Below are 72,089 nucleotides of genomic sequence, written 5' to 3'. Positions count from 1 at the left end.
GAGAAACCCCTACATCAAGCAGACACTTTGGCCCACCTTTCCGGAGCTCCCAGTTATCAAAGAAAAAACTCATAGGCATTTTATAAGCCCGAATAGTGTTTTTAAGTGCAATAGAGTGAAAGAGCCCAGGTTTCAGAGCAACTGGGCTTTGCAAATAAAAACAGAAAATGGCATATGTTCCAAACCCTTCAGATTTCTCAAGTGATATTCACAGGAGGTCAATGAGCTCTGGACAAGTCAGAAGGAGCCACACCCCCTCTCCCTGCATCTCCAGCCCGCACACATTTTGGCTCATTCACACAATGGTCATGCAGGCAAAGCTCTCTGACAAGGCGGAGATTTCTGCTCTTGGTGGTTTTTAATTCTCCAAATCTTTGTACACATTTACTCCTGTTGGCGGCCATTCCGATTGAGTTAAGCAGCCTTGTATTGCTCACAGATGACACATTGCTCTAGTCTGGATATTCGGGTGTTTACAGTCCCTCCCATGTGGTCCAGACATACAAAGGGGTAACCATTAGGAACAGACCACTCATCCTCAAGGGTAACTATGTTTTCTCAGTTAAAAGGGAGGCCAGTAGTGTGCTGGAGTCAGCTTCTACAAGCTCATGAGAGCCAATTGTTCAATTTTCAGGAATTCTATGAGTCAGTAGTTAAACACAGCCACATTAAAAATTAATTATATAAACTTAAAGTTAAATAAATAATAATAGCAAAGACTCAAAACTCATCCCTCTCTAATTAGCTTATCACCTTTCACTATCATGCACTTGAAGTGACTTGCAGCAATTGTATCTGGCTGGTGGGAAACTTCCCAGCTCTGTGCGCCTTAACATCAGGCTGATGACTTGAAATCGGCCACAGTGGGAGTATTTACACCATGATAGTCAGCAAATAATACGAACCAGGTCTTTTTGAACCCGGAGAGCTAGATGCTAAACGTTTACCAGCACGAAACTGGAGAAGAGGTTTCCCTCCCAGAGAATTGTAAGCAGTATACCTTTAACCACAGGTTAAACCAAAGCAAACACAGGCACACACACAGCTGTGAAAAGCCTGCGGGGAAGGCCAATGCACACAGACACCTTGAGGATGCCTTTGGGGTGGGATATAAGTTAGAGTAACCTTCTCAACCAGGCTGCCCAGAATGGCCTGCAGCCTCTGTGGTTGGGTCCCCGTGAAGGAGAAGCAGTTTGGTTCTCTGAGCTTTCCCAGATCGACAAAGACATACAACCCAGAACAGCTGGTGGCAGCCAGAATGGCCTGCAGCCTCTGTGGTTGGGTCCCCGTGAAGGAGAAGCAGTTTGGTTCTCTGAGCTTTCCCAGATCGACAAAGACATACAACCCAGAATGGCATACAACGACATACAACCCCTCAACATTTGCCACCAGTGAAGTCCAGATGATCTTCAGGACAGAAATAAACTAGACTGTCCCTGAGCAGAAATAATCAGACACAGACTCAGTGAGTGCAAGACTTCTATCATCACAGAGTCACGTGGGAGCTGAGAAAGGTGGGCCTGGGTGCTAGGGTGCATGAGGTCAACTTCATTTTTTAGAATCACATGTCTTTATTCAGTAGACAATTAGATTTTAAGTGTTTGAGGGAATCACCTCCAGCACAGCGTTGTCCAACAGGTCCTTCTGCAAAGATGGAATCGTCCCACTGCCTTCAACAGCAGCCATTTATCGGGCTGTGGAGCACTTGAAAGGTGAGGAATCAAATTTAGGTACTGAATTCTAAATGGGGCTTACCTTCAATTACTATAGATTTAACTTTACATGACTGTGTGCAGCTAGATGCTCTCACATTGGACAATGCAGCTCTAGTGAATTTCAAGTTTGGAAACAGCCAGCATTTAGTCATGGTGAATATAAGTCATGAAGTTTGGATGCTAATTAACAGAGCATAGTATAGTTTCTTGGTGAGGCTGGGTTCATAAAAGTTATATTTGGCTCAGTTGGCTATCCATCTATGACTAAGAATTCCAGAAGGGTCCACCTTCAATACTAAATTTTTGTTAGATTTCTGAAAAATCCAGTCTTGTCACTTAAACATGTCACCTCAATCAACATCCCAGGAAATGGTCCTCCTGAGGTAGGTCAGCCACCTGGTAGGCTTGTCTCTCCTTGCTCCTGTCCCTTTGGATGCAATCTAGTCCCATTCCTGAGTCCATCTTGACCAACACCAGCAGAAAATTACATTCTCCAACTTGTCAAATCACAGGATCCAACAGGTACTTACTGAATTCTGGCCTCCATCTGATCCCTGCTGTGCTTACGCTAAGTGTGGGGCTAAGTGCTACCTAAGGCCCTGGGTTCTCCTGTCTTTTCTCTACATCTGATCCCTGCTGTGCTTACGCTAAGTGTGGGGCTGGCTACCTAAGGCCCTGGGTTCTCCTGTCTTTTCTCTGCTGGGTGTGGAGCTTTAAGCGGCCACCTGTATTTTATGACCATGATGAGGCCTCACACTCAGCTTCTGACAGGGTCCTCCATCAACACAACACCCGGAGAATCGCAGCAGCATGGCCCACTCGCCAGACCTAAACTCGCTAGGTACTCAGGCCACCAAACTTGTGTTCGGTATGCCCATTTGTGCAAAGTGAAACTGGGCTTGGGCCACACCTCTGGAAGGAAAGAGGGGGCCTGTGTGGTGCCCTTCTGGCCAGTGTGATAGAGTTGGCTCCAGGGAGAGAATCCTCATGCTTATCTTGGGGAGACTTCCATGCTAACTTTCAAAATAACTCGAATATTTTTTGAGACTAAGTGAAGTTTTATTTCTAACAATGCATAATAACTGGGTTTGCAGAATAAAGAATGCTATATTTGTTTTCCTTTTGTTATTAAAAGAGTGTTTGCAATTTTGTAACTTCTTTTTTTTAGAGCTGGTATCTTCGTATCCTTGTTTATTTCTTTGTAGTCATATTTATTGAGGCATAAATTACAAATGATAAAATTCACCTTGTTTGGCATACAGTTCTATGAGCATTGATAAACACGTACAATCCTGTAACTACCACCACAATCAAAATATAAAACCATTCCATCACAACAAAACACTCCCTCTGCAGTCAATCCCTCTCCCCCTATATCCAGCATCCATCAACCTGCTTTCTGTTCCTGTTGCCCTGCCTTTTCCAGAATATCATCTAAATGGAAGTATATGGTATTCAGCTTTTTAGTCTGATGGCTTTCACTTAGAATAATACATTTAAGAGTGAAATTTTCAATTTTGCTTTGTCACAGTCTAGCTGACAGTTGCTATACTAGCAACTGTGACAAGTGTTATACTAGGGATGTCCAGAGAGCAATAAAGGCATCCACCAATATTGGGAACAGGTCAGAGAAGTCTCCTCAGAGGAAGAAAAATTTGACTCAGGTCAAAAAGAAGTCAAGCACCCACTGCCAAGGTACAGAGAGAACCTTCCAGGTAGAGAAGTCAATACCCAAAGATGAGGAGACATTGAAACAAGCAAACGAGCTTCTTACCTGAAGCAGAAGCTACTAAACAGCAAAGGTTCCTATACTTTAGTCAAGAGACCAAGGCAAACCTAACCTTGCAACTTTAGGACTCAAGTAAAAAGAACGCATGCGTCTAAAAACTGGCAACTCTGGCCCCAAGTGACAACAATGCTTCTAACTAGCTAAGCTTCTAACTTCATCCCACATCCCTCCATTTGATTCAACAGTGATAAAGAGGCAGACATCTTTCAAGTTGGAAATCCATCAGTTGAACAAACAAATTCTACAGCAAACTTCACTGTGGGTTGAGGATTTGGGGATTGAGAGAAGGGACTAGGGAAGAGTTCTGAGCTCCAGCTCTAAAAGCTTCCCCAGGACATAAATGGGAGAAAATTATTTCTCATTGAAAGGGATTATATGTCCATTAGCTTTCCCATGGGAATAATAACATGATGAATTTGCAAAAAAACAAACAAACAAAAAATCTACAGAGTTTTGGCCAAGTGCTTCTAGATTTGGGAGCAGCTTTGTAGCCAACCAACTACTATATCTTAGACAAGTCTCCTGACTTTTCTGGTCCTATCGCCTTGTCTATTAAAATGGAAAAAAAAAGCAGGGGGGAGAACAGAATGAAGTTGGATCAGACCATTTCAGGAATTCCTTCTGGCTCTTCTATTTTATAATTTTATAAGTTGACGTCAAAACCATTGCACTTAGGGAAACTTGCAGCACACTCAGAAATGCGGTTGGGATAAAGGCTCCATTCATGGTGCCAGGGTTCAGCGAGCACAATGAGGCTTTTTGTTGGGGTGGTGGGTGGAAGGGTAGAGAATCTGGGAGGTCTGGTGTTCACTCTCCCCACCACAGATCCCCAGTGAGTCACTAAAATTATGGTAGCGATGGTGAGAGTGAAAAGAAATAATAGAGCACCTATCAACTAATAATTTTCTTGTACCTCTACTGAGGCCATCAGAAGCAATTCTGGAGATACCTGGCAAAAGTCAAACTCAGGCACATCCATTTTCATCAGCTCAAATTTAGTTCTAGTCTGTTTACCAGTGGACTTCAGAAACACTGTTATACATGAGGCTAGAATCATGTGTCTCAGGCTTCAGAAGATACAGAGCTGTTCCCAAAGAGGAGATCATTCTCCAATTCTGTCAGTGGACTTCAGAAACACTGTTATACATGAGGCTAGATGTGTCTCAGGCTCTAGAAGATACAGAGCTGTTCCTAAAGAGATCATTCTTCAGTTCTGCACTTTCTCCACTGCCTCTCTGCTGCCCCCTCCCTTGTCTCTGCTTTGTTTGTCCCCTGCCCTACAGATACACCAGCACCAGGAGCAATTCCTGGAGCACCACCCTCTCCTCTGGGGGGTAGGACAGGACCTCTTTCTTCCCAGCTCCCATGGCACATGGTACTCTGGTGTGTCAACAGATCTCTAGGAGGGTGGAGGCTAAACGTCCTACCATGAGCCACAGATTCCAGGAATGTAAGAGCTAGAGGGGACTCCAGAGAAACTCAGTTCACTGGTGTTCAAATCTGTTTTTAAAGTAGAACGAAGTCTCTTCTCAAGTAAATCTTGCATGGACCAACAAAATAAAAAAGTGATAAAAGCTGTGGAAATGAGACACAGAGGTGGAAGGGCAGGGGAGGAGTATGGGAATCTTAAGATGCTAAGTCTCTCACCCTCCACAGGCACATTCAAACAAGCGTGTACACACACACACACACACACACACACACACACACACACACACTTGGGAAAATATAATTTAAAAAAATCTTCCCCAAACCTAGAAATCCTCTCCACAAAATCAATAAAAAAAAGTAGAGAGAGCAGGCAGTTTCATCCCAGGCATCTTCTAAGACTGCAAAGACAGAAAGAAATCACACTCGCCCTTTTCTATAGCCAACCAGACAATCAAGTACAAGCACTTACTCAAGATCAACAATAACCAGTCCTCGGGTAAGAGGACTTGACAGCACTGCTGGTCACACATAGTCGGTCCCAACCTCCCTGGGTAGTCGGGTGACCCTCTGTGTCAGCTGGTTGACTTTACCCAGCGGGAAAATAGTAACTCCTATCTTCAGGGCGGGAGCCCAGAGCCGTGCCCTCAGAAGCCAGACTCCTCCCCTCCCACAGAGCCTGCATCCCAAAGAGATGGTTTCCAGGTCCTTAAGAAAGACATTCTGCATCATAAAACTGACAAAGGCTTATTTAGTTTCTAAAGGTAAATGTCCTGACATTTTCTAAAGTAAATGTTCTGACAAAAATGGAGAGAAGGGAAATGTCTTCCCTTATTTTCAACAGGAGAATAAAGCCTACTTTTAATTCCTATCTGTCCCTATAACCCACATACCCACACTCACACACACACAGCACTTATTTAAATCATCAATAACACTGAACTGAACTGAACTGCCTGACTCCTGCTGTTCTGAGACAACCCAGACTCATTCCCAGGGAGGACTTTATAGGCAGTCATAAGGTCAGGGTCGGGGCCCTGTTACAAACCCAGCCTGTCTAGCAGCTCTGCACCCAGCACTGGTTAAGAACTGGAGCAGTGATTCCCACACTGGTTATGCAATGGAACAATGTGATGCTTGGGCCCCACCCAGATCAGGAAATGGCCCCTGACCCATAGTATGGTTTAAAGAGGAAACAGGTGACTCTAATTTGCATCCAGGGTTCAGAACCACTTAGCTACAGACTTGACCAGACGGTGGCCCTCGGTCCTGGTTTCACACTAGAATCTCTAGAGAGCTTATAAAATCCTCAGGCCTGTACCCCACACCTAACATATCAAGGTGTCTGGGACTCAAGTACCCATATTTCTTAAAGTTTCCTGGATGAGTCCAGAATGTAGCCAAGGCCAGAAAATGACTGGGATGTGAGTTTGCCTGTTCAGAGCCTGGTTCCAGGGCTATGGATGCATGGGCAAGCCTCACCCCATGACTTACTTGGGGATCTCCACAGTACCTACTGACTAGTGTTGCACTTAACAAATGACATAAGTTTGAATCATGATTAGTGCAGTGCAAGTCATCCTATATAATAAAAGGGTAATATGCAAATTGACCCTAATGGCAGAACAACCAGAATGATCACTGGGCCAGTCACTGACCACTTCTCAGTACCTTCCCCGGGCTGTCAGGCACCGATCACCCAATGGCGAATGCAGAACCGGGGGTGGGTGGCAGCAGGGGGTGAGGCTGGCTTCAGGCAGCTAGGGAAGAGGGCCCTGATCACAGGCCAGGCCTAGGGACCGTGCCCATGCATGAATTTCATGTGCCAGGCCTCTAGTTTGTTAATAATAAATAGTAGCCATTATTATTACAGGTTCATGTAACATTTCAATAAAATATGTAAACTCTATACCAATTAATTTTTGCTCCGAATATAAACTTTACTATCTAACTGGAACTTTCCTTTCTGTGTGCCTCTGGGCTTTGTATGTTTCATTTCTGTGTTCTCCTTCTGTCCTTCCCTATCTTGGTCCCTTTTTGTCATCCAACTAAAGAAAATTATATTCCAGGTGGAAAGATCCCCTCCTCCCACATCTGGGCATCCACGCCCCCCAAGATGGTGGTGCTTGGCAACAGAGATCACGTTTTCTTAGTGAGGATGAAAGTTACCCCGTCCTTTAGCACATACGGAATCACCTGACACACTCGTGAAAACAAAGATTTGCTGGACCCACTTTGATTGTCTGAGTTAGTAGGGTTGAAATGTGACCTGAGACTCTGCATTCTAATGTCAACATAAAAAATGTCCAAACCTATAGAGAATTTTTATGAGTTTATTTGAACAAATTGACAACAATGGCCAAGAAGCAAAAATCTCAACAGATTGAGAAAATCCTCCAGAGATGTGTAGTTTTGCTGCTTATTTTATATATTAGAATCAAAGCAGGAGGCATAAGGAGGGTTACATGAAATTCATTCATGGTAGATAGAGGGGGTGGGAGAAAATAAAGTGGATAAATCTCTCGGATCGCATAAAAAGTAAAATGGAGAGATACAAACTTCTTTGACTTGGTGGGTACGGGAGAGTTAGTAGTTAACATTTACAGCACATAGAGATGGTCCGCAGGGAACAAGATAACAAGGAGGGGTTCTGTGATCTCATGCTCTGGTGTCTGTGCTTTGTGTCTTGAGGAATCTGAAAAAGATTACTCTAACATTTCAAAAGTATGTTATCCTAGATGCTACAAGACAATAGGCAGGCTCACTTAAGATAAAAATTGACCTTTGTCTGGAAGCTACAGGCCTATGGCATGACCCACTTTTAGTTAAGAATTTTTAGGTTCAGACCATCCTATGTGGTTGCTCTGGGTCTCTGGGTGTGTAAGGCCCATCATGCAGGCTTCCCCTGAGCTTTTCTGGTTCAGTCTGTGGCCCCCTTTTTCATCCACACGAGTAAATTCTCAGGTGGTGCTGATGCTGCTGGTCTACAGATCCCACTTTGAGGACCGCTAATCTATCCCATTCCTCTCTCTGTCATGCAAGCAAGAAAAGAACGCTCAGAGCTCTTGAGAAGCACTTCATGGGGCTCCCCTTCAGGCAGTTTTGAAAAGAAAACAATCCTCCAATATATTAAAAGGATAATATGCAAATTGTCCCCTCGACAGAGTTCAACTGGGAGTTCGACCAGGGGGCGCAGCCCCTCCCCCTGGCTGGCCCTGCCCGCGATCAACCCCCCCACCCACCCAGATCGGGGTGGGCTGGCAGGACCCCACCCATGCACAAATTCGTGCACTGGGCCTCTAGTGTCTACATAAAAAGACTTGGTGGTTTGGAGTGAGGTCCTCTGCCTGTACACCACCCACTCTGAAAAGGCTCTTTGTAGTCAGCTCAGGGAGAGAGGGCTGCTGGTGGGGGCTGGTTTCAGATAAAACTCTTGTTTTCATTTTGCTGTTGGTTTTCATCTCCACCCCCACATGTTTCTCACCACACCCTGAGCGGACTCTGTTTATTGCCCCCAAGAAATTGTCTATCACAAAACAGAGAAGAATGGGAGCACTTTAAAAATGTAAATTTATGGACGTATTTCCAATTCTGTGGTGCACTAGAAGATGGTAAATAAATAAGAGTCATTCCAAAAATACCAACAAATTTGAATTAACTTTAAGAATAAGAGTTTGCCTTTTATGAGAACTGGAGCTCCCTGAGAAAACAACAAACACCAAGTCAAGGAAAAGTTCACTTTAAAAAATAAACAAAGGGAAGGCAAAGGCCAATGGGGGAGGTGAAGTGGGGAAACCTAGGAGAATTGGAAAATGAAGAATGAAGAAAAAGTAGTTCTGATTCAAACCAAATGTAAGTAAGAAGCCTCCATTATTTTATTTATTTTTTTTATTTCAGAGAGAGGAAGGGAGAGGGAGATAGAGATAGAAACATCAGTGATGAGAGAGAATCATTGATCTGCTGCCTCCTGCATGCCCCTTACAAGGGATTGAGCCTACAACTCAGGCATGTGCCCTAACCAGAATTGAACCATGACCTCCTGGTTCATGGGTCACTGCTCAACCACTGAGCCACACCAGCCAGGTACCTCAGTTAATTTTATATACAATTAGAGGCCCAGTGCACAAAACTCATGCACTTGGGGGGGGGGGCCCCGCCAAGCCTGGGGGGGGGGTCCCTCAGCCTAGCCTGTGCCTTCTCGCAGTCCGGGAGCCTTCGGGGGGATGTCCAACTGCCTCAGAGTTGGGAGAGGCTCCGGCCACCACCTCTCTGCTCTCCAGCTGTGAGCCCAGCTTCTGGCTGAGCGATGCTCCCCCTGTGGGAGCACAGTGACCACCAGGGGGCAATTCCTGAATTGAGTGTCTGCCCCCTGGTGCTCAGTGCATGTCATAGCGACTGGTTGTTCTGCCATAGGGCTGAAATTGGCTCTCCAACATCCCCCGAGAGATCCCGGATTTCGAGAGGGTGCAGGCCAGGCCGAGGGACCCCATTGGTGCATGATTGGGGCCAGGGAAGGATGCTTGAGGTTGGTCAACCAGGGAAAGACTGAAGGAGGGCTCCAGGGCATGTCCAGGCCATCTCACTCAGTCCCAATCGGCTAGACCCCAGCAGCAAGCTCACCTACTGGTAGAAGTGTCTTCCCCCTGGTAGTCAGTGCACTTCATAGCATCTGGTCATCCAGTCAACTGTCTGCCCCCTGGTGGTCAATGCACACCATAGCATATCATTAGCATATTATGATTTGATTGGCTGACCAGACAACCGGACACTTAGCATATTAGGCTTTTATTATATAGGACTAGAGACGAGGTGCATGACATTCATGCACTGGGGGGAAGGTTCCCTCAGCCCGGCCTGCACCCTCTCACAGTCTGGGACACCCAAGGGGTCCTTACCACTGCCGTGGAGGTGGGAGAGGCTCCCACCACCTCTGCTGCACTTGCCACCGTGAGCCCAGCTTCTGGCTGAGCAGAATTCCCCTGTGGGAGCACACTGACCACCAGGGGGCAGCTCCTGCATTGAGCGTCTGCCCCCTGGTGGTCAGTGTACATCATAGCAACCAGTTATTCCACTGTTTGGTCGATTTGCATATTAGGGTTTTATTATATAGGATGTCTTTGGCATGATTTTTTGCCAGCTCAACACTACCTTCTTTTATGATGGTGTCAGACCTCAGCTTCTGCTTCTCATGAACCACTTTAAGGCTTATTGTAAAGTTGCTGGCTTAAGTAAATAAAAATACAGGGTAACCAGTTAAATTTAAATTTCAGAGTGTCCAAATATCATAGAGTACATACTTACACTAAAAATGCTTTCATTGTTTATATAAATTAAAATTTAATCAAGCACCTGTATTTTATCTGGCAATCTACATCAATGCCCGCTTTTAATAGACATTTTCTATTTAAACTCAGGCTTTGGGTTCAGCCCTTATCTTTATTTTCCATGTAATAAGCCAACCACCTGTCATCTTTACTATAGTTTTGAGAAGATAGAAACATTTATATTACAGAAGCCCATGTAACTTCACGTTCAACATGCAGTCTAGCTTTCCCCCAAATGCCCCTCAGCCATTTCCACAATTGAGATTCCACTTGACTCAACTTTCTTTCTCTGCCATCATTCTTTTTTCTACTCCTCTCACATGCAAACTCCAATTCATTTCAAATGCCAAATATTTCTAAGACTTTTGCAATTTGGCTCTTCCTGGCCTTTCTCTGGGTCTCACTTTGAACCCCCAAATAGTATATCAAAGTATCATCTAGGAGCTTTAAAAATACAGTTGACCCTTAAACAACATGGGGGTTAGGGGCACTGACCCCCATGCAGTTGAAAATCCACATATAACTTTGACTCCCCCAAAACAACTAATAGTCTACTATTGACTGGAAGCCTTACGGATAACATAAGCAGCCGATTAACACACATTTTGTTGATTATATATATATTACATACTGTATTCTTACAATAAAGTAAGGTAGAGAAAAGAAAATGTTATTAAGAAAGTCATAGGAAGAGAAAATACATTAATAGTACAATACATTTATTGAAAAAAATTCATGTATAAGTGGACCTGTGCAGTTCAAACCATGTTGTTCAAGGGCCAACAGTATACAGATGCCTGCAGTCACTCCCAAAGATTCTAATTTAATTGGCTTAGGGTGGGACCTATGCTTTGGTATTTTTAAAGTCCTCCAAGGAATTCTAATGAACAACAAGATTGAGAAATACTCACTTAGATCAGTGCTTCTCAAACATTATTTGCACAAGAATGGAGAAAATCTTATCAAAATGCAGGTTCTGGTTCAGAAGATTGGAGCTCAGGCTGGAGGACTTGCTTTGCCAACAAGCCCCAGGGAGATGCCGAGACTGCTGGTCAGAGGACATTTCCAGCAACAAAATCTTAGGGAATCAAGTGCCAGCTGTTAAGAGTCTCTTTTGAAGTGAGGGGTCATCACTGACAGATGGAGCAGACTTACAGATGCCACAATTTGCTAGAATGCCAGCTACCCAGGGTGAGGGGTTAGACATTACAGCATAAAGATAGGGCAGCATTTCTTAACCTCATTAGTTTCCTTGTTGGTTAGGACTTGTACTTAGCCCAGATGTTTAGATCCAAGCACTTCCTTAATAAAAAACCAGACCCAAAACACACACACACACACACACACACACACATATATGTGTGTGTGTGTGTGTGTGTGTATATATATATATATATATATATATATATATATATATATATATATATATATATATATATATATATATATATATATATATATATATATATATATATATATATATATATATATATATATATATATATATATATATATATATATATATATACACACACACACACACACACACACACATGCATATGTGTGTGTATATATATATATATTCATTTGATCCAGAGCACTTCGTTATACCTACAGCTTGATTGCCTCACTTTCTTTGAAAGGCCTACGAGTTATGAGTCCTAGTCAATAGATGCAAACAGTGAAGCTTGAAGATGATACTAGATCCAGGGAGGTTATTAAAGTGGTCTATGAATAATTTGTAATATCAATGTTTCTATTAAATCCAGAGGGTCTACTATGGTATTGTATATTTGAAAGTTTCTGAGAGCAGATCTTAAGCATTCTACACACACACACACACACACAGAGATAACTATGTGAGGAGATGGATGGGTTCATTATAAAAAAAAAACAAATCCAGATGTAGCCTCTAATTTATAACATAATTAATTATAAACCAGTGCTTCTCAAATGTTAATGTGCATACAAATCTCTGGGGTCATGATAAAATGCAGACTGATTCAACAGGTCCAGGTGGAATGAAGGTTGGGTGGAGACCAGCTCCTGGGTGCTGCCTCTGCAGGGACCACACTTTGGGAACCCAGGGACTCAGCTTCCCCTCAGTGACATTTAGTGGAGTCGGCTTTCTCAGCTGTAGAATTCTTCTCATTATTTTTATGTGTTACTAAGCACTGAGCAAAATGTAGTGGCTGTAAGAACAGACTGAAAGTACTGTGCTTTGGCCTTGTTTATATTCATTAAAAAATTGGCAACAATGCTTTAGGAAAATATGAGGTGTTTTTTTCCCTCATTGTACTCTAAGTTCTCTTCTTTTTTTGTAAATATATTTTTTTTATTTATTTCAGAGAGGAAGGGAGAGGGAGAGAGATAGAAACATCAATGATGAGAGAGAATCATTGATTGGCTGCCTCCTGCACGCCCCACACTGGGGATGAAGCATGCATACAACACAGGCATGTGCCCTGACTTGGAAGTAACGGTGACCTCCTGGTTCATAGGTCAGTGCTCAACCACTGAGCCACACTGGCCAGGCACTCTAAGTTCTCTTCTGAAAAAATAGATGGAAATGATATAGAGTCTCCACATTTCAGCCTTCTGTTTCATCTCAGAAGCTTACCCATAGGACTTAAGTGGCAACACTTGCATGCAAAGGAAAAGATTTACAAAATCAGTATTGATTCATGTCTATTACTATGTTTACTTGAACACTAGTCTGTGGAAAACTCAGTTTTTACTTTGCAAAAATGACCAATCCATGTTTTGGCGTTGGTGTTGGTGTGTTTTGTTCTTTTTCAAATTTTCTGTTGTTGCTATTCATTCTTACCTTTAAAATAAACACTTTTTTTCTTGGCTTGTGTCTAGAAAATATGACCAATTGTCCAAAGATGAACTCCAAGCTAAGGATGCAGACAGCTCTTAAAGTCAAAATCAAGATGCTTGGAAAAATATTGGCTAGGTGATAGTGTCCTTAATATCATCCTCTTACAGTCCCCAAGAGGACTGACAGAAATTTTCAAACATCTCCAAATGTCTCTTTGCTCTTGGTTTAAAGAAAAAATAAAAGAATAAGAAACATCACCCTTCCTCACACACATACACTCAAGCATACCTACATTCACTACTATCTGAGCAGGTTGCCATTCTATGCTCTTTGAAAGTTACCCTACTTTTCAGCAATGACAAAGAAAATAATGGTGCCTCCATTACCCTCATACAAACCACCACTTTAAATTTGTGCTAGATTTATTGCGTTAAGACCCCCAATTTTCCACTCCACTCTGTGCCTTTAGAAGTGATCTCCCACACAGATTCTGGACTAGGCCGGGTGACTTATTTTGGCCAGAAGGAGAGTAGCAGACTTGATACAAGCAAAAGCTTGTAAAAGCATGGTATCTGCTTTCTCACTTGCTTCTCTGAGTACATGCGTTAATTGTCCTGCTAGAGGCTTATGGAGGACATTAGAGTCATCTCTGCTGAGGCTGACTTACACCACTATTCCCAGCTGATAACTGTTGACCTTAAAAATAAAAGTTACTTTACCAGCAAATATTGGTTCATTCGGGAATAGCAGGGGATTGCAATTTAGGACATGCAGGCTATGCAATACTGTAGGCAATTCTGGAGAACAAAGGAAGGAAATGTTCTTTTACAGAGGAAAGTGAAAGTTGAGAGGAGCTGTTATAAACAAAGAGTCCATTGGAGGAAACAGGCATATTGATACCTAATGGCTTTTCATTGGCTGGGTTGTAACAATCTCTCATTGGCTGGGCTGTTGCTGGGGGAGCAGAAAATCTTCCTTCCTCCTGCTGGGGTAACAGAGTAGAAAACATCTTCCTGTTGGATATGCTAGGCACATTTGTTGCTGTTTGGGGCAACCACCAGGGCATGAGAACTCCTCTGCAGTCCCTCTCTACTCCAGTCTTGGTTAAGGTCTCCTATATTAATTTTTATACAACAAATGCATAAGGGAGTCCAGTGTGATCAACTGGAACCAGCCTGCATCAGTCGAACAGCCTGGCAACGTCTGAACTCAAGAGAAGTAAGTCATGGGTTGTTGTTGTTCGAGTGTTGTGTGTGTGTATGTGTGTGTGTGTGTGTGTGTGTGTGTGTGTGTGTGTGTGTGTGTTTTAAACCACTATGTTTTGTATGGCTTGTTTCTCAGAAATATAGACTGAAACCACGTTTGGCATCATCCTCTGAAAATGGCAGAGTCACGTTCTTTCTAAGTTGGAAGAGTCTTCAGAGTCCTCTGATCAAGGAGTCACAAACTTAAATGCCTGTAGACACCGGGCAGGACATTTTACAAAGTGAAGCTATCTGGCCATAAGGTAACAGAGTAGTAGTGACAGGTGAATCAAAAGCATACAATATCTCTAAAAGCATTTCCTACTCAGTGTTACAAAAGCCTTTCAAACACTGTGTGAGCAAAAAAAACACACAACAACCAAACAAACAAACAAAAACACACCACCCATCAGTTACCTGAAAGTGGCCCATGGGAAAAAAAAAAAACAACACAACAACCAAACAAACAAATAAAAACACACCACCCATCAGTTACCTGAAAGTGGCCTGTGGACACAGATTCTGGACTAGGCCGGGTGACTTATTTTGGCCAGAAGGAGAGTAGCAGACTTGATACAAGCAAAAGCTTGTAAAAGCATGGTATCTGCTTTCTCACTTGCTTCTCTGAGTACATGTATTAATTGTCCTGCTAGAGGCTTATGAGAAACACATGGAGGACATTAGAGTTATCTCTGCTGAGGCTGACTTACACCACTATTCCCAGCTGATAACTGTTGACCTTAAAAATAAAAGTTACTTTACCAGCAAATATTGGTTCATTCGGGAATAGCAGGGGATTGCAATTTAGGACATGCAGGCTATGCAATACTGTAGGCAATTCTGGAGAACAAAGGAAGGAAATGTTCTTTTACAGAGGAAAGTGAAAGTTGAGAGGAGCTGTTATAAACAAAGAGTCCATTGGAGGAAACAGGCATATTGATACCTAATGGCTTTTCATTGGCTGGGTTGTAACAGTCTCTCATTGGCTGGGCTGTTGCTGGGGAAGCAGAAAATCTTCCTTCCTCCTGCTGGGATAACAGAGTAGAAAACATCTTCCCTTTGGATATGCTAGTGACAGGTGAATCAAAAACATACAATATCTCTAAAAGCATTTCCTACTCAGTGTTACAAAAGCCTTTCAAACACTGTGTGAGCAAAAAAAACACACAACAACCAAACAAACAAACAAAAACACACCACCCATCAGTTACCTGAAAGTGGCCCATGGGCCCCAGCATTTAAAGTCTGATTTCTAGTCTAGTCCCTAGATTCAGTGACGTAAATCCTTGGTCAGGTTCCCACAAGTAGTTAAAGATCATTCCAGGACTTGAACCAGACCTCTTCCTGGCAAACCTACAAGGTGGTGATTTTATTACCATTTTACTGCTACAATCACAGAGTTTCAGTAACTACTCCAAGGTCACAAAGCTAGTTACTGGACAACATAGGATTCACACTCAGACCTGTCTGGTGATCACACTTACTATGCTGCCCCTCTGTAAACTAATCATGAACATTCCAAATGTCCTAGACCTAGACGGGAGGTCAGCAAACTATGGCCCACAGGTCAAATCCATCCTGGCCACCTGCTTTGGTAAATAAAGTTTTAGTGAAACACAGCCACACTCATATTGCCTATGGCTGCTTTCACACTACAGTCGCAGAGCTGAGTAATTGTGACACAGACCAACAACAAAGCTAAGGGTATTTACTGTCGCTGCCCTTGATGGAAAAAGCTTGCCAACCCCTGGCCTGGAGGCTTCCTTCTGCTGCTACTACTAATCACAAGGTCTTCAAAATAGACAGGGTCTCCATGGATGCTACCTCTAATTCAGGCTCACAATAGCTCTAGGAACATGACCTGCTCAAGGTCCAAAGTGGGCAAAGATGAGGAGACAGTAGAAGATCCTAAAGTTTCACAATCATAAAGTCTGCAGCGTGAAGAAACCCATTCTCTAACAGCAAAATAAACAGCAGCTATAGATAGCATCGATGTAAACACACCTGCCTACTCCTTGGCACTTGGAGCCTTTGTTTTGCATCTCATTCAAACTCGGGCAGAATCCATCAGCAGGAATCCTAAAAGTTTCCAGAGTCTTTAGTCAAACAAATGATGAGGAAACCTGTCAGTCTTACTGAACAGTGAAGCCCCAGTTTTTATTAGAAAAGGAGACAAAATATTGTGATGTGAGCTTGTATTAGAGGAGAGGGGAAAGGCTTTTAAGTAAGATGGTGACGTGTAAAAGCCATATTCCACAGTAAGACAACAAGCAAAGTCACAGTACTGCTCATTCCTGACAGAAATTAGAGGAGCTGGAAGACTGCTTACCAGGCCCATCCTTCTCCACCCAAACTGGCAAACTCCTGGGAAGGTGTGGATTCCATTTGTTCATTTGCGAGCATCTTCCAACCAGGGCAGAAAATGAATTTCATCTGCAAGGAAGAAGTAATCTGAATCCTTATGTAAATTTCCTATTTTCTCTTCCACCTTGTATTCCCTCCACATCCCAGATTGCCCGAGGGTTTGTCACACCCTGAGCCCAACATTTGGCCGCCATGAGGATTACCTAGGTAGCAATTTAAAATGACTGCTCCCTATGCCCCACCCCAAAGTTGCTGACTCAGAACTTGCAAAGGGTGAAATGTGACACTTGGTAGTTTGCAAACATCCTTCAGGTAAGCTTAGTCCACAATTGGGTCTTACAATCACTCTGAAAATGATTCCCCAAGCTCACAAATGACTTTAGTGCAAACCCCCCTACTTTGCCTACTTTAAGAAATAAAGGGCAGCATGCAATGAGAATGTGGTTCTCCCTTGAATTAATAAATAGAAAACTTTTGGATCCTACCTAATGCAATACTAAATATCCATTACTTGGTACTTGTTAGCTGTTAGACTTTAGAAAACATTTAATCTCTCTGGGCTTTATCCCTCAGCTGTTAATGGGCAAGTTAAGTTCAAGTGGGTCAAAAACTCTGAGTTTTATATATATTCTCATACACCCATTCACAGAATAAACTCTGCACTATTTATTTTTTATTTCTTTCCCAGCTCTTCCCCAAAGCCCCACCACTTTAAAATATTCCTTTAAAGATGGATGAGTTATCTCTTTGACTCTCATCCCTATAACTCACCTAGTACCTAACGCAGGCACCAAAAAGGTAAAAGAGGGAAGAGAGGAGAGCAGGTAGGAGGCAGAAAAATGTTCACTTCTGATTCCAATGATTTCCTCCAGGTCCTCTGCCCACATGGGTCAGCAACTCAGAGTTCTATGTTTTACGCTGCACAGGTACAAAGCACACAAGAGGTATGCAGAGAAGACTTGTAGATAATGTTCGTTTAACTACAACGAGCAACCGTAATCAACTATGTCAAAGAATAACCAAAACCTAAAAATGGTCTCTGTGGAGGCTAACCTTAGCATATTGGACAAGGAGAGCTGGATCCTTCTGGGGGAGTTCTTCTGGCCTCCTAGGGAGCACGAGAGCCAGACAGAAGGCAAGTGCAGGGGGGATCCTTTCCAAATTACAGAGGATCCAAAAGGCACTTTGTGATTGGTTACAGAGGGGGATTGAAAAGTCACCCATTGGTATTGGTCGTTATCCCTGTACAATGTCAGATACATGACACCATCGGCATCTCCCGTTTAATACTGGAGTGTAGTTCTCAGCCTGGTTCAGTGTGAGGTGTTGAAGGCTCAGGCAGACTTTAGGTTATGCAGGGGTCAAGCCTTTCTCTGTATGGGCAAGGTTCGAGCAGAAATTTCCTTTATTCACTACAAAACTGAAATAAATAAGATCTATATTTATTGCTTTATTACCTGCTTTTTGCACCTGATAATGGACTAGAAACAGCTTCTATCAAAATACATTACTCTTTAACTTTATTTTTAGTGACTCCAAAGTATTCCATTACATGAGTGTGCTATCACTTTCACGTATTCTGTTGTTGATATCTAGGTTGTTTTCATTTCTCTGATATTATAAATGGAGCTCCAGTGCAAAGTCTCAGAGCCAAACACTGCACAGAATCTCATTTGTTTTCTTTTGGTGCATTTCTAGAAATGCAAGCACTAAACCAAAAATTATCGGCATCTTCAAAACTATATATATACTGCCAAAATTGTCCTCTAGAAACAGATTACCATTTGATACTTCCACCAAAAAAAGGCATGTGCTACATCTTTCATGTGTAAGATCACAGGCAAGGATAAGCAAAGAGATGAGGACTCACTAAGCTTCTGATTCTTCTCCAGCAGGAGAATAGCTCACCACTGGACAGCCTGCTTCTGTTTTAGGTAGACTTGCTTACTGTCTCAGAGCTCCTGGAGAAGCGGACCTTGAGACAAGGATTTAATTATAAGTGGCTCATTTGGGAGGTGATCCCAGGAAATACTAATTGCAGGTTGGCAATTAAGGGGAGAGGAGAGAATATGTAAGACAGGGTATGGAAGGGAGTAAATTAAGGGTATGCTATCGAGCAAGTTACCCCTGTGAGCAGCTGGAGATTAATCTTACTGGGTTAATCTGGAAACAGTGTAGGAGACACTGCTCAGCTTCTTGAAGGATGAGAGAACTGGAGCGGCTCTCCACCAACTCTCACCAGTCATTGGTTGAAAGCTACTCTGGGGGCAGAGGAGGAAAGATGATTCTTCATCATCTCCAGCCTGCAGTGAGCATAGACAGGCAATGGGCTGCAGAGCCAGCTAACTCTGCAATGGTAAGAGCCATCAGGGCTGCAGTACATTATGGGAGATGCATGCATGGGAGGGCCAAGTGGGGCAATGATATACTGCTCATTTCCCTGTCACTTTTCAGCCCCTACACAACATGGCAAAGCTGTTTTAGAAAGCTATCATGAGTGTTCAGACTATAGTGCAATGTCATGGATGAGAAGCCATCATGCCATTGATTGGAGTACTAGAGGCCTGGTGCACAAAAATTCATGCAATGGGCAGAGGGGGGATCCCTCAGCCCGGCCTGCCACCTATCACAGTCTGGGAGCCTTCAGGGGATGTCCTACTGACAGCAGTCTGGCCTCCCTCTGCAGGAGGTGACCAGGCCAATCAGGTGGAGGCATCATCTCCATCAACCTGCTGCTGCTGCCACTGCCAGCCCCCACAACTGCCGGCCATTGAGCTGCTGGCCCCCAGCCCTGCCAGCCCTCGGCCCTCACTTCTCAGCACTGTCCCCACTCCTCACCCACTAGTGGGTGGGTGGGATCTGGGGCCAGGCCGGCTGGGGGAGGGGCTGTGGGAGGTTGAGGCTCAACAGGTCGCACCCAGTCCAGCCTCTGCAGAGGCGTGGCACCGGGACCGGGACTGAACTGCTGCCTCTGTGGCTGCCTCTGCGAAAGGGGCAGCACTGGGACCGGAACTGTGCCTCCGCCTCTCCTGCACCGCCGGCCCTTGGCCCTCGTCCAGAAGACATCTGGTCTATCTGGTCTAATTAGCATATTACCCTTTTATTAGTATAGATAATATGCATGAAGTAAAATGTACAAATTTAGGATTTCCCCTTCTAGCTGTGATAGAGTAACAAGGACCAACTATGCACACACCCCCAGCCATAACTTAAAAAACTGGACCAAATATGTGAAACAATGGTTTTCAAAGATTGGACAACAAAAAGAACAGGACAGTGGTCCCTAATAGAAAAAAAAACAAACAGTTGAACCAAGGATTTCCCCAGCTTACTAACTGGAGAGAATTTTCAGGCTTCAGCGCAGGGAGGGGGACCCACAGAGTCAGTGGGGGAGGAGAAGCCAAGGAAGATAGAGTTTACAGGGCAGAATTCCAGAGAAGAGGAAGGGAAGGGGAGGGGAGGAAAGGGGAGGGGAGGCAGAAGGGAAGGGAGCTTCAGAGTTCTCCACAGAGTTCTCACTGAGTCTTTAGCTAAATGCTGATCAACCTACTCCTGTGAAGAAACCATCCAAAGCCAGAGAAAGAACCCCTGCAAAGAAGCAGGTGAAATACTACTCAAAGCTTATTCAGAATTGAAAATAATTACTATTTCCAACAGCAAAATGGAGACACCTCACAATATACATTTGGTTGAGTGCTGAATTCTCAATCTAAATATTTCCTTTGCATCGCTTAGAAATCATCCCCCCTGAACCTCTGGTTCTAGGCATTTCTTGATCTGTGTCCTGCCAGTGTATATTAGACCTGTCTTTCCTTATGTTTCACATAAATGAAATCATTCACTAAGAACTCCTTTTGTTTAAGTGCATCTCACTTTATTGCTGAGTAGTATTCAGTTGTATGGATGTGTTGTTATTAGTTTATCCATCACCAGTTGATAAATATCCAGGTTGTTCCAAGTTTTGAGTAAATATGAAGTTGCTCTGAACATTCACATAAAGTCTTTTGTCTCAACAGATTTCACTTTTCTTGGGTAGATACCTAGGAATGAAATGGTTTAGTCATCGGGTAAGTGCATATTTAACATTAAGAAATTGTCAAGCTGTTTTCAAAGTGGCTATCTCATTTTACATCCCACCAAGCACATATGAGCGTTCCAATGGTTCCACATCATTGCCAGCACTTGGCATTGTCAGTCTTTCTTCTCTATTTTTTTTATTAAGACATTCTGATAGTTATGTAATAATATCTCGTGGATTTAATTTGCATTTTCATGGTGATTAATGATGTTGAGCACTTTTGTATGCTTATTGGCCATTCATATATATTTATAAGGTATCTATTTAAATATTTTACCCATTTCTAATTTACATTTTTTCTTCTTATTGAGCTGGGAGAATTTTTTATATATACTAGATACAAGTCCTTTGTTAGGGATGCTTAACAAATAAAAAGTTTCTTTTCATTTGTGACTTGCCTTTTCATTTTCTTAATGGTATCTTTCAAATAACAGACATTTTGTTTTGCTTTGACATTTACAATTTCTTTTCACTCTCAAAACAGTTACCTAGATGAGCCTGGTATTGTTTGAACACCTTAGAGATAAGAAACCTTATAGGTTCATTACTTTGCTCAAAGTCCCATAGCTGGTCAGAGATGACACCAATAGCAGACCTTCAGTTTCACGATTCCAGATCAGTACAGAATCTCAGTGGGCTGGCTTAGGAGCAATTCTCTTGCACAACATCTGAGAGAGACCTGTTTTATGTGGAGAGCCTGCTCCCCTGGCAGATGGAGGATTTCAAGGCTTTAGCTTAAATTTGTATTCCTGCTGTGGCTGTGTCTTCCACCCATGAAGGGACACGTGGAGGAAGAGCAGGAGCTACCAGCAGTTTCAAGCTGAAAGCTATTTATTAAACCTGACAGATGAAGGGAGAGCAAGATCGCATGCCCTCTTGTCGCCTCTGACCTCCCATCAACTTCTGTTCCTTCTTGGACTTTTAAAAAATCACTTTTTAATGATATCCATAATTCATGAAAGGAAACAATAAAATCAAAACAGATTACCACTGGCTTATAAACGCCAGTGCTATTAATTATTAACAGACCAAGAGGGAAGTCAGGCATGATCCCAAAGGTGAGAGAGATAAAGGCCATAGTGGTGGTGAGGAGGGCTGATTGGAAACCTTTGTACCCAAGGTTTCCAATTTGTACCCTGCATACTAAATGGAATTTCATTCCTTTTCTCAAAGAGCAAGCAGAAGTTTAGCTAAAATGGGGGCCTTGGCAAACAGGGGATGAAAACCTTCATGCTGCAGAGAGAAAAATCCTGAAGCCCAAAGCAGGGCCTGCCTTTGTTACAGGAGAGCGATGCACACCCTGTTTCTTTCTACGCCCAGTCCTGCTCCCTAACTGTGCCTCTTCCTATGTGACACTTGACATCAAGGGAGATGACGTTTTCCAATATAAAGGGAGTTGTTATTTGCAAAGCCTAAGAATCCCTCCCCACGTTTACTGTTCCTAAGCTCATCACCACTTCTCCAAGGCAAACAGACTCACTCGCTGCTCCACTAGGAGGAGCCTGTGAGGGTGGGGCCATGGAACAGTGATTTACCTACAGAACTTCAGTGTCTCAGTCCCTCCCAGCACCTGGAACTTCTCTAAGAAGAGATATATTTCTGAGGTTCATAGAGGTGGCTCCATATTCAGAAAATTACAACTATATCTGAGCACATGGGAACTTGGGACAGTGACTTCTCTAAGGCTCTTTCTTTATCTGTAAAATGGGGTAAATGATATTATCTGCCTCATCAGGTGGTTCTGAGAATTAAATGATGATGCACTAAAGAGCTGAACACAAATAGAGAGTTAGTTGATGGTGGCAGGGAACCTGTTGAGAGGCTGGGAAGGAAGACAGACACCCGAAAAGCTTGGTGAGTTCTGTGACTAAACCAGGATCCACTACAGCCTCCTATGCAATGTTGCCTGGGACTGTGGTCTTGGAGCAAAGAATAAAACCTGGGTTAAATAGACAATCCTCCCATGGAGAGAACTGGTCCTGTTCCTCACGTAAACGGGCGAAGGGAGGGCTGTGAGGTGGAGCTGAGCTCACATTGCCAACTGGTGGGAAAGGAGTTGACTCAGGCAGGGAGCTCTAAACTACACAGGAGACACTGATTAGTTTCTTCAATGGAACCCCCTGTTTAGCCAAATCCTGCAATTTATCCTCTTATTTTAAACGAAAGGACTTATTTGAATGGTGTTTCTATTATTTTCCCTTTTAGCATTTGATTTACACCATAATTCTGGAGAAGAACATGTTATTCAACTTAAGGCAGAAATTTCCGAGAAGTAAGACACGAGTGGCCCTTTTAGTCAGAGAGCAAGGAAAGGTCTTTTGGAGAAAATATCTGTTTGCCTCAGATAAGGTGTGGCATATTACCCATATTACCCCAATGACCAAACACCTCCTGCAAAATATCTGTTCTTCCCCATCAGCTTCTCCTTCCCTCTACAGAAGCAGTTCTCAACCTGTGGGTCGCGACCCCTTTGGGGGTACCCTTTCACAGGGGTCGCCTAAGACCATCGGAAAACACATATATAATTACATATTGTTTTTGTGATTAATCACTATGCTTTAATTATGTTCAATTTGTAACAATGAAATTGGGGGTCACCACAACATGAAGAACTGTATTAAAGGGTCGCGGCATTAGGAAGGTTGAGAACCACTGCTCTACAGCAACATCAGATACCTCCTCACCACCTCATATGTCTCCTGCTGCGGGGGTGAGCACGAGATGCTGGTATTCTGCTTAGATGTGTTTCGACTGTATAAAGATTTTAAAAGGTTGGTCTGTAACCCAGACATGATTTACCACTCCCCTTTTCTTCACTTCCAGCCCAAAGGCAAGATTAACCCCAGGACTTTCCAACAGGGTCTAGCTCTCAGGGGCATAACATTGAGATGTCCGAAGGCCTTCCTGGCAGCGTGGAACCAGGCTTTCATTTCCACTTTCATTTCAAAGTCAAAATGTATTAGATTTCTTTCTTGGCATGGGCTCTATTTTTGTTTTTAAAAGTACACAAATATTTAATCGCACTTTTTTTCTTATTCCTTTCATGCAGAGTTTATATTTCAAGAATAGAAGACAATTGCAACTAATCGATAATAAATAGACACAAGTGTCAATTAGGGACCAGACATTCCCCACCCTGCCTGAGCTTTTGTGGGAGGTCTGGCAACAGTGTGAAAAATGCTTGCTTTCTGGGGGGAGGGCGGGGAGGTCTGTGCTGGGCTTTGGATCTCAGTGATTTCTACAGTAACTCCAAGATGCATTGTGCCTTCTATTTTTGGATTCACACTGGGAAGCCAATTAAATTAAAAGGCTATTCATTTCACTCTATTTGTCTCCAGGCAGCACAAATAGAAATGCAAACAACTTCTATTGAGTGAGTTTTCTGCCTCAAAGAGAATGAGATTGTAGCACCAAGCCCTGTGTAGTTCAGACTCCACTCTGCACTAAGGGCAATAAACACAAACCCCAACCCATGACTCCACTTTGAGGCTTCTTTTGCAAACTGGATTTGAAGTTGTCCTAAATGAGGGCATAGTCAGCTTCCATGGGCGCTCAGAAGTCTTAGTGCAGTTGTGGAAAATGGGCCTGTGTTTACTGAAGTGCACACAACTGAAAGAAGAAACTTTTTTCCAGCTTCCCTCCAAAGGGTGGAGAAAGGACGGAGCCTAAATGTGGGCACACTGCTTCCTTGGTGTTGCTTCTAGTCACAGCAGGCCATGGCCTCACAGAGAAGAGAGCTGCCAGCAACTCCTGGGCTCCAACATCCAGTTCCAAATCCTACAAAATGGAGACAGTGTGCTGTTCCAATAGCTCAAACTAAAAGTCCAGAAATGAGCTGTGCTGGATGGACTCTTTGGCCTGACTTTTATCATGTGGCCAATGGTGATCAGATCAGAGGCTAAAGCACAGTTGACTTACCCCACCTGGGGCCACTGTGAAGTGGTGGGTGAGGATCAGTCTGACTGGGTCATTAAGAGTTCTTGAGAAAGGATAAATGGGGCCCTGGCCGGTGCACTCAGTAGTTAGAGCATTGGTCAGCTGACTGAAGGGCCATGGGTCCGATTCCTGGTCAAGGGCACATATCTGGGTTGCAGGTTACAGCCCCTACCCCTCAGTCAGGTCCCATGCAGGAGGCAACCAATCAACGTGTCTCTCTCACATCATTTCCCTCTCTCTCTCCTTCCCTCCCTCCACTCTCCCTAGAAATCAATGGGAAAGTATCCTCAGGTAAGGATTAACAAGAACAAAAAAGGGTAAATGTGGACTGGACACTGGGGAGCTGACCCCACATGTGTACTACATGGGTGGAAAGGACCTTTAAAAAGTAGGTTACCTGGTAGCTTGCCCAAGAAAAGAACTAGAAGCAACTTAAATTTGCAAAAATTTCTCCTTTGAAACACATGTGCCTTGTGGGACACAGGAAGACTGTCCTCCAGTCTCCTTGTATAAAATGGATTTCAATTTTGGACAAATGATCTTCCTTAGAAGGAATAGGACTTTAAAACTAGCCTATGGTCTATAAAATGACAGCCTGCAACCTGCCATTTGTAGATCATTTCACAGCCTGGCCCGTCCAAATTGAAATTTGTCCATGAACAATGGCAGATGGAATGTTAGGCTGCCTCTAATGGCGGGTCTACCAGCGTCTTAGTGATAGAGAGCATGTGGGTGATGATGGCTAGCGTGGCCTTCACTACTGCTTATTGAGACCTGTCAGGAAGGATGTAATAAGCAGAACAAAATTTGAGACAACAAATATGTCTCAATGTTTACGAAAGCCCAAAACTATTTCCCAGAAAAAAGTAGCCATTTAGAGCAAATTGAAAAAATCACGACTTTATCTTCACTATAAAAAAAAAAATCCCAATCTGAGAATAACTCAGTCTTTGAAATTCCTATTCATTTTTAAATGATTGGAAGGGAGGAAGGGAGAAAAGGGCAGAAGACAAAAAAAAAAAAAAAGGAAAGAGAAAGGGAGGGCGAGAGAGAGGAAGAAGGAAAGGTTGATACACAGAGCTCAGATGTAAAGAACAGTTTGACCATCTCAGTAATCTGCCTCTCAAATTTTAAACTACACTCTTTTCTTTTTTTCCCCATAAAATAGAGCAAGTACAAAACTGAGACCTAATTTTCTATCAGGTAAAATCTCCTCTGAAAACTCTTATTGTTCAGCCCCAAATATTTAATTGAATCAAAACGAGTGGCCAGTTTTTTATTCTATTGTATTTATACTGTTCCCTATAAAAAGCAAAGCCATAAAAAAATGCAAGCAAACATGGACCGGAATGTTCATAGCAGGTCTGTTCATGAAAGCCCCAAACTGGAAAGAACCCAAATGTTCAGCAAGAGTAGAATAGATAAATAAAAAGCAGCATATTCATACAATAGGAGTATTAATAATGAGAATAAACAAACTACAACTAGATGCAACAATATGCAGAAATCTCACAAGCATGATGTTTAACAAAAGAAACCAGATGTGATGGGATACTTGTTATATGGTTCCATTTATACTGACATTCAAAAACAGACAACTAATTGATGGTGATGAAAGCCAGATTAGTGGTTATCACTGGGGAGAAGGGACATGTGGGAACCCCTAGGGTTCTGTTTCTTGATTTGAATTATGGAAACACTTTGTGAAAATTCAAGTATGGCTTGTGCTTTTTCTGCATGTATGTTTTAATAAAAAATCCATATGATATGAGCAAACTTTCGGGGGGGGATGGAAATTTGCTATATTTCAACTGTGACAGTCATTACATGACCGTACTCATCAAACTGTAAACTTAAAATTGGTAAATTTTATTATATGCAAACTATACTTAATAAAACCAATTTTAAAATAAGTTTAAAGAGTTTAGAAAAAAATCATTCTCTCTACACACCAAAAAAGTGAGACTAATTCAGAACAGAAAACAACTGTATGTATTTATTTCTGAGCTTTATTTTGCAGAAGAAACAAATAAATCCATGACTTAAATGTTTAAATATGTATAAATTATTAGACTTTAAATCCTCAAAGGCAGAGATTCTTTTTATACATGAATCTTAGTACTAGCCAATTAGAAAACTGAGGCTAGGGATTCTCGTTGCAATTCTAATTGAGAATCATCTAAATTTCTCCCTGTGTCACTAACATGCCTGTATCAGCACATGATGGTGGCTGTGCACAATAATGCTGCCAAACAAGAAACCACAAAAACTCACATATTGCTCACACATCTGGAGTCAGCTGTGGGGGTGGAGGTGGGGTGACTGGGTGTCTCTGCTGATCTTCCACGGCTTGCTACCATGCCTGGGGTTACACTAGCTACTGGGTGACATAAGTTTGTCTTAACTGGAATGACTGGGTCAACTGTGGTTGTGATCCTACAAGATGGTCCCCAGTGATACCCGCCTCCTGGTATCCGTGCCCTTGTACAGTCCCCTCTATGTCAATAGAGTTGTCCTGTGCAACTAAGAGGATATTCCAAAGACTACACAGTCATTCCAAAGCTTGGTCACAAAAGACATTGGAGCTTCTGCCTTGCTCCATTTGGACCACCCAGCTAAGTGGAAGCCAGATATCACATAGTGAAGATGCATAATCAGCTCTGTGGAGAGATTCGCATGATGAAGAACCAAGGCCTCAACATCTAGCAGCAACTTGCCAGACACACACAGGAGCCATCCTGGAAGTAGGCTCTCCAGCCCCAGCCAAATGACCAGAACCCTGAGCCAGAACCCTGAGCCAGAACCAGCTAGCTAAGCCACTCTTGAACTCCTAAATCACAGACACTCAGAAAAGCAACAAATGCTTATTGTCTTATGCTGCTAAGTTTTGGGATAATTTGTCATGCAGTGATAGATAACTAATACACTTGACTCTATACAATTTAGCTCTCATCAGGGTGATAGCAGAGACACAGGAGAGCAAGTGAAGGCATGCAAGCACTTTTCCAATCTCTTCCTTGCATCATGTCTCCTCAGATCCCTTTGACCAGATTAATTCAAATTTCTCAGCTCAGACAGGTAGACCAGGGCAGCTCACCTACTGTGAGATGGCACTGGATATTTATATGGTAAAGAACATGGATTGTGGTTTTAAAATGTGTCCCCAAATTATGTGATACTATCCCATTTAAAAAGCAGGACTTATTTCCCCTCCTCTGAATGTGGGCTTGACTTAGTAACTCACTCCTAATGAATAGAACTTGATAGAAGTGATGGTATGTGACTGTCTGGGTTGTCATAACAAGAATAGCTCTCTCTCTCTCTCTCTCTCTCTCTCTCTCTCTCTCTCTCCCTCCTTCTCTCTCTCTCTCACTGATTTATGGCTCTGGGGGAAGCCACCCAATTAGGAGGACAGTCCAGCAGGCATGTAGGGAAATCCACATGGTAAAGAACTGAGGCCAACTACCAACAACCAGCACCAACTTGTCACCATGTTGGAGGTGGATTCTCCAGCCTCAGTCAAGCCTCTAGATGACTGATACCCCAGCCCAGATCTCAAGGGCAACTGAGACACTAAGCTAAGCTCCTCCTGAATATTCCTGACCCACAGAAACTCTGAGAGATATTGAAGTATTATTGTTGTTGTAAGCTACTGGATTATGATATAGTCAAGATCCTTAGTTGCAGACAATAGGACCCTCTCTAGCTAGTTTAAGTAGAAAAGAAACCTATTAAAGAGATTGAAGAATCTCCAAGAGAGCCAGAACATCAGGCCTAGAGGCTACAAAGGCAACAGCAATGTCCAAAGCACAGGGCAATTCTGCTTCAGGCCCCAATTCCTGCTGAAGCTGGATTAAGATACCTCAGCTTGCATCACTGAAGTTGGTAGCCAGATGCCTGAATATCCACCATTAATATCCTAGAAAGCTTCACCACTCCCTGGAATCTGTGAAGTGCCAGCTTCATCTGGCTGCTCTCTTCCAATCAGAAGTCTTGCACAGGTGCAGATGATTAGTGGACTCTATCTGCAAGGGAGGATGGGAAAAATGAAATATGGGTTGTATATATGGGGAAGTATTATTCACTAGATAGATAATATTCTAGTAATTGGAAAGGTGTTCAAATGGTGTGAGGAGCTAGGAAAATTGACAAATGCTCACTTCTTCCCATATAAAATCAGTGTTACATTACTAAAATACAGATAATTAGAGAAATTGACATCTTCTTATTACTTGGAACTTAAATTGGTAAATTAATTTAATCTCCAGTATCACTTCTAATCAATTGCTAATGACTGCCTAGATTTATGTGCTACAATGAACTCTAGGCTCAGTTGGAAAAAGATCTAGGATCAAGTCACAATGATGATATGTGTGCTGCATATTTGGGTTAAATAATAGGTACCTACAAAAATAAATGTCCTCAATCTTTGCGTTTTCTCTCTTTTCTTGCAAGAAGGGTATGAAGGTACCCCCATGACATTTTATAATTTAGGTTAAACTGTTCCCACTGACCAAACCCTCTTTTAGTCATCTATCTGAAATGGCACACAAGCCATCCATGTCCCCAGTGCACCACTCCAGTACTTGGTAGAACCCAAATATATAAAACAATTCTCTGGCCGAACATGGTTTCCTGTTCTGTCTCTTCCTCAACTCACTCACCCTCATATCATCCCCTGAGGGACCCCTCAAGTAACCCCAAATTCCACAATACACACTTTGAATATCATGGACCTATGCCATTGGCATATCCTTCAGCTTCCCTCTCATTACTCTTTTGTTCCTGCTCATTTCCTCTTTGCTTTTCCTCAAATTCAGTCAATCAGTATGAATAAATTGGGCACAAACAGTCCCTACACTTTGGCCTTTCCATTTCCCCTTTTTGGATGATGTAATTTCCCCCGTGTGAGTCAATAATGTTTACAGCCCTAGAACTTGGCATGCTTTGTTGTCTTTCAGTCACATGAGGGACACAGACCAACTTCAGGACAGGCTATGATAGATAAGTCTACATTAAGTTGCTTCATCTTCTTTCTTGTGCTCATAACAAAAGACTTCCCTATCTGAAGATCGAATATCACACCTGTTGAGTAATGGTTTCAGTGGTGCAGACTCCTCACCTTTCCTCAATTCTCCTTAGCCACTATTGCTCTGTGTGCCTGCAGCAGTCTCATTATTATGTTAGGAAACAGGATATTTGCACATACATACCATAGAGCAGTGCTTTTCAGACTTTACCTGCTTACAAACCACCTGGACATCTGTTTAAATGCAGATTCTGTTTCAGCAGGTTGACCAAGATCTTCCACTCCCATCAATCTCCCAAGTGATGCTGATGCTTCTGGTCTAGGGGCTACTATTTACCTAGCAAAATTCTAGAAGACCCAGTCTTATCCACAATGGAGGCACTTACCTCTTTTCCTAGAACTCTAATTATCCACATTTTCTTCCTTCTTCTGTCCTTTGGATCACATTCCTTCACCATTGATCCCCTAGACATGGGTGTCCATTCCTTCTATACTTGTGATCATACCAATTGTACTCATTCAATAAGCCAATCATCATCAAGCACCTACCATGAGCCAGACACCATGCTGGGCACTAGGGATACATCCAGGAACAAGATTATCCCTGTTCACATGGAACCTATAGTTTAAAGAGGAAGACATTAGTTTCTTCTTGTCTGATCACTGTGGCTAGGACTTCCAGTACTATCTATATATATAAAAGCCTAAGCGATTGTCCGACTGTTCAACCATCTGACCAGTAGCTATGATGCATAATGACCACCAGGGAACAGACACTCCAACCGGTAGCTATGATGTGCACTGACCACCAGGGGGCAGATGCTCAACACAGGAGCCTGCTGAGCTGCAGTGACTTGGCAGCTGCGGTTCTTGGGTGACGCACACAGAACCAGAGAGGAAGGAGCCCAATTCCAGGGTGCATCACCTGAGAACCTCCCTCTCACAATCTGGGACCCCTCAGGAGATGTCGGAGAGCTGGTTTCAATCTGATCCTCATAGGGACCTCACCGGTGCATGAATCCATTCACCGGGCCTCTAGTGTTGAATAAGAGTGGTGAAAGCAGACATCCAGTCTTGTTCCTGTTCTTAATGGAAACACTTTTAGTTTTTGCCCATTTTGTATGATGATGTCAGTGGGTTTGTTAAATATGGCCTTTATTATGTTGAGATATGATCACTCTATTCCCACTTTGCTGAGAGTTTTTATCGTAAATGGGTGCTGGACTTTGTTGAATGTTTTTTCTGCATCTATTGATATGATCATGTGATTTTTATCTTTCATTTTGTTTATGTGATATATCACACTTATTGTCTTGCAAATATTGTACCAGCCTTGCACCCCCTGAATAAATCCCACTTGGTCATTGGATATGCTCTTTTCAATGTACTGCTGTATCAGATTTGCTAATATTTTGTTGAGAATTTTAGCATTTATGTTCATTAGAGATATTGGCCTGTAATTTTCTTTCTTAGTAGTGTCTTTGTCTATTTTGGAACTAGAATAATGCTGGTTTCATAAAAAGAGCTTGGAAGTGTACCTTCCTCTTGAATTTTTTTAAAATAATTTTAGGACGATGTGTGTTCTATTTTGAATGTTTGGTAAAATTCTCCTGTAAATCCATCCAGTCCTGGAGTTTTATTTGCTGGGAATTTTTTTAACTGCTTCAATTTCTTTAGTTGTTATTAGACTATTTAACTTTTCTGATTCTTTCTGATTCAGTTTTGGAAGATTACATGTTTCTAGAAATTTGTCCATTTTGTCCAGGTTGTCCAGTTTGATGGCATATAGTTGTTCATAATATTTTCTTACAATTCTTTGTATTTCTGTGGTGCCAGTTGTTATATTGCCTCTTTCATTTCTGATTTTATTTATTTGGGTCCTCTCTCTTTGTTTCTTGATGAGTCTGGCTAAGAGTTCATCAATCTTGTTTATCTTTTCAAAGAACTAGCTCTTATTTTCATTGATTTTTTCCTATTTTTTTTTTTAGTCTCTATGTCATTTATTTCCACTCTGATCTTTATTATTTCCTTCCTTCTACTTCCTTTGGACTTTTCTTGCTGTTCTCTTTCTAATTCTCTTAATTGTAGTATTATATCGTTTATTAGAGGTTTTTTTTAAATTCTTTTTTCTTGAGGTAGGCTGGCTGTAAATGCTATGAACTTCCCTCTCAGGAGTGCTTTCACTGTGTCCCATAGATTTGGGGTTGTTGTATGTTCAATTTCATTTGTTTCCAGAAAGTTTTTTATTTCTTCTTTGATCTCATAGGTAACCCATTTATTATTTAATAACATGTTATTTATTCTCCATGTATTTGAATGTTTTTGATTTTTTGAATTATAGTTGATTTCTAGTTTTATGACATTGTCATCCAAGAAGATGCTTGATATGATATGGATCTTTTTGAACTTGTATAGAGTTATTTTGTGTCCTAACATATGGTCTACATTTGAAAATGTTCTGTGTGCATTTCAGAAGAATGTATATCCTGCCTCTTAGGGATTAAGTGTTCTATGAATATCAATTAGATCCATTTGATCTAGTGTGTCATTTAAGGCTGCTGTATCCTTGTTGATTTTTTCTCTGCATGATCACTGTGGCATGGAAGTCATAGCCACAGTGATATGACAAGAAGAAAAGATAAAAGGCATCCAAATTGGAAAAGAGGTTGTACAATTATCATAATTTGCAGATGACATGATATTTTAAGTAGAAAACCCTAAAGACTCCACCAGGAAATTATTAGACATAATAAATGAATTTGGCAAGGCAGCAGGATACAAAATCAACATCCAGAAATCAATGGCATATTTATACAACAATAATTAACTCTCAGAAAAAGAAACCTTACCAAAAAAAATCCCATTTACCATTGCAACGCAACAAAAAAATAAGATACCTAGGAATAAACTTAACCAAAGAGGTAAAAGATCTGTACTCAGAAAACTAAAGGACATTGAAAAACAAATTGGAGGAAGGTACAAACAAGTAGAAGCATATAATGTGTTCAAGGATTGGAAGAATTAACATAATTAAAATGTCCATACTACCCAAAGCAATCTATAGATTCAACCCAATTCCTATTAAAATATCAATGGCATATTTCACTAGTCTAAAACAAATACTCCAAAAATTTATATGGAATGAAAAAGGACCCTAAATAAACACAACAATCTTGAGAAAAAAAGAACAAAGTTGGAGGGATCACAATACTGGTTATCAAACCATACTACAAAGCCATTATAACCAAAACAGTCTGGTACTGGCACAAGAACAAGCATATAGACAAATGAAATAGAACAGAGACCCCAGAAATAGACCCACACCATTAAGGTCAATTAATATTTGATAAAGGAGGCAAGAACAAACAATGGAGTAAAGACAGTCTCATCAACAAATGGTGTTGGAAAAATTGGACAGGTACATGCAAAAAGATGAAACTAGATCACCAACTTACACCATACACAAGAATAAACTCAAAACGGATAAAAGACTTAAACATAAGTCGTGAAACCATAAAAAAATCCTAGAAGAACCCATAGGCAGCAAAATTTCAGACATCTCACATAACAGAATTTTTGCCAATACATCTTCTAGGGCAAGAGAAACAAAGGGAAAAGTAAACAAATGAGACTACATCAAACTAAAAAGCCCTACACAGCAAAAGAAACCATCATCAAAATGAAAAGAGAACCCACTATATGGAAGAACATATTTGCTAAAGATAAGGGGTTAATTTCCAAAATATATAAAGAGAAAAATATTTAACAAATAATTATTCAAAAATCATTTGTAGCCCAGACAACATGGCTCCTTGACTGAGCGTCAACCTGTGAACCAGGGGGTCACAGTTTGATTCCCAATCAGGGCGCATGCCTCGGTTGCAGGCTCAATCCCCAGTGTGAGGTGTTCAGGGGAGAGCTGATCAATGATTCTCTCTCATTGTTGATGTTTCTATCTCTCTCTTCCTCTTCCTTCCTCTCTGAAACAGTAAAAATTTAAAAAAAAATTGTAATCCTAAGGAGTGCTATGAATGAAAATTAAAGGATGCTTTGAGAACAAATAATGAAGAAAAAACTAACCAAGGCTCCTGAGTCCTTGGGATTTCCACTTCACATGAGTTCGTAGGTTTTGTATAAACTCAGCCTTCTCTATGGTGAGGCAGAGTATAAGTTTCCCTTATGCCTTTGACCTTCTTCTTGACCATGGGTACCAGTGTGTAGTTGGTGTTTCATGGACATACTCACCTTTGGCAGGAAGATGAGCATGGCACAGAGCTTATGGTTGGCAGGCACATCCTGAGCTTCCATAACTCCAAATTAGTATTGGATTGCCTCATGTCATGACTGACCCTTGGCTCCCCTTGGTAATGGATCTGGCCATCTGCAAAAGCAAGCTGTTCCCTCCCAAATTCTGGTCAACACTTTCCCTTCCCTCAAAAATGACAGCAAATATAATACCATGAGTTCTTCCCTCTCATGACCTCTTTTGCTGATCTATTACCTAGAACTACACTGGCTATTGCCAGAAAATTATACCAATTAAAACCAAAGTCTTTAATATTCATTGATTAAGAATTATAAGGTCCAAATCTTGTTGCCATATTAGAGATTTGGGCCTCCTTAGGTTCAGAAAACTTCTCCAGTTGCAATAGGTTCTTTCCAATCTCACGAAAGAAAAAAAAGAAAGGACATCGAGATTGCAGAACCATTGTAACCTATAAAAGATAAGGTCTACCAGGGCTTCTGCTCCAAGTTCATTCCTGTATGGTGTTACATTCAAGGAAATAATAATCCATCAGCCAAACCACATTTATAATGCAAGTTGAATTTTTCCAGAAATATATTGAGAGGGGATTCCATTAGTCCATTTTAACTTTTAAGATAACTTTAATTCCTGTTTGCTAATATTTGTTCTTTTCTACTTTTTTGTCCCTTTCAATATTTCACATCTATAGTAGCTTCCCTAATGTCTTCTCCCTCCTCCTTCTCTTAAAACTCTCCTAATTCTCCATCCAACCAGACCCATTGTACTTCAGAACTTCATCACCAACCTTTTCCCTCCCTGGATTTGTTCTTCCAAAGTCCTGAGATAAGAGCTTTCCTCTCTCTCCAGTTTGGACCAGCCCAGTAGAAACTGGCCCTCTGAGACCTGTCACTCTGGCTAATGGCTTGATTCAGGATAAAGAGAGGGCAGGTGTACATTCTCCCACATTGTCTGTCCTTGGTTTGATTACTGCCACATCATTAACCAGGAATTAATTCATTCTTTTTTCAAAGAGAAGAACCAGGGCAGTTATTACTAACATTCTAGTGTTTGTTGATTAAGAAAATAGAAAATGGCAAAAAGCTAATGCAAAATTAGTAAACTTTTTATTCAACCGACTAGCATATACTAGTACATTCAATTAAAAACATGTGTGTAGCCCTGACCGGTTTGGCTCAGTGGATGGAGCGTCGGTCTGCGGACTCAAGGGTCCCAGGTTCGATTCCAGTCAAGGGCATGTACCTTGGTTGCGGGCACATCCCCAGTAGGGAGTGTGCAGGAGGCAGCTGATCGATGTTTCTCTCTCATCGATGTTTCTAACTCTCTATCTCTCTCCCTTCCTCTCTGTAAAAAAATCAATATAAATATATTTAAAAAATTAAAAACAAAAAAAAACATGTGTGTATGTACATACATCTGCATATATACCCCAAAACACATATATAGGGTTTCCCAAAAAATGTATACTCACACTTTAAATAATTATAAAGGCAATGTTTATTCAAAATACATTTCATTTTCAAAATTGAGCTATCAGCTGTTAAAGTGTGTATACATTTTTCAGACGTCTTGTATACAGTCATGTGCCGCACAACAATATTTCAGTCAATGATGAATCTCATATACAAGAATGGCATACCATATAGCCGTGGTATGTAGTAGGCAATACCATCTTGGTTTATGTAAGTGCACTCTACGTTGTTTGCACAGGGATGAAACTGCCTTACGATGCATTTCTCAGAATGTATCCCTATCATTAGGCAGTACACGAATACACACACACACACACACACACACACACACACACACATACACACACACACACAGATCTGGACTCCCTGTAAAATATGCCTAGCTCCTCCAAACCTGGCAAGAATGTGAATCCTTCCATGCCCCCTTCACCACAATCCCTTCTCCACAGCCCACAGGCTGGAACCCATAAATGTCTGTCATTTAATTAACTTAGTTAATAATTATCACATACCACCAACATTTTTTATACTTTAGCTTAACATATTACTTTTCATGAAATCTCCAGTGTTTGAAGTTAGGAGCAAATAAAACTCACCTTGGTCCTAAGTATGTCACAGTTTGAGGACTCTTGGACAGAGTCTAATCATGTGTCTTTGACACGTATCTGACTTTTTGCTCTGTGGAAAGCCCCATAAATCCTTACACGGGGAGTCAGCTTTGAGCCATTACTTGTGAATGCTAATTGTACACAACGTGAGTGGAGAATGTGGTTGATACTGGCTTCCCAACCTGCAGCTTTGTTGCATAATCCCTGGTTTGCCAGCTGGGACTTTGATGGGGCATTTTACAGTGCAGCCTTTGCTACCCTACTGAAACATTATAATCACATAAAATGTCACACTGTAGGATTGTAAGTAATACAGAGCCTGCTCTTGGCATCTGTGCCTTAATCACCTCGTTTCATCGCTTCACTGCCCACTTAAGAGTCCTTGGAAGGCTTCCTTCCACATGAATAGGGGTGTGGAGTTAAATCAGGCACGCCTGGCAAAGACACCCTCATTTCCAATTCCAGTTCCAATTCCAGTTCAACAGCTCAGCAAAGGTGGTGTTGAGAAGTTCCCTCAACTTCCCTGTGATCTTATTTAATCAGCATTTCCTCAGCCTCCAGAGCAGTCACTTCCCTCTTTCAGGTGTGGGACACTCCGGAAGGCACACAGTGGCCATTTATCATGCTCTCAGTTCCACCAAGCAGAACCTTGACCTCAGCCTAGTTCCCACCTTGGAGAAATATTAGGGATGTGTCTGGGCCAAATATCTGAGTTGATGTAATTCTTGTCCCTACCTGGTTCCATCGTGCCTGTAGGCAAAATAAAGTCCCTGATGTCTCTCGCGGTTCTCATGCTGACTGTGATGCCAATGCAGACACAGTGTAGACTTTCCCCCACTGTCAGAAGCCACTACTAGCTAGTTTCACCCAACATTCTGGTGAATGGAACAGAGATTTGTAGCATGAGCACAAAATAGCCCACTGGTGGAGTGAGGAAGAACTAGGGTAAACTTTGAGGACCAACTTCTGCAGAAAATAGTAAATGGACTAACTCAAAGGCCTAATGTCACTGAATTCAGCTACTAGCTCTGCCTGTACCTTCTCTTGCCAGAGGCATCTGGTGGCCTTTTTGGGGTGCTCTCACAATGTCAGGCAGTAAGGTGGCTGTGCAGCTGGCATGAAGAGCCAAGCATGCACTGCTGATGTGAATAATGATGCAACCAGGACCCACTTTATTCAAAATAGACCATGGCTTCTTTATATGGATGCCTTTGATTTTGGCAAATGCATAAAAAGGCAAAAGTCAACGAACAAGGCAGGAGGGGAGGGAATGCAAGTCCTTCCCTTGTTCATTGAGCCTGGTATTCTTCCAGGCTGTCAAACACTCAAATGCTAAATAACACAGCACATTGTCCATCGTTTCCAAATCTGCTATACATTCTAACCATCTGGGAACTTTCAAATATCCCAGTGCCCAACTCTCAGCCCACCCTAAATACAGCCAAATGGTTGATGGAGGGAGCAAGTCATCAGTAGTTTTATAAAGATCCACACACGGATGAACCTAGAGCATATTATCCCAAGTGAAATAAGTCAAATGAGGATGACAAATATCATGATTTTACTTACATGTGGAATTTAAAAAACAAAACAAAACAAAAACCTAAGTGAACAAACAAAACAGAATCAAGTTCAGAGAGAACAAATTGATGGTTGCCAGATGGGAGAGGGGTTGGGAAAATAGTTAAAAAAGACAAAAGGGTTAAGTAATACAATATAGCCAGTTATAAAAATAGTCACAGTGATGTAAAGTACAGCTGAGAATATAGTCAATAATATTGTAATAACTATGTATGATGTCAAATGGGTACTAGATTTATCAGGGTGATCACTTCATAGGTCATATAAATGTCTAATCACCATGTTGTACCCCTGAAACTAATATAATATTGTATGTCAATTTAAAAAAAATTTAAACAAAGAAAGATCCCAAAAGTATTCCAATGTGCAGCAGTTTGGGACCAACCAACAAAGGGTTTATGAACATAGACCCTGGGATTGGATCTGGGTTTGAATCTTGACTCCACGATTCACCAGCTCTGTCACTTTGGACAAGCTATGTCTGGGCTTCAACATTCTCATTTATAAAATGTAGTATCTCACAAATAGCACTAGTACTGTATCTCACAGGGTTACTATGAGAATTAAATGATGTATTATTTGCAAAGTGTTTAGATCCATTCCTGGAACTATACTGAGAGCTATAAAAGCTTGTTAAGAAGAAAAATACCCATGCCAAACTCATTCTTACCTCAGGGCCTGTGCTCTTGCTGTTATTTCTGTCTGGACTTCATCCTCTTTGACTGTCATGGCCAATAGGTAGCCCACCTACCTTAGTTACACTTCATTTTAGTGGGCTCTTTTATTCTCAGATGGAGTGTATTTTAGTTGTCTCCTTCTAGAATGTAAACCCAGCAAAGAGCAGGATCTGTTTTATCTCTAGAGTAGAGCTTGAGTACATGAGTGAGTGAAGAAATGGGGGTGATCTCATTCCTTGGTAATGTGAAGGGCAGCTATTAAAGGAAAGACATCCAGGCTTTTGGACAGAGACCCTTCCACGGGCCCCCAAATGTTCATGATTCAGATACAACCTTTGGGGTTACTGTGGGCGGGTCACCGTGGCTGGGAAGAGGTAAATATGGTAAACCTTGTGCAATAAGAACCTTGCCTGTAAACAAGAGACATGGCCTCTCCCTGAAAATCTAGACCTGATAAGATTGTGCGCCAGATAATTACCTCATTTGAATTTTCTCATTTCATTTCACTAAATGGTTCATACCTATTTTATTTCATTTAAACCTTACCCATTTTCATTTTTATAAATTGCTGTACCCTCCAGGGTCTCCAGTTTTCGCTCACTATATGGGTATCAGAGACTAATTTTCAAGAGTTTAAAACCAAATGAAATACAGGAGGACCTAAACAAAGGTGATGAAGAGATTTTTAACTTCTAGAGATAGCATTGTGGACATCAGTAATAAGATTCCATAAGTATCACGGCAGTCTTTCTGTGTCTCATTTATGATTTGATATTTCTACTTTTGTTAATCATCCTGTAGGTATGTTCCATTTCATGGAACATGATAAACCCTAATCTGGAACCTCATGTCATCCTGAAGGTTATCTGAGTTACAAAGTCACCTCCCTTTACAGTGGGATGCACTGTGGACTCTGGTAAACTAGAGACCCTGTTCCTGTACATTTCAGATCATAACTGCAAAGTCTCTGACTACGAAGTTGGTATCAGAGAACCTAAATCAGCTGAAGTTCCACTGGACGTGACAAAGATTCTCTGAATGTATGTCTGAGATTTCAACTGAAATTACTAAAGTATCAATTTATGGTGATGTTTTAGGAACAAGAATATAACTTAATTTGAATTTTTATCTCAAATTCATCACAATAAGAGGCAACATAGTCCATATAGGCTGGTTCCTTCTCAAGGGTTTGTTACAGGCTTGACTGAATTAAACAGAAGAAACTCCACAGAGGGTCCACAGGTCTCAGTACAGGCTTTTCTAGCCCTGCCCTTCTATACCTCCTCCACCTACAGTGCCCAGAACAATGATCTCTCCACCTTCAGACTCAAGAACCCAGAGACTCCTGAACCTCAGCTATCAAAGCAAGGTTCCAGGAAGCTCAGAGTTTGTTTCTAAGTCAAGCTCCTCATGAATAACATTCAATGGTAGCTGCAAACCAAAATGTGTTCTGGGTGGATGCCATCAAAACTTCGAAGTTTTCTATTAACCAGTATTTTGCTGAAGATGATTACCTCGGCAATATCATCCTTTCCTTCATTATTGTCCACTGGAGGTATGGGGTTCTGTCCCCATAAGGCCACCAAGAGATGTTGCTATTGATCTAAAAGTTGAGCCATGGTTAGAGATTAGGCTTTGATCTTTCAGCTGTTTTCTGCTCTGCAAAAATTTTAAAGACTTTGCCTACATTTCCAGATTATGTGTGCTCACCACTGAACTATCTCTCCCTTTGGCCCTTTTCCCTCCCCCGCAATGGCTGCTATGCATTTCAGTCTTGGACATTTAGATCAATGCTTCTAAAAATGTAATATGCATACAAATCATCTGGGGAAGTTTCAAAATGTACATTCTGATTTAGTAGGTCTCAGACATGCCCAAGACTCTGCATTTCTAACAGGTGTCCAGGAGCCTCACTGCTGCTGACCTACAACCACACGTTGAGTAGCAAAAATCTACAAGTTTTGTATTTTCCCTCCCCAAAGCCATCAAAATCACTTCTGTTGAAAGTGACTTGTGACCATGAAGGTTCAACTGAGAGAGTTGTCTTGGTGTGCTTCCATCTTCAGGAGTATTGCCATTTTACATAACCAATAATTATTTGCCAAAGGATTAAAGGTCTTCTTGTGGAATGCTGGTGCCGGAGATGGTTTGAGTTGGGCCCAAAGGACATCCTTCTCAGATTGTCTAAAATCCTGACTATTGTCTATCCAGGCATACCTCAGACATACTGCAGGTTCAGTTCCAGAGCACTGCAATAAAGAAGTATCACAGTAAAGCAAGCGGTAATTGTTTTTGCTGGTGGAGGGTCTTGCCTTCAGTTTGTAAAAAAACCCACATCTGGGAAGTGCAATAAAGCAAAGTGCAATAAATGAGCTACGTCTGTAATGTGAGGCCCCACTTGCATAGAGCAAAGCCTAGGCATGAAGCCAGTGCCAGGCACATACATGTGTGTGGCTACAGCAAACACAAAGAGGAGGTAAGGACCCCAATGTGATGGGACACAAGGTCTCTCGCCCTCCACACAACTATCTGCATCTGTGCTGCTGGTTTCTTCTACATCAGGACCACAGCGCAAGAAGGTATGCATTGTCACCTCTTCTGCAGGCTCAGCTGACCATACATTCTGCTGGAAGATTCCTTCCTTATAGAGATGTCACCAGCAGAAAAGGCAGCAAGTGGAGGGTGGTTTAAACCAACTCTTGCTTTGTCATCCGGAGCAGCTGATGGGGGTGGGAGAAGCACAGGAGTGAAGCTCCCCCAACTGTTTTTTTCTCCTTTGTTCTTCTTAGGATTATTTTATTTATAGCTAGGAAAAAAATAATTACCCACAGCTGTTTCTCAATTGCAGGGCACTTAAGGCAGCATTTCCACCCACCAGGTCACTCCTCCCTGAGCATTCTCCCGGGAGGAGCCGCCGGGTCCCCTTCTCTGCAGCCCTGTGACCTCCTAGCATCGTCAAGTCTTGAGAGGACTCAGGTTATCAGCCAGTGACCTTCCACACAGACCTTCTCTATGACTTGTCTGGGATCATTAGCTTAATTTCTTTATCTCATTCCATTATGAGATGAATAGATTTAAAGATGAATAGCTCCCCTCTGGGTCCTTCTTAGAGTTAGGAGAATTATGATTAATTTAGCAGATTGCTTAGTAGCTACAGCTCCAAACTGACTCAGGTCAAAATCCTAGTCTACCTTCTTTAACGGCTATTTCCTGATCTGTAGAGTGTGGACGATGATAGTACCAGCCCCACTGATGCAAGATTAAATGAATGCATGCAAAGTATTTACTCACATGTTTGAGCAGAAGTATTCAACAAATGGTAGCAATTACTAGATGGGTGCTGGGGAGGGAGGATTAGCAGGAACCATACAATTAAAGCTGGAAGCATCCCTGGAGGTCACCTAGGCCAGTGTATTGCAAGGTTTATCGGGTATGAGGATCACCTGAGCACAGATTGCTGGGCTCCACCCAAGATGACAGAATTCAGTAGGTCAAGGTTAGAGCCCATTAATTTGCATATGTAACAAGCTCTTAGGTGACGCTTTTAGTACCAAGTAGCTAAACTAACCCATTTCTGACACAGTGTCCCTAGGCCCACCACTCCAACTCATGTAAAATGTTTTGTAAGCTCTGTTGGGCAACTCTTATGATGGTGGATGAAAGGAAATGAATCCATGATGGTGCTAGATAATGAATCATGAACTTTAAATGTATTACTTTATCCTCAGAACAATTTATGGAGTAACTTACAGTTGTTTCTATTTTTATTATTTTGTTTGGCTTTCTTTCTAAAATGACGACACTGAGGCTAAAGATAACTTAGGTGCCTAGACACTTGCACACAGTAAGACGCTGAAGAGCCAGAATTTGAACCAAGTCTCTGAGACCTAAGTACTTGTGTCAGTGACGTTCAGTTTGTATCTGGGAGCCCCTACCTCACAACGCATTAAATTGTTGGGTAACTCTTAAAGGTTGGAATATATTTTTGTTTTTATACTGAGCTATAATCTGCCTCTACGGAGTCACTGGCTTTAGTTATGGTTTCTGAATCTTCAGTAGAATTGAAAAGGATTTAATATCATTTGCGTAGAAAGAAGACAATCATTTCCGTTGTTGCAAATTTAGTAATGGTTAAGTGTATAGCTCCCAAAATTGGGTTCCTTAGTTCAAATCCTGACTCTCATACTTATTAGCTGTGTGACTTTGGGTAAGTTTCTAACTTCTCTGTGCCTCCATTTTTTTAATCTTAATTTTCTTAGTATTAGCACCTTCATCACCATGTTGAGAGGAAAAAAAAACAGTTTAATGTATGTACAGAATCACAGGACAATTTTAGCTTTCATGATTTCAATCCCTAAAATCCCTGTAAAGTCTTCATAAAGTCCATTCTGCCTGAGGTCTTAAAAGTTAGAGAAACCAGATTTTTTTCTCCTCCTTGTGATATGACTACATTTAGCAGTGGCTTCTTTACAGTGTTTGCTGGTGATTAGAGGTGCAGGATACAAAGAACATCAAGAGCAGCTGTGTTTTTCATCAGCGACTGGCCCCTGAGTTAAACCAACCAAGTTGTTATATAGTTACTCTATTTTCTTATAGAAGTGATTCTGCTTCTTGTATTTTACTGGAGAGAGATGGAGCCTTCAAGGTGCTAAAGTCGACTGCCCACGCATGTCCCAGCCAGAGCTCCTAAAACTGCAAAAGAGCCAAAGGATGGGAAGATAAAAATACCTAACAACCCAAGGCTGGAGATTTTTAGTGCTTCTCAAAAATAATTCTTTAAGTTAAAGAAGTAATAAGTGAGTGAGGCCATGCAAGACCAGCCAGCCCCCATCCGTCTATAACAGTGGTTCTCAACCTTCCTAATGCCGTGACCCTTTAATACAGTTCCTCATGTTGTGGTGACCCCCAACCATGAGGCAAAGGAACACAGATATTATTTATACCTCCTGCCTTAGATTGATAAAAACGAAAACAACAACAACAAACACACACACAGCCTGAATTTGCCTCCCTTTCTTATATGTCTGTCCTTGGGAATGTGACTTTTCAGCCCCTCCCATCAAAGGGTGGAGTCTATTTCCTTAACTCTTGAATCTGGGTTTGGCCATGTGACTTGTTTTGGCTCAGACTTCAGCAGACGTGTTACCTTGCTAGTACCAAGCCTGAGCTGAAGAGGTCTTGCATTCTTATTGGAACTTGGCCAACACCTCATGAGTAAGTCCACGCTAGCTGGCTAGACAGTGACACACATGGCCCAGTCACTCCATTGCCCCACATACATGAGTGAGGCCATGCAAGACCAGCCAGCCCCCATCGGTCTATAACAGTGGTTCTCAACCTTCCTAATGCCGCGACCCTTTAATACAGTTCCTCATGTTGTGGTGACCCCCAACCATAAAATTATTTTCGTTGCTACTTCATAACTAATTTTGCTACTGCTATGAATCGTAATGTAAATATCTGATATGCAGGATGTATTTCCATTGTTACAAATTGAACATAATTAAAGCATAGTGATTAATCACAAAAACAATATGTAATTATATATGTGTTTTCCGATGGTCTTAGGCGACCCCTGTGAAAGGGTCATTCGGCCCCAAGGGGGTCGCGACCCACAGGTTGAGAACCTCTGGTCTATATAACATTATTAAAGACTCATGAGCAAGCCGAGCCAAGATTAGCCTGGTCTGCTCTAGAACAGCAGAACCACCTAGCTGATCCACAGACTCATAATAAATAATAAGGTTCATTGTTTTTCCCCTCTGAGATTTGAGATTTTTTTCACATTGATAGCTAACTGATACATCCCTTGGTGAGTTAATAGGGATAAAATAACAACAACCATATTAAAATCAATAATACTACTTATATAGTTCAAACTGAAGAAAACTGTTAATTCAGCCATTTTTGACTTACAAAACTAGCAATTTCATGTCAACCAACCTAACATTATTAAGTACTTTTCACATGTCAGGCACTATTTTATATGGATTGTCTTATTTAATCTTTACAAGTACTCTATAAAATAGACACTGTCATCTTCATTTTACCAATGAGGAAATACAGATTTTAAAAGTATCCGTGGAAGGAATAAATAAAAGGAAGGGAAACATTTCTCAAAGTCACATGACCAATACGTGGTAGGATAGAAATTTGAGCTTAAATTGGCTCGATCCCTCTGCCACTGTACTTTCTACAATGGGAAGCAGATAGTAATGACATTTATCAAGTATTCACTAGGCATCACGTTGTTCTATGACCTTTACATGCCTTATCTCATTTAATCATCACATATAACCCCATGAGGTTGATGTGATTTATGCATGGGGAAGACAAAGAACTCAAATGCTCAGTAATTTAACCAAGACAATACAGAAAGTAAATTTCCAGGCCATAATTTGAACCCAGGCAATACTCTAGAAACCATAATCAATTATATATGGCACCTTTCAAAGAACTGAGAAAAGAGAAATGGAAGGAGAGAATGGAGTTTCCATATACAGAATCCTAGTGAATGTTTTGTATCTCTAAGTGTCTCAATTAACAGGGGGTCGCTGTGTAAAAAACAAAACAAAAAACAAACAAAAAAATAACACACCCTGGTTTTATAAAGGCTCTTCCTTCCAAAAAGGGCATCTCTGTCCACATTATTACATGTCAACTTTGGGGAAACCAGGTTAACCTCCTTATGGAGACATGGCAGGTGACCGTTCTGCGGGGTCCTTGGAGAAACCCCACATTCTCCACAGCAGCTGACCACTGCAGCCTGAGATTTCCACTATTGGTGTCACGCCTCTGAATTAAGGCATCATCACCTGCAAGCCCTTGTAAAAATGCAAAGGTGTTGCCTGTGAAGATTAATATTATGCAAACTTAAATTAGGGTACACAAACTTAGGGGCAAACAGAAACAATATATAAAGAAAACAATGGAAGTGAGCCTGGTGTAGCATGAGAGGGGTTGGTGGGGACTGTGACAAATCCAAGCATACATTTCCCCTCTAAATGGGGATTCTGGTACTACTGTCAAGGCAATTGGCGTCATTGACAATGACAGATGTTGTTACTTACAAACGAAGACAACAGGGCTCTTCCTTTCTGATCTGCCATCTGCAGTGGAGTCGCCGCCAAGATGCAGATTAACGTGAAAACCCTCACAGGAAAGACCATCCCTCTGGAGGTTGAACCCTCAGATACGAGAGAAAACGGAAAGGCCAAGATCCAGGATAAGGAAGGAATTCCTCCTGATCAGCAGACTGATCTTTGCTGGCAAGCAACTGGAAGATGGGCGTACTTTGTCTGACTACAACATTCAAAAGGAATCCACTCTTCATCTTGTGTTGAGACTTCGTGGTGGCATTAAGGAAAGGAAGAAGTCTTACACCACTCCCGAGAAGAACAAGCATAAGAGAAAGAAGGTGAAGCTGGCTGTCCTGAAATACTACAGCGTGGATGAGAATGGCAAAGTCAGTTGCCTTCATCAGGAGTGCCCTTCAGAAGAACGTGGTGCTGGAGTGTTTATAGCCGGCCACTTTGACAGACATGATTGTGGCAATGTTGTCTGGCCTACTGCTTTAACAAACCAGAATATAAGTAATTATATTTGGGTTAATAAAAGACATGAACTAACATTTAATTGTTGAATATTATTCCAGTGAATTTTTTAAGCATCAAAAGTTGATGGATCAAATTGATAAAACTATACTTTGGCAGAAGAATTCCATTATATTTAATATCAGCTGTCTAGATATTAAACCAGTTTGTGTTTCTGTCAAGAAAAAAAAAAGACAACACAACTAGATATTTGGGGGTAACTTTCCCTGTACAATATTACCAAGAAAAATAAAACTGGTCTGTGGGCTAGAATTGATGTGTAGGTAGCTAGTTTGAAACCCTGTGCTTAGATCAGTGTATCACTTCCTTAAAACAGAGCTACTTCCAAGTGAGGTCTCTGCACCAGGGACATCAACATCACCTGGCAGCTGGTTAGAAATGCAAAACCTTGGGCCCCACCCCAGATGTTCTGAACCCAAACATCTGGGAGTATGACCCCAGTTTCTGGGTTTAACAAGCCCTTCAGGTGATTCTCTTACACACCAAGATATGAGTAGTCCAGATGCAAGAAGAACCGGATATGCATCTGTGTGTGCAAGGAGTCAAGGACAGGGTCTGTAGCTGACAGGACAGAAACTCTCCAATCCTCAGGGTCAGGGAGAAGGAAGAGAAGGGTGCTGAGGAGACCTGAGAAGGTGTCTTGGAGCTCTGCAAATAGGACTGTCACATGTGGAGCCCAAAGGGGCCTTGACCAGACTCTCAGTTGCTTCTCCTCTAAAGCCAAGATACCAGACTTCTGAGCCTGGTAGCTCCTCCCCTCCAACTCACAGGAAAGTGACACTGTGTTCCCATATTCACAGAGCATTGTCAGCACTAAATCTGTTCTGAAGCGTGTATCCAAAGTTGTCACTGTTCTCAACTAATTAGTCAAAGGCCTCCATCTGCCTAGAGGCTCACCACACTTTTCCTGTTAATTTTTTTATGCAAATGTGGTGATTCAGGGGAGCAATGAAGTCAAGCAGAGTGTTAGGTACCTCACTTCAGCCAAAGTAGGATACATCCTTAATACACACACAACCCACAAAGTCTCCAGCAAGGTCATGCTAAACTAAACTTTTGTATTTGGACTCTTCTGGCACTTCAAAATAATTTTAATTAAAGTCATTGGAGATGTCCAAGATATGTACAAGCTATTGACCTAACCTCCTTATACTGGGATCTTCACTGTATAAGAAGCTGGTCACCAAGCCAGTCATTCAAACCACAGTTCAATTAATTTATCCTTCATTCTTCTTTTATTCCCCTTCATTTTTTGGCTTAGTCATGTAATTTTATTTTATTCCTTCCTTTTTACATCATTTTATGCTCTCTTTTTAAAGAAACTGGGTTATCTTTCAAGAACAAATTCCACTGTAGCAGTAACCTAGAAGATGATAAAGCAGCAGATTAAAACCCAGTAGCAGTGCAAAATGCCAAGGATGATTTGAAAGAAAGGGTCATTGTCCAGTATCAATTCAGTAATAACTAGAGAGAGATTAGTCTCATTCCTCCTTCCAGGCAGAACTCTCTGGTGTTTCATGAAGTTCAGTGCCACTTTCAGATTCTACCTACAGATGTTTGTTGGGTTAGCAATTAGACTCAGGATTTAGATAACCCTTCCCCTGTATTTGGTAGCTTTTGCTGTATACAAAGCATGCCAACACTCAATGGTTTAAATAACAACCACTTATTTAGCTAACAGTTCTGTTAGCCCATCCCACAGTTCTGCTGATTTGGGCGGGGCTCCATCATGTGACTCCATCATGTGGTCAGCTGGTGGGTTGCCCAGGGACTCATGGGTCTAGGATGGCCTCACTTTCTGAGGACCATTGCTGACTACATGGACCCTAGCTTTGGGGGAGACTCACAAAGATGGTGTAAGAGATCTCACTGATGTCCTGACCAAATTCCCAAGGATGCCTTCTGCTGGTTACTGGTGCCAGTCCCCAATATTAGCAACACTTTGCTGCTAAGGTGTGGTCCCTGTGACCTTTTCCAGGGGGTTCCCCTGGGGGACCTGAAGCTTCCTCACCAGCAAGGAGAGCTGGAAGGTGATGAGCATTATGTCCCCCTGGCTGACCTCTAGCCAAGGGTATAAAAACCCAGCTCCTTTATTTTAATGGAGATGAACTCTGGGACATAATTAAGAGTCCAGAACATCCATAGGATCAGGCTGAAGCTGGGAATTTGCCTGACACTGCACCTTAGCTTGGCCTCTCCCCAACCCAGTCCTGCTGTCCTAATGCCTTCCTGGGAGCACCTCCTGAAGAGATCATTGGCTCATGAACCTCCTCCCAGGGTCTGTTTCCAGAGATCCCAGCTAAGAAAGATGGTAACCCAACTGTCTTCAAGCTGAACACAGCAATCTTGTTCATCCGTGGATCTGTAGGATAGGTTTCTTCACATGAAAATAGAATTTCCTAGCCAAAAAGAGCTTAAACACACATACACACACACACACACACACACACACACACACACACACACACAAACATATCTCTTATTGCCTAGCCTTTTTCTAGAGATGAAAAGATAAATACACAAAGAAGTGAAGTAACTCATTGGAAGTCACACAGTCCCAGGAGACAGAACAAACTCAGGGCTCCTTCCATCCGGGTCACATTCAATTCTGTCACTAAATTGGGGACTCCCACTGGATTCCCCTGGGAGTGCACAGCCCTGAGAGCGTGCACTGCTCTGCTCTTCTGGCCCTTCCTTCTCTTCCTCCTTCATTCATCCTGACCCCCCTGCTCCATCCTTTCTTCTTCTTCTTCTTCTTCTTCTTCTTCTTCTTCTTCTTCTTCTTCTTCTTCTTCTTCTCTCTCTCTCTCTCTCTCTCTCTCTCTCTCTCTCTCTCCATGTTCCTTCTCTTTCTTCTGTATTCTTCTATTTCACTCCCCTCCTCCCCTTCCTCTTCCTTCTCCTTCTCTCCCTCTCTCCAGCTCATCATCTTCATCATCACCACCATCTTCTCCAAGCTCCCTTTCCTCTGAAGAATTTCCCTTCTATTAATTTCCAGTTTAATTTCACAAGTAAAGACTTGTGAATCAGCGCTTTGGTGCAACACATAAACCCGCACTGACAGTTGTGGGGTGTTGGTTCCCAACATTAGCTGTTGCAAGAGGTTGCCTCCAGCAGGAACGCCATTGTGGAGATCCACAGGAACTGGACCCACAGAAGCACTGGCCTTTCTCCACCAGAGGAATGTTATTAATGTTGCAGTTCACAGATCTGCAAGGCTTGATTTATCGAGCGGGAGATCGATGTGAAAATACTGTCAAGCCTCTGGAACTAGGAAGATATTTAGATCACTACACTCACGTACATCATAGTTATGAAAGGAAAAGAAAGGAGGTGGGTTATAAATTAGAAAAACCTGGAAGAAAAAACTCCATCCTTCCCAAGCTCAACCTTTTATAAATTTCTTTCCAAAAAGGCTGAGCTCAACTGTAAATACCTTTGTTTGTTGAGGATGCCTTCATTTCTGGCTGCCAACGAGCCCTGTGTCAAAGAGACAGCTTTCAGACATTCCGCATGGGCTCCTCCAGATCTGCCCACACCCACGTTTCTGCCCCTCGATGAGACCCCACGTAAGGGTAACTGCCAAGTTCAACACTTACACTAAGTGAGGGCTGAAGAAAGTCAGAGAAATCACTATGCCTCCATCTTTCTGTAGATAAAACTGAGAGACAAGGATTATACAAAGAATCCAAGAATTAAACTAAGGGCCAGCCCTGGTCTGAGGGTCAAATATACTAAAACTTTCCTTTGTGACCTCAGGTGTCAGTGTAATCTTCGGGCCTCAGTGTGGTTGATTATAAAAGTGGCAACAATTATTCTTGCTTCCCCACATCCACAGCCTTTGCATGTGATTCTACTAGGTCTCCTACCAAGAGAAACACTCTTTCCAGCCCCCTTACTCTGGGCTGGCCTTGGGATTTGCTTTAGCCACTAGAATGCAGGCAGAGTGACATGAGCCAGTTCTGAGATTAAGCCTCAGGAGCTTGCACATTATGCCTCTCTTTCTTGAAACCTTGCCCAACCATTATGGGGAAAAAAAACACAAAAAACCCTCAGTCGAGCCTCTGAGAGAATGAAGGACCACATAGAGCTGAGATGAGCCATCCAGGCTGACACCATCCTATACCAGCCAGTTCCCAGCTGAGCGGGAGCTGCCCACAAATGCACAAATTTAGCCTAGGAGACAATACAACTGTCCAGCTCTGCCCATGCCAAGTGCGTGACGCATGGGATCAGAAACTAAATAAGTGATTGTTATTCTGAGCCACTATCTGAGGGTGGTTTGTTATGCCACCAAATTTAACTGCCTCACTTGGTTTCTTCAAAGGGTTGAAAGATAAAGACCACATATTGTAGGTGCTTTTTGAAATACCAAGTCCACAAAAGCTGAACTGTCTGATAGGGTACCCACTAGCCACAATTTCAACATAATGAATTGAAATTAAGTAAAAGTGAAAATTCAGTTCCTTAGTCCCACTAGTCACATTTCAAGTGCTCAATAGTCACATGTGGCTAATGGCCACTGTATAGGACAGAGGTACAGAAAGGCACCGGGGATGGTGCTGGCCTAGAGTCTGGGTGAAGCAAACATCAGGACTGAAACGACTAGGACAGCCAGACCTCCTGACCCACCACGGCTGCCCTCACCTCCCAGCACACTCTGCTCCACGGCGACTGACCTCATCTCTCCTTGGAATTTTCAAATCTATATTTCAAGTCTTCTCCTTTCCCTAAAATATCTACATCATCAAGGAGTCTGAATTGGCTGCAAACAAGTTCAGTCTTTCAGTAGGAGAGCGGGCAGAGAGGCTCTTAACAAGGTAGGAAAGTCTTCAGATGGGTGGAGGCCTTCCCTCCTTCAGGGGATGCCCCAGTTTTTATTTTAAGCATCTCTTTTCCATGTTGATAAGTTTGATAGCTGACTTTATCTGCATTCAACTCTTAAAGAGGATTGACGATTGATTTTTTTTTCTCTGTGTATGTACGTAGGAGGTTTCCTCCCAATTCTCTTTCTACTCTTTTCCCCTCTCCAATGCCCAGGGCTTTCACTGACTTCAAAGAACTAGAAAAGACTCAGAGGAAAATGGGTATCTAACCTAATTAAGCATATAGATTGAGACTTTTCCTCTTGCTTGATAAAATATTCCCTTTTCCTCACAAGCCTCATTCTGCTTTCCTAGATGAAGGAGACTTGGAGAACCACCCTCCTCCTGCCCCTGGGAGAAGTATTGTCCCTTCAAGGAGCCCCAGGCAGAGGCAGAGTTGGGTCCCGGGGGACAGCTGAGGCACGAGGGGACTATTTACAGTGATGGGTGAGAACTGCACTGCCTGGGCTAGAATCCCAGTTCAGCCACCTCCTACCTCCTGCAGCTCTTTGGTCTAATTACTTAATCTCCTTTGCCTCAAGTATCACATTCATAAGGTGATGCAAATACAAGGGAAGCCCTGAGAATAGTGCCTGTGCCTGTGCCTGTGCCTGGAATGGAACGAGAGCTCATAGTAGCTAAAGGGACTTTTTAGTGCCCTGTCCAGGTCCTCTGAGGGCCCGGGTACTGGTTCTGGTCACCCTCCCACCAGGTCCTGGTGCCTTGCTACTAACAGCTTGCACCTGAAACCTTCTTCCCTGAGCTACGGGAGCCACTTTACCTGCACAGGCAGGGAGCCCACCTGCCAGGCATCATCCCAAGTACTAGTAGACAGTTTGAGGCCAGCAGTCACAAAGCCTGGGAAGACACACATTGCATGTAACACATTCCAGAGCTGCCTCGGGATCAGGCTGAGGCTGGTCTGTGCCTGGAACTGCAGCCTTGCTTGGTTGGCTTCCTCTCCTCTTCTTTCCTGCTTCCTCTGCCCTCAGGTGCCTCCTGAGAGCACGTCCTCAATAAACCGCTCACAGGCAAATCCTTATCTCAGGCTCTGCTTCTACAGAACCAGACTCAGGACAGTAACTATTATAATGACAATAATTACTATTATTATCACTATCTGTATTGTTGCAGTCATGCCATTAAAAAGTGATTTTGATTCCTAAATGAGGTGATGGTCATGATTTCCAAGTTGATAGAATTCACCACTTTTCAAAGCATCTTCCCTTTACCAGCTCATTGTTATGACTAGATGCTGATGGAAACAATAGATTAAATACAAAATCCAGTCCAACCTCTCTTCTCTTGCCTCCTCTGGCTCCTTCCAGCACAACCAGGAACTGCTGTGCAATGATAAACACACATCCGTCCATATAACTAATCTTGATCCTCCCCAACCCTCTTCCAAGCAGCTGTCCCCTAGACCCCAGGCTGAATACAGTCTAGCATGGTTCACCCTTAGCAAGAGAAACCCTTGAAAAAAAGAGCTTACAGACCCTGTAGCAATAGTTCTCAATCATAAGCCTACCTCAGAATCCTTGGAGGGCTTGTTGAAACACAGATTCCTGGGCCTTAGTCCCAGGGGTTCTGGTTCAATAGGTCTAGGGTGGGACTCATGACTTGCCATACCTAACAAACACCTAGATGGCACTACCACTGTGCTGTGCAGACCCAATCAGAGCAGCATGGGCCTGGCAGATCCCTGGGGAGAAGCACAGCTGGAGGGGGGCCAGAGAGGGACGGTCTCTGAGGTACAGGGTCCAATGCAGGACCCGCTTGCCTGGCTCTTGGGTGGTAATGGTCTCAGCCATGCAAGAACACTCACAGGGACCTATGAAAGGCAGAGTCCGCAATGTGGCAAGAACACGGTATATCAGTTTATTATTGCTGCTATTACAAATGACCACAAACTTGGCAGTTTAAAGCAGCACAAATTTATATTATAGTCCTGAAGGTCCCAGGTTCGAAAATGGGTCTTATGGTGTTAAAGTCAAAGGTTGTGCTCCTTCTGGTGACTTTAGGGGAGAATCTGCTCCTTGCCTCTTCCAGATTCTAGAGGCTGCCCACACTCCTTGGTTTCTGGGCACATCAGCCGACCTTTGCTTTCACCATCACATCTCCTTCTCTGACTCTGACATTCCTACCTCCTTCCTACCTCTAAGTATAGGCTTCTAACTTTGTGTAGCAACCATGTAAACAAGCCTAGGCTAGCCTGCTGGAGGATGAGACATCACATGGAGCAGAGATGAGGCATGCAGCTGAAGTCCCCCTAGATCAGATGGCTCCAGATGACCTTCTAGATGTTTACAAAGATTTGTGTAAGCCTAGCCAGCGTTACGGGAAATCACAAATACCTGTTGTATTAAGCCACTATGTTCTGTGGTGGCCTGTGAGGTACAAGGGATAACAGACACCCACCCTGAGTGGAGGGACTTGTAGGCAGGTTGGTTGCCTTCCACTGGTTTAGCCTACATATGTCTCTTATTTGGCTGCCACACAATACCTTCAAAATCAGGAAAAAATTACTTGAAATGTCAGACTTCCACTTATTTTGAAGTAAGAGAAGATCTGACCAGAAGGGAGCATTTGGAGGCCTCTGGGTTACTGAGGACAGTCTCTAACTTGATCTGGGGGCTGGTTGCAGTAGGTGTGTTTAGTTTGCAAAAATTCATCAAGCTGTGTGCTTACAATTTTACCCTGTTGCATAGATACTGGTATATTACTCTCTAATTAAGAATACAAATAAAATGAAACAAGTTAAAATAGGGCTCTTGTTCAGTCTGGACCTATGACATGAGTTTGATGAATTTAACTAACTCCCTTCTCCAAAGCCTGACATGGAGAGGTAAGCACTCACCAATTAGCCACAGTTCTCTCTTTATCCCCACGGGCCTACACTTGACTCCTTATATATATTAGCTGCCTGTTTCCTATAGGCATCTGAGTTTGCTAATATTAGATGAGGTATTCTGTTAAAGCAAGTTATAGAAGTACCTGCTACTGAAATGATCACCTGTTCACCCATCTCTAAGTTTCTGGAATCTTCTTTTTAAAAAATATTATGGTAGTAACAATTATTTCCCTCTTTCCTAGTGTCTAGTTGAAAGGCAGCTGCCTAATGAGGGATTTTATCTCCCAGTCTCCCTTACATCCCCATGTGGCCATCTGACCAGTGGAATGGGAGTGGAAGTGGTGAGTGTCCGTTCTGTTCTAGTACTGGAGTTAAGAAGCAGTTGGGCCTGATCTACAAAGACACCAAGGCCCAAGTTATATAAGCTGGATAGAGCCTGGGTGCATAAATTAGCATGTGTTAGGAAGCCCTATGCTGATTGGAACACCCAAATAGGACTCTTAGTTGAGTAAGCAATAACATTGTATTCTGAAATATATTTGTTTCTGTTGCTCAAGTTACCCTGATTAATACGCTATTTCATCCCATGGTTATTCATGCATTCAGTCATTCAATAAATATTCATAAAATCTTCTCATATGCAAGGCACTGTGCCAGCATTCTATCTTCAAGGATCTTATACGCTGGGTTACCAATAAGGACAGGCTACTAATATTTGTTTGCCTTACTCTGCAGCAGACCACGTATAAGTTCTTTTATAGACATAGTAACATGTGATCTTCACACTTTTTCTACAACAAGTAGATAGTCACTACCTTATAGATAAGGAACTCTGGCTTACAAAGTCTGGGAAACAGAATTTGCAAACTTAAACATCTGTGCTTTTCCCAAAACATTACACTGCTTCATAGAAGGGAGATAAGAGGCACACACGAGAACTGTCAGGCATGTTATTGAGGATTAAATGGCACGAGAGAGCAATGTTGGAATGCTGGGGTGGTTCAGAGATCACTATTTTGATATTCACACTTTCCCCAGGAGATGCTACCCACGGATTCATCTTTTTTTTTTTTGTCTGTGTTCTGGCTGGGCACCATCCTTGACTTCTCTGACGGCGATACTTTGGGGTCCAGGAGGGTTCAGAAAAGTAGTCACCGAAGTGCAATATGGCAAAAAAAAGCACCGAGAGTAAGGACGCAGTCATTCAGTGGCTGCTGTGTCAGTTGTGCTGGGTGACTGCTCTCTGTGCTGCTTTTAAAACTCCCTTTCTGCTTCTATGAAATCATCTTGGTAAAGTCTGGTTGGGTGAGACTGAAATATATAAAACCACTGAAAGCAGAAAGCAACCTTATGGGTTATTCTCATTCATTCTTTCAACAAATAATAATGCAATACCTCCTCCGTTCCTGGTGACAGGCCCAATTTTCTCTCTATCACAATTAATTGGAGGCACATTCTGCTCAGGAATATTCTCAGCATCCTAACTTGGCTGTAAAATCAGAGGCTCTGCACTGCCTTAGATGTAAATACCAGGGGGAAAACTGCATGCAGTTAACAGCCCACAAAGTCTTCAGATCTGACACCTTCCCTGCGATTGGACTGGGATCTACGGGAGTGGACAAACCGTAGACTTCAAGGCTTCTTGCCTTCGTTAAAAGGGATACATACAAATTGCTTCCCCAGTGCATCTTCTCAGGGGAGCAGCCCGGATAAAATGCTGAGATTGCACGAATCTATCTCCAAGCAGAAACCTGAGGCAGATGCCATTATTTTTTCATGTCATTTTAATGGGCTTCCTTTAAAAAAGAAAAAAAAAAAACAGCAACGTGTTTGTGCTGGGTGATGCCATTATTTTTTCATGTCATTTTAATGGGCTTCCATTAAAAAAGAAAAAAAAACAGCAACGTGTTTGTGCTGGGCTCCTTGGTATTTTAAATTGGTTTCTGTAATGACTCTTTATGAGGGCAGAATACTCTGAGTGAGAACCAAATGTTACTTAGACATTTAACAAGACTTCCCTTCTGCATAGTTACCCTTCTCTCTGACGCATGTCTTTGCTTTTTGCCCAGTTCAGAACAATCTCTGTTTCCTCCTTGCTCACGTCAACAAAGATTTCCTGAGCACCTGCTATATGCCACACTCTGAGAGGAACTCTGGAGACCTGGTGATGTGACGACAGCAGTCACTGCCCTGCCCGGGAAGGGGCCAGCCTCCAAGGCCAGTTCTGCTAAAGACGCTTCCCCATCCTCTAGTTTGTCCATGCCCCTCCTAGACAGTGACTCCTTGAGGATTGCCTAAGTCTTCTCTACCTCACTGTCCCAACTGAGAATTACAGGGTCTGGCTTGTGGGGTGAACTCAGCCATATCATTGTATGAATAATTGAATGTTTGACAGGATAGTTCGCCTGGATATTATAAAAGGCACAGTCTACTTTATATTCCACACAAACAGCCTCGGTTTTATTGCCTAAGGCCTGGAGATGAAGAATAAAAAAATGGAAATACTCTCTCGGAAACTCTTATTTCTGTTCTACAAGGGAAAAGACATTTGTTCATTCCTTCATCCAACAAATATTTATCGACTGCCTGCTGTATGCCAACACCGTTACATGTCTGAGACAGACAAGTGCCTGCACTAGCAGCGCTAACCTACATTTGAGTAGGGATGATAGGCTATCAATCAGTCAATCAATCAACCAACAATGTAGTTTGTGACAGTGATAAGTAGCACTATGAAAAAAGTTATAAAAGGGGTGTTCCAGTTACTAATGCATCATAACAAATTACCCCAAAAGCTAATGGAATTAAACAAACCTTTAATTCTGCCCATGGACTCAGTCGTTTGGGAATTGGATAGGGCAGAGTGGAGATTGTCTATGTCCTGATATCTAGACCTCATCTGGGAGGATTACCGGACTGGTTGCTCCATGGCTACAGGCTAAAATCATCTGAAAGTGTGTCATGTGCACGTCAGGTGGCTGATGCAGGATGTCACCTGGGACGTGGGCTGTGAGTGCTAACTGGAACATCTGCCAGGGGTCTGCCTATGTGGGTTGGGCTTCCTCCCAGCTTGGTAGCCTCAGGGTGGCCGGCTTTCGTGCTCGCTGGCTCTTGGCTCCAAAAGCAAGTTCCCAGCAGGCAATGCAGAAGCTATCACCTTTAGTAACTTGACCTCAGAGGTTATGTGAGTGGTGCAGTCATTTCTGCTGTGCTTTGTTGGTTTTGACAGTCTTCAAGTTTGGCCCGAATTCGAGGAGTGGGAACTGGGCCCTATCTCAGGAGAGGAGTGCCAAAGAATTTGTAGACATGCTTTAAAACTGCCATTCTCACAAGGTCAAATATGAGCTAAGATGTACGTGACAAAAAAGCCATCTATACTACAATGTGAGGGAAGTGCTCTCCAGAAACAGGAAATGCTGGTTTAAAGGAGCACGTACTTTGTTCAGTCCTTTGAGTAGGCAGCCTACCCAGTGCATCTCACCAGGGCTGGCTGATGAAGTTTGCCTATGTCTGAGACTCCGTATTCAGGAACCCACTTTCTCACAGATACCTGCCACATTCTCCCATATCAGGTCTATTTTAAAAACTCCACCTTCATCTGCAATTTTTAAAATCCTATTTCTCAGTTGGTTCAAAACTTGGGTGGAGAGGAGAGATACTCTTTGTTGTCTCACCCTTGGAAAAACTGTAGCAACTGGCCCAGGAACCTGGGGGAACATCAAGGGAGTGTAATTGGTGGGGCACAGTAACAAATGGAGAAGCTTGGGATGGATCTGTGACATAGACATGGGCTTGTGAACACAGCAAGTTACAGACATCTAAGTTGGCCATGGGGCTTGCCTTTTGGCTGGGGCTGGGCTGGGTCTGAGGCTGGGCTGAGGCTGGGCTGGGGCTGGGCTGGGCTGGGGCTGGGCTGGGGTTGAGGCTGGGCTGGGCTGGGCTGGGACAACCAGGATGGCGGGCCTCTCCCCTCCTGCTTGTCGTCTGTGGATGATGTTCTCGGGGCAGGGATCTGAGAGGGTGAAGGCAGAAGCTGCAAGGCTCCTGGGGCCTAGGTTCCGTAATGTTCCACCCTCTTCTATCAGTGGAAGCACGTCCCGAGGCCAGCCCAGATTTAGGGGGCAGTAGACTCCGCATTCTGATTGGAGTCGCTATAAAATATTAGGGGCACGCTCCTCGCATCCCGGCCTGACAGCCGCCCAGATCACCTTTGCCAGATGGCGGCTCGCCGGTGGGTCCCCGGGGCCTCGTTAACACAGTTCTGTTGTGGGTCCCCCAGCAAGGGCCTCCTCCGAAGTCAACTCCGAGGGTGACTTTGAAACCCGAAGAGAATGGGCAGAGGCTGGAGCTGAGTCTCGCTGGACGAAGGCCAGGAAGGTCGGGCAGGTGGAGTCGTGTCTGGGGCCAGCTGCCCGGGGCCAGCAGATGTGCAGAAAGCAGAGCAGGGAGTTGGTTCCAGGCCCTGGCACTCAGGGCGGCCGCTGTCACAGCTCCGGACCCCGGATGCCATGGCAGCCACAGCTCGGGCTCTGTTCCGGGGCTGGCCTGCTGGCCAAGGCCTGTCCTACCTGAGTGGGCACTGGGCCTGGCATCAGGGTATGATAAAGGGGCTGAGGGCAGCGGTCCGTCCTCCCAGGACAGATGACAAAGTGAGCAACAATAACACCAGTCACCCAGTGGCAGCTGGCTCTCAGGGCGTGCTGACCTCGCTCCTCATGCCCGGCCTGGGCCCAAGCCCTTTACAGGGATAATCTCATTCCATCGTCCAATGTGCCTGCAGGGAGGGACTACAGTGTGGTGGTCAACAGCACCAAATCTGGAGGTAGCTCTGCCACCTGCTGGCTGTGTGATCTTGGGCAAGTTACTGGACCTCTCTGTGCCTTAGCATCCTCATATTTTTCACCTGCCAAATTCGGATAAAATTGATTCTGACCTCACAGAGTAGTTAATGAGGAATAACTGCATTATCACTTGTAAAGTGCTTAAGTCAGTGCCTGGCCGATATATTATTATTATTATTATTATTATTACTATTATTACTATTATTATTATTATTATTATTAATCTGGGAGGACAACATTCTGTAAGAGTGGGTGGAATAAAAAGAGTGGGGAAAAGAAACTACATAAGCAGTGACAGGTATTAGTGGAACTAATTAATTCATAGTGGGAAAGGCTTGATGAATATTTAAACACACTCTTTACTGGGATGAAGAAACACCACCCTTAGGAAGAGAAATTGCATGCATTTGGCTGCTGACAATCCAAGATAGGAATTGCTGATTGGTTGATTTCAGATAGAGGCTGCCCCTTCCTTTTTCCAGTTCTCTATTGTCATGCCTAATGGGAACGGCTTGATGAAAAAAGACCTTAGGTATTGGGTCCTTAGACTTGGGGCAACTAAGGGTAATGATATCCCAGGCCTACTTTTCCCTTAATATGGAAAAACTTATGCTGGAAGAATGAAAAGCCAGTACAAATGGATACACAGCTTTTGAAATTGGAGTTGACTTATGTCAACCCAATAAACAAATGACACAAGCAGAGCAAGGATGCCACATATAGGTGTGTATGTTGTGCCTGAATAAGCGTGAGGGAGCCATTCACATCATAGACTATGTAAACAGCACTCCATGATATTGTGCAGAACACAAACTGTACAGCTGTACATGGTTTCCCTGCTTAGGTGGAAACTTCTAAGTTATTAAGCTAATGTGAAAATTCTCTGTCATCCCTTAATATTAGTCCTTTGTCTTTGAAACATTGACAACTTTCTCTAGAGTAAGCCTAACACATTTGATTCAAAATTTGGGGTGGCTTTTCTATCAAAGTAATTTTTCTTCCTGAAAAGTAAGGTAGTTCTGAGGTTGATATGATTTCCCACTCTCTTTTAGAGTGTTTCCATCCATGTTTGATTTCCCATCACAGCAGAGTGAAGATGACACCCTGTGTCTTCAGAGTTGTATCACACAACTTTACCGCTACTGTTGATATTAATGCTGTATTGTAAATGTCTTGCATCTTAAGTTCAACTCAATCAAAAGTAATTCTTCTGACTTTTTACTTAAGCTTGCTTAGGTCTGTAAATAAATGAAGGTGATGAGTGATTGTGAGTTAATTAACAAAGAAAACTGTCTTAGGAAGTCCTTATGTGACTCGCTTCATGCTTCACAGCCATTCAGTAGCACACCTAGGTTTAGAAGCAATATATCTGGTTCTTTCCACTGGAATTTGAAACTATTAATATATATTTGGCCAAGGGTGACTACACTAAGCTTTATATATCCATTCATTGTTTGAATGGCGAATAGAGTGGAGACTCCACATTTCGGAAAGATATGTTCCAAGGTCCTTTGTGAGTCTAAAAATTTTCAAATACTACTAAAGCTATAATTTACAATCTGGGTTAAAGGGGTATGAGTTCAATGCCCCCTATAAATTTTTGTTGGAATCATGAAGGATTGGGTATAGTTTAAGAAAAACATATTCAACATACCAGTAGTAGTTTTAATATAAGCCATAGAACACAAAGGTCAACAAATCTTCACTGGTGGGAATAAAGAGAAAATAAATTGAGAGAGAATTTCAGAAGACATAATTTAAAAAAAAAGCTTAAGTAACTGTCTACTGAAACATATAATTTTTTCCATAAGAGATTGAAATTATAACTGAAAATTTAAAAGACCCTTTCAGATTCTTGAATATTCTATAAATATAGGATCAGAGTCACAGATGTGAATTTCTGTTGAAGAAGGTATTTCACTCTTTAATTCATATGAAACTTTGACTTTCTTCTAAGAAAGTATCTTACCAATCTTTGCATTATTTTCACTTCCAGAGAATTTCTTGGGGGAGGGGCAATATAATTTAGGCGTCTTTTGTTTCAAAGAAAAAATTCCAATCACACAGGCTGGGATGATATCAGAATATACTGGCATAAGTATCTGTAAGTCCAGGGGAAGTCCTGGCATGATTGCATAATTAGGATGCCCACATGATCATGATGGCTGTGGCATTTTTCTTCTGTGATCTTGTGATCCTGTTTTCCCCTGTAGGTTGTCCTTGTCCTCAGGCTGGCTTCCCTCATGAAGGCTGCCAGCAGCTCTGAGGATTTCCATCTACTTCCTTGTTTATATCCAAAAGTGAGACAGACATAGAGAGTCCATCTTGATCTTGGCATTTCACTCTGACTCTAGTAGACTAATTATAAAAATGGCCCTGATTCTCCACCTGTCCTCCAAACCATGCCCTTTGCAATGTGTGCTTGTAGTTCCTCTCATTATGCAGTGGAGTCTATGTGCCCTTGGATTTTGGTGGGGCTAATGACTTATATTTGCCAACAGAACATGGTGGAAGTGACAAGGTGCTAGTTCTGAGCAAAGGCCTCAAGAGAACCACACATTTTAATTCTCACTTGATATCCTATCACCACGGTAAAGTAGGAACAAGCCTTGGCTCCCTTCATAGGCAATGAGAGACCACAGAGAGCAGGGACAAGCAATGTCAGTTGAGCCCAACCTAGACCAACTGCAGCCAACCAACTTCCATACACATGAGAGAGTCCAGCTTTTGCAGCAGAATCACTTCCTGACCTGCAGCTGACCATGGACACACAGGTAAGCCCATCTGAGATCAGAAGAACCACACAGCTGACTTGTAGAGTTATAACAAATACTTATTGTTTAAAGCAACCCAGTTTTGGCGTGGTTCATTACATAGCAATAGCTAAATGATCTTCTAAGGTTGTCGTGATTGTCTTGTTCAAAGGCACTGATCATCCCTAAGCCAATCACTAAGGTTGGATCTAATCCAATTCACCTGGAATGGTAATTGCGAATTAGAAGTGGAAATCTAAAAGAGCATCAAGGATTATTAGGAAGGAGATAGGAGAAAGGTAAGGAGTGGGAATGGATGCAACTCTTTGGGGCAAACAACCTATCTACTACCATGACTGCAAAAGAGGTCCCAGGTGGGCGATGATGAAATGAGATGATGAGGTGGCCCCACGGGGTGGAGTGACTCTTACCCAGAAATCAGCACCACAGCACATTCAGATTAAATGTCCTGTCTCAACAAAATTACAAGTCACTAACCACCCTGAAGTTTCTTAAAACCACAACATCAAATCCACCAATGTTGATTTTTAAGTACTAATGGTTTTTCAGACTCCACATAAAAAATGTTACGAGATCAAGTCTGAAGCCTTTGAAGCTCAGAAAGCCTTGAAAGGAGAGACCTGACTGCTCTAAGTAGGGCACGTTTTCCCATACATATCCAGTGTAAACTTGCAAGGCCTGTAACTCACAGTGTTTAATCCAGGTGCCTCTGTAACAAGGCATTCCTCCGCAATATATGTCAGTGTGATGAAACCATGTTGTAGCGGTGGTTGCAGTTAAGTTATAACACCATCACATTTTGATTAAATATGCTTTTTAACTTTTTTGTTCTACGTTTTTTTGAAATGCAACTGGAAAGGGATTAAAATCGTCCATAAAATAAAAATTTAAAAGTGAAATCACATGTAATATAAGCATGCTAACCCAACAAGTGTCAATGCTGCAAAGGAATCATCCTGCATAAAATCAGTAATGGCATTTGGACTTCAAAGGGTAAAAGGTTACCATTAAGGGAAGGGGCATAGTGTTCTTCTTCCAAATGGGGGAAGAGATAATCTTGGGGTTTCTGCCTGCAGACACTCTGCATTCTCATTTTTGAATCTCTCTTCTGCTTTTGGGATAAAAAGAGCTAAGGAATGTGTGTGCTTGGAGAAGTGATCTGAAGTCCTAAGAAAATAATTTAATGGCATTTTTAAAAATAGTATTTGTAAGCAGTCAGGCTTCCATTGCTAGACAGTATATCAAAGCTTAGGGGAAGCCTCTGGCAACTGATGAAAGAGGGTAACTCTGAGGGTGTGAGAACCGGCCAAATAGATTTCAGAGGATTTAACAAGAAAAATTCTGTGTGCATTTAAGGAATCCCTCATTAAAACTTAAGGGAAATTGGATTAGATTAAGCTGGTGGGAAACAGGGGCATGTGAATATGAGGTTTGCATCCTGAACATTTTTCTGTAACTTGACATATTTAAAGCAGCCTCAGTAGATTGTTGTGGTACATTAACTGTATTAATAACCCCGATTTGTCATAAATGCCCATATCCATGCCCCTGAGTATTCCCCTCCCAGGAGATTCTGTGCTTTGACATGTGATTCTCTTTCACCAATATGGCAGCAGCAAATTTACACAAGTCGTGGCTTGAAAGTGCTTGTGTAAGTTTTCTCTATCTCTCTTGGATTCCTGTCACCCTCATGTTTACAAGCCCTGGCTAGCCTGCTGGCATCACTTAAAGCAGAGTGAGTCCTCATTCTAGTGGAGTTGGAACCCATGAGAATTCTGAATCTAGAGAATCTGTGAGAAGGCACATTTTAAAAATCTCTAAAGGATCTTTTGTCTGACCTCATTTCTGGTGCCAAAATCTGTATTATCGCTTGCTACATAAAAATTACCCTAAAATGTAGCTGCTTAAAGGCAATTATTATTATATTTATTATTCCATGCAGTTTTTGTGGGTCAGACATCTGGGTGCCGCTTAACAGGGCGGTTCTGGTTTGAGGTCTCTAATGAGGTTGCAGTTAAGATGTGGACTGAGGCTGCAGTCAGCTGAAGGTTTGACTGGAGAATTGGCTTCCAATAGGGCTCACTCACAAGGCTGGTATCAGGACACAATTCCTCATCATGTGGCCTCTCCATAGGAAGGCTGGAGTGCCCTCACCACATGGCCGCTGGCTTCCCCTAAAGTGGGTATCTGAAAAGGTAGCTCAGAAGCTGTGATGTCTTATATGACCTGGGCACTAAAAATCACACCTTTATTTGTGTGATATCCTATTGGTTTCAGAGATGAGCTCATGCAATGTGCATAGATCCCACAGACATGGGGATCACTGTAGGCCATTTTGGAGGCTGACTACCACAAATGATTTTACAGATATAGATCTCTAAGTTAGTGCTCAAAGGACTGTAAGTTTTATTCCAGATCAGTCTCTGTGATACCTGAAGGTCTTCTTGGCTTCACCAGCTTGCACTCTAAGGGAATACTACTTCAAAAGTTTGCCCTGGTTGGGCAGCTCAGTTGGTTAGAACATTATCCTAATACACTAAGGCTGTGGGTTTGATCCCTGGTCAGGGCACATGCAAGAAGCAATCAACAAATGCATAAATAAGTGGAACAAAAAACTCTCTCTCTCTCTCTCTCTCTCGCTCTCTCTCTCTCTCTCTCTCTCTCCAATTAAAAAAATGTTTGCCCTAAAGTCCACAAACTCATTGGCTACCACAGCCAGCCAACTGGCAGGATCTCAGTCCATCCCTTCCTTATATCTCTCTAGCTGTACTAGAGTAGGCAGAGGCTAGCCTTCTTTGTCTTATGTTTAATTTTTTCTAATCTCTGCTTCTGTCACCTGCAGTTGCCTCTCTCACCTTACTGATCCATTCAGCCTTTTCTGCGCAGACCTGTCCTGGGCACCTGCTGTGGCTGTTGCTGCCACTGCCACCTGCTCCTCCACCCCCAGATGCTTCCAGATGCCCTCGTGCTGAACAAGCTTCCAGTGGGTCATGTTCTCAGAGGCACCAGCCACACCTTGAGCTCTGGTGCTCACCTCTCTGGCTGAATGAAAGGAACTCTCTTTCTCTTCACATGTCTGCATGCTTGAGTGCTTGCATGGCCCCTTAGTGAAATATATTTCCCCTTCTAGCCTACATCTCCCTCATAAGCATGGTGCAGAGGAACCTACACTGGTTGGAGCTTTTACACTAAACCTAACACTTCTGCTCCCCTCTTTCAGCCCAGTTGCAGAGAATGACCAGTAATTTGTTTTTTTTTCTTATGGTAATTTTCTTTTCCCTTCTTGCCCCCAGTGACATTTTTGTAATCTGGCTTCAAATGTCCCACCCTTCAAATTTGTCTGTGGTATCCCCATACATCCAAAACTTGATTTTGATTCATAAATTCTTACTCCATTTCTAGTGAGAATAAGATAGATCTATTTGACAGGTAGGTCTTAATAATACTGAAAATCTTTATTGGAATATATATATATATATTCTTAAGTGACCATTACGACCAATCAACCAGTTGCTATGATGTGCACTGACCACCAGGGGGCAGACACTCAACTCAGGAGCTGCCCCCTGGTGGTCAGTGTGCTCCCACAGCTAACCTCCCATTGTCCCTCTTCCCTGAACTAGAAGAGATGGCCCCAATCACCCCAATCGCCAGCCAGGCCGAGGGACCCTCCAATGCACAAATTAGTGCACTGGGCCTCTAGTATTTTTTTTATAAACCTAATTGCTTAAAGCAATTGCATTGGGGTGATTTGTTACATAACAATAGCTAACTGATAGATCTTCTAAGAGTGAATTTACATTCTGATTTTTTTGTTTCATTATCTTTTTAGCATTAAATTATTTCATGTATATGGGATTTGTAGCTTACAGGCTTATTTTAAATGGAAGATTCTCTCCCAATGCATACTAACTTCATTTTGTGTGTAACCCTTATTTAATATTTTTATAGTTGCCTTCACCTGGACCTCCACTCCCACAATTCAGAAATAGATCTCAGATGGTGGTACAAATTGAGTGGGGCTTGGCTCAGCTCTTGGTCTCAAGCTGTGTCTGTTCCATCCACTTCACAGGGCCTACACATTCCAGGAGCTATAATGAGAAACAGTAGTAGGATGGGTCTTTTCCAACTTCTTTATGAGTTTGGGAAACCACGCCCAGCCTATGACTTCAGTCAGAGGGCTCTGCAGAACAACTCTCTCATGGAGCACTTATATCTTTCCATGACCTACTGCTTGTTTTGAGACCCTAAGACAGCTGTCACACTCACCGTGTGTGTTTGTGTGTGTGTGTGTGTGTGTGTGTGTGTGTGTGTGTGGTATGTTTTGTTCCATTTCCTTTTCCTGGACATGATTATTCTGTATTTAATCCTAGGTTTGCCTTTTCAATTTTTCACTTCTAATATGTAACATTCATTACTCTTTGTTTAGAGAATTGGAGGAGATTGAAATATCAAAGTGTTCACTCACAGCACCACCCTGACCCAAAATTCTGATTTATGTTTTTGCTGTATCTCCCTGGCTGTGTCTGAAAAAAAAAATGGACTAGGTTTGAATGCAAAGAAATGTGTTGGAGGCTACATCAGGCAAGAGGCAATGGTGGTTACGACTAGCATTCGGGTAGTAGAGTTGAGAAATGGACAGATGAGAGAATATTTTCAATGTCAAAACAGCAGGATTTGCTAATGGGTTAGATATGGGAAGCAATGGGAAGAGCAGCCAGGATGACTCTGCCTTAAACATTTATATTGGAAGTTGTGACTTTTACTGAGATTGAGAAGATGAGCAAGTTTTTTGTTTGTTGGTTGGTTCGTTTGTTTGTTTGTTTTTTGTTGGGAGGGGTGGTGGTAATCAAAACTTTCATTTTGGAAGTCGACATTGTGAGATGCCCACTTAGAGATCCAGGTGGATTCGTGAAAAGTCAGCTGAATAGACAAACTTGGAACTCAGGTCTGAATGGGAGGCATAAATGTAGAAGTCAATATACATCTTGCCCAAACATAGTGAATAATAATCATTTCACCCTGTTCACAGACTCTGTAGATCACTATTAGAAAAGGCCCAGTGAGCACCAACCCTCGCTGATTCCTGATGCCTGGGGCCTCAGTTGGAGGTGATGTAAGCAATGGGGGCTGGAACAGGTGGGCCTGGAGAAACCATTTCCATTCCCAAGCCTGGTGCCTGGGCTAAAGGACGGACTCAGCTGGGAATGTTGACCAGAACACCAACCTATGGCTTCAGGGTAGTCTCTTTCTTACATGACCATGTAGGGCTTCAGGAGTGAGCATTTCCAGTAACCAAATTCCTGACCTTTGATGACCTAGCCTTAGGAAGTCGCACAGCATCACTTCCACTGGGCTCCGTGCACCACCCAAGTCCAAAGGAGTGGACACTGACCCTACCTTGGTTTAGATGGAGTACCAAAGAATTTAGGAACATGCTTAAAACTGCCACATCTTTCTCATCATCAGTCTCCCCACTTGAAAATAAGCTTTGTGACATAGGGATTTTTATCTCCTGTTTTACCACTCCTGTATCCCTAGTACCTAGAAATGTGGATATTTGCTGAATGAATGAATGAATGGATGAGGCATATAAAACTATGGAACCAAATGAGATCACTGAGGACAAACACACTAAAAGAAAGATAACAGGGCTCAATACTGAGCCCTGGGGCACACTCCAAGCATTTAGAGCCTAATTGAAGAGAAGGTGACAAAGTTTTTTCCCATGGATGCCCTTAAGCCCTTGTATATCAGTTAAGGAGACATGCCCACCTAGAACCCATGCTTCAATCTCTGCATGTGGTGCTTGGGATTCTGGAATTCTCTGTCCTCATGTCCTAAAGCCCACTTCCTCATGAGGAAAGGCCATGCCACCAAGGGTGGCCAAGCCCAAAGGTAACTCTTAGGTGTTGCTTTGGGATGGACAGAGTTGAATGTATGGGCTGAAGAGACATACAATCATGGGTTATAAGAGAAAGGGTATGAGCTATGGGCAGGGGCCCAGGAGCCAGGCACTACCTCTCCTCAGCCACCACATTCCCTGGTGAAGAACTCAGAGGGGCCAAGAATTTGATATTTGAACCTGGCCTTCCAAGTTGCTACGAAGTCATGTTTGTAAAAGTAGAATGTGAGAACATATTTTATTGAGCAGTTTGTTAGCTTGACTTACAATGTTTACTATTTATACATATAGTACATAGGTAGGTAGTGTTTGGTACGATTGCTCTGGGTCCTGTAACTGTTAGTTTCAGGCATGGCTAAATGTCTGGTGTGGAGTGGACAGCGGTGCTGCTTCCGGAAGCCAGAATATCTGATTCAACTCCAGTTCGCATAAACCCTCACTGCACTTGCAATTAAAATTTGCTAAAATTAGATTATGTGGCCACCAGGGGAACTGTAAGAATGCCCTAATGAAATCATGATCTGAACATCCAGGCTTCTCCCAGATATAATTAACAAAGATCAAGAATTTAGAATGCTTTTCCCATTTAATTAGGAATTTTATGAAGTAGGAGTCTTCATTTAAGCAGCTAAGCAAAAATGTCAATCCCTGCATTTAGGAGGATGCATAATTTAAGCTTTAAAACCCAGAAGTCTAGCATTTGTGAAAACCTTAGTTTCTATTACATGATGCCAGAGGTGGGCTGATCCCAGGGAACTTTTTGTCCACATGTGTGTCTAAAACAGACCATTTTTATTTTCAAACATGTTTCCAGCTGTGAGTTATTGGAATGGGTCCTGCTTGCATTGCAAATTAAATTTAGGGGAAAATTGGTCTCTGCCTAGAAACTACATGACATGTATAAGCTCTTTGATCCAATTCCTACCACAATTTAAAATAATTTTTATTATGGAAATTTTCAAACATACACAAACATAGGTTGTACAATGAGACTCATGTATCCATCATCCAGTTCAACAATTATCAACATTCCCTTCAGTTGTGTGTTTGGCGGTAATTCTACAATAGTCTCAAATCAAAACCGCTTCTTGACTAAAGGCAATGGGTTTCTTCTTGGTTTGGGCTTGCTTTTATTTTCTTTATTGATCCTGCTACCTGAATGAAAGTCATTCTTCTTCTTTGTGTCATCCGGAAGGATGGGGACCTGCTGATAAATGAATGCCTTCATCCCAGTCAGGAGTTTTCACAGCATTCATGTTTGGCCACTCTTCTCCCCGATTATTGTGCAAATGTTTCCATTGTTACCCAGAAAGGGAAATACTTCTGGGATGAAATTGGAAAGATGACATCAATTTAACACTGCCTTTTGGGGTTAGCACTAAATGACAGGACAGCGGGAAGCAGTTAAAACGCTTCCTCTGACAAGAGAAACTAAGTGATTCTGAGAGCTGCTTCCAGGCAGGCATGGTATTGACAAGAGACCTACTCTGATAATGACCTGGGAAAGACTGCATTCTGGCAGCACACGGCAATTTGTTTTTCTAACCAGGACGTCTTAGTGGGGGTTTGGGAAGACTGCAATGCCCCTGTGTAAATGGAAGTCACATGGCAAATCCTGACAAAGGGGTTATTTTATTTAGGCTTAAGACACCCCTTGCCTTGTCTTTTCTTGTCTCTGGGTCAGGGATCAGGAATCTGCTCACATTCACCATTTTGTTCCCACCCATCTTCATCACTGTGACAACATGGCATCCACAGGCTCGTCTACCTGCTTCGTCCCTCCCTATTCTTGCACCTGTTGTGAAGTGATCTAGTTGTGAGGTGAAGGCAGTTCTGCAAGAGAAAAGCTTCCTCACTTTTAACATCTTTGCTGATGAATGTGGAGAAGGGGTGGTATAGGAAATGGATGGATTGCCCAAGTCCAAGGGCTATCACTGGAGGCCACTGAGCAGCAGTAGGATGACTCTACTGAGGCAGGAAGTGTGGAAAAGGAGTAAGTCATGCATGCCAGCCAAAAGGACCTCTGGCTCTCCATGTGAGGTTGACCTCACCTAGCCTGAGGCATGGGTAAAGCAGCACAGTAAGAAAATGTTGACAGCATCCTCTGGACTCCAAGTATGTTTGAGGCCACCATGAGCAAGACTTGTTTTTTTCCTGGCAAAGGGCAGAGCTCGTTTATCTTTTCAGCTGCAACAAAGCCTAAGGGCAATACTTTCTGGAAAAGACTCTAGGTCCTAGAGCAGGGGTGGGTAACCCCTGGCACGCGTGCCAAACATAGCACTCCAGTAACTTTTGCTGGCACGCAAAACCCTCTCTTATAATCTTCCATTTACAATTTTTTTCTTAATATCGATTTTTTACTGAGCAGCAGTAGGATGACTCTACTGAGGCAGGAAGTGTGGAAAAGGAGTAAGTCATGCATGCCAGCCAAAAGGACCTCTGGCTCTCCATGTGAGGTTGACCTCACCTAGCCTGAGGCATGGGTAAAGCAGCACAGTAAGAAAATGTTGACAGCATCCTCTGGACTCCAAGTATGTTTGAGGCCACCATGACCAAGACTTGTTTTTTTCCTGGCGAAGGGCAGAGCTCATTTATCTTTTCAGCTGCAACAAGGCCTAAGGGCAATACTTTCTGGAAAAGACTCTAGGATGTCCTGGTTTCCTATCACTCACAAAAAGGTTGCCCACCCCTGTCCTAGAATCTAGGATGTCCTGGTTTCCTACCTCACTCCTCAAACCTGAATGGCTAGTGGGTCTGGTCTGTAATCTGGGCTCTATTTGGAGGCCCAGAACCTGAAAAGCTCCAGACCTGAGAAGGTCATTTATGGGACTTGAGTAAAAGGCTTAGCAAACCTACAAAGGCTCTTACAGAGTACAGATGGCAGATCAGGGAGGTCTAACAGCCACTTTCCCTACCCCAGTGGCTTGTCACTATTGAACATCACTTCCTCACTCAAAGTTCCTTCTTCTAAAGACTTTGCATCTCAGAGGGAATGGTGAGGCAGGCTCTCTCTCTCCCCTTTCCTTTCCTTCCCTGATTTATTTTGCCTGAACTATGCTATTTCTAGTCACCTTCACACTCAGTTCTGAAGCTATCTTGAGTTGGAGTTGGAGGCCAAGGTGAGTTGCATATTTGGAAATTGGGTTTTGTCAATCTAATAACTGAACATGAAAACATGGGTGTTTCTTTGCAAATACAGGGAAGAACTCAGTTCATTTCCTTCCTGACTTCTGAACTCTGCCTAAGTAAGTGTCACATTAAAGAATGGCAATGAAACCCACCAAAAACATCTAAACCCCGAATAAAGTTTTCTTACACATACAGTCAGAATGTACCCTAGAGTCTTGTTAGAGATGGATGCTGTTCCTGGGCTTGGCTATGCTCTCCTGGGGAGCTATCTGTACAGGGAGGTGGGAGGAAAGGGAGTAAGGAACTTTCACATTCTGTACCTGGGAAAGGTCTGGCCTGGGAGATGCTCTCATTCAGCCCTGGGTTCTGGTTGGGGTGGATGACAGAGCCAATACCTGGGATGCCACCATGTCTCATGGCTCCCATGCACACTGAATGTTACCTCCAACCAAACTACACCTACAATCATGGAATGTTATTTTATTGTTGACAGTATTACAGCTCTCCCCAATTTTGGCCCCCTCCAAGCAGCCCCTCCCCAGGCCTTTACCGCACTGTTGTCTGAGCCCATGGGCTATGCATCTATGCACATGTCCTTTGGTTCATCTTTTCCATTCCCCTGGAATTTTTTTTAAAGGAGTAACCACACTAATTGGTAAACAAGGACATATTTACAGTATATCACAACTGTTCTATTTTCGGTATTTAAGGAAAATAAATGTTGGAAGTGTGAACAAATGAAGTGGCTGGGGCTGCTTTTTTCTTGATTCCCGATAAACCTACTGGCAAGTAAGTGTGAACTTTGGGGAAGGAGTAGAGTGATTAAGCGTCTCTTTCAGCAGTCAGGATTCTGAAACAGTAAACAAGATTGATTCCTCAGAAAGGAATGCAGGATCCAGGACACTCCACAGTTAAAACTTTCTATACTGTGGGTGAAAAGCAGGACCAAGAGCACCGCCATATTTCCCCAAAGACCAGGGAGTTCAGAGCTGCCGCACCAACGCATGTGTGAGGTCACAGAGCCCTGGTGGAAAGGTCACATAAGAAACCTTGTGTTTCTGCTGAGGCCTCGATGGTACGGGCACAAAATACAGTCCCTGTCAAACAGACCTTAGGAGTACTGGTCCCAGGTCAGGAATTCCTAAAGAGCTGAGGAAATGGGAGAGAAGCTCCCAGTAGACAAGCTGCATGAGGTTTTCGGCTTACCTGACACCCCATCATTTCTCCCTGCTTTGGCCAACCCTCTTTCTTCACTGTCCCCTGGTCCAAGGTGTTGGCTGAGCTGTTATATCAAAGTCCATCTCCCTCTTCCCTTCATGAAACTCTGAGAGGCAACACTTAGTCTCTCCCTACCTTCCTGTACCTGGAAGAAGCTCATGGACCATCTAAGGCAGTGGTTCTCAACCTTCTGACCCTTTAAATACAGTTCTTCATGTTGTGACTCAACCGTAAAATTATTTTCGTTGCTACTTCTTAACTGTAATGTTGCTACTGTTATGAATCATAATATAAATATCTGATATGCAGGATGGTCTTAGGCGACCCCTGTGAAAGGGTCATTTGACCGCCAAAGGGGTCATGACCCACAGGTTGAGAACCGCTGAGGGCTTCCTAAGGGTGTTGCCTTTAATGATGATGCAGAAACACAGAAGGGGGAGGCTGCTTCCTACCCACTTCCAGCATCTTTCCCTGCTGCACTAGGGCCTGCTTTTCGGAGTGACACTGTATAAGCATGCTCTGTGAGAATGGGAGCCATGTAAATGACAAATGTTATAGAA

At 42.6% G+C, this 72,089-nt stretch overlaps 1 pseudogene; it reads left to right on the top strand.

Annotated features, from left to right (window-relative positions):
* The first annotated feature begins 45,425 nt into the window (after nucleotides 1-45,425).
* LOC102245669 lies at nucleotides 45,426-45,929 on the top strand (annotated as a pseudogene).
* The last annotated feature ends 26,160 nt before the right edge of the window (nucleotides 45,930-72,089 follow it).

The sequence above is a fragment of the Myotis brandtii genome, unplaced genomic scaffold (genome assembly GCF_000412655.1).
Source record: "Myotis brandtii unplaced genomic scaffold, ASM41265v1 scaffold137, whole genome shotgun sequence".
Taxonomy (NCBI): domain Eukaryota; kingdom Metazoa; phylum Chordata; class Mammalia; order Chiroptera; family Vespertilionidae; genus Myotis; species Myotis brandtii.
This window is presented reverse-complemented; position numbering and strand designations above follow the sequence as displayed.